Source organism: Acartia tonsa, chromosome 12 (genome assembly GCF_053477335.1).
Source record: "Acartia tonsa isolate MP-2025a chromosome 12, ASM5347733v1, whole genome shotgun sequence".
NCBI lineage: Eukaryota > Metazoa > Arthropoda > Copepoda > Calanoida > Acartiidae > Acartia > Acartia tonsa.
The window spans coordinates 42,804,363-42,876,451 of record NC_137271.1 but is presented as its reverse complement, the minus strand read 5'-3'; the positions used below and the strand labels follow the sequence as shown (position 1 = coordinate 42,876,451).

Below are 72,089 nucleotides of genomic sequence, written 5' to 3'. Positions count from 1 at the left end.
TGTAGCAATTGATGGTTCTTAATATTTATTCCTGAAATTTATGTACAATTTTGGACAAAAAAATATACACCAACTTATAATTTTATAAAAAAATCAAGGTAGAAAAAATGCAAATATACCAAATTAAATGTATGAAAGTGTATTTTTTGCATTTGTCATCAAAAGAATCACTGACCATAAGAAAAATCCTGAAAAATTTATATCAAAATACCCTAGTGAAAGCCTTTCTGAGAATAGATTTATCAATAAATTTTCTCCCTTTGGTTACAATTTTCCTTGTAGAGCAAAAAGTAAGAAAGCTACAAAAAATTTAAAGCTATGTCTGAAATTTTTTATTCAATAGGCTTTCCAATGGTAGGTTTAGCTTTCATGAGTCTTTCATACAGCCAAAGTTATAAAGGTTTGAATCCAAAGCAACAAAATCGCGACAAACAACCTTGATTTTTTAGGGAATTTGGTCTGTTAACTTTTAAATGGAATAAACCCCAAGAAGGAACAGCTATGATTTTAAGAAAATCAGTTCCTGGCCCTCCAATGTGTATATTTGATGGCCATATAGTCCGTTTTTATGGTAGGTTTTGTCAAACTTCTTTTGCCTTGAGGACCACTGTGGTTTGTAGCGAAGGATCTCGCTAATCGCTGAACTGATCGGGTTCTCCTTTACAGGGTAGCTTCTCATAGATCCCGGGAAGGTTTATAACTATTTTCTTGGGGGGTGGGACGCCCCCAACCCCCCCCCAAAAAATTGTTTTTTTCTTTTTTAAACTAAAATTAAAATTGTGGGGTCGACAACCCCCTCCTCAAAAAAAAAAAATTTCCCCCCCCCCAAATATTTTTTTAAAATTTTTCTTTTAAATCTAAAATACGAAAAATTGGTTTGATTAAACCTCTTGGGGCAAAGCCCCTAGAGGCTAGGGGTGAAGCCGCTAGTATAATTATTATAGTAGCTATGCTACATATAATAACAGAATCATATAAGTATAAAACCAAGTAACAACCGCTTCTAATATTATAACAAACTGTTTAACATGTTTTTACCAAATTGTAAAAAGGAAAATATTTAAATAACAGCTGAATTGATTAATTGTGCTCTTTAGGGAAGATTTATGTTTTAATTAAGCAGTTTTTAAGTTTTATAGGCATTTATAAAGCTTAAAAACTTTGTATACCTTCATAAAATCTTGATTGGGTTGTACAAACCAGCTGTGTCCAAAATTTTCCAACTATAATTTTTTTCAACAAAAGGGATAATTTTGTTTATTGTAAGTGAGGTATACATTGTTTCATCACTAAAGATTTCAATAAATTGCTAATTGCGGTTGCTTTTTTGGATATTGCTTTACTCAAATACTAGCGCCTTCGCCCTTAGCCTCTAGGGGCTTTGCCCCAAGAAGTTTGATAAACTAATTTTTCATATTTTAGATTTAAAACAAAAAGAAAAGAAAAAAATTGGGGGAGGGTTGTTGGTGTTCCACCCCCCCCCCCCTCCCCCCCCCCATCACAGGACCAGAAGGTATATTCCCTGAAGAGTAGAGCCCAATAGGTTCAGTGGTTACTGAGATCTTAAGCTTAAGACAGACAGACGGACAGACAAACACACAAATAGACATCCTGTTACTTTAGTATAAGGATTTAACAGTTTTAGAGGGACATAAAATTTTTGTTTTATTTTTGTTGATTGTGATAAATGTATTGTCGACAATTATAACGTAACGACAATTTTAAAATGCATGAGAGTTGGTATTTTTTAGAGCGAAGCTACTCTATACACAATATTAGCCGTTTGGCAGTCGTAACAAGCAGTTAAAACTAACATGTTAACTAAAAGTTGAAAGGGCATAATTTTTTTTGTTTTGGGGAGGGGGGGGGGGGTTCTTAATTGGCTGATAACTCCTTCCTTACTCCATTCATTCTAATTGTTAAAAAAATCATTTTGCCAGAAAAAATTCAGTTTACTTAGGAAGTTTTCGTTCTTGTTTAGTGGTAATTGGATGATAAATTTTGTTGTCATTTGTTTTACAGTTCCACAAAGGATAAATTGCTATTTGATATTTAAAAGTTCCTTTTTTCAATTTAATGTGGACGATGACTTCAAAAAGTAATTTATTTTTTATACTACAAGGGATTGAGAATATAGGAAATGTGAAGGAAATAGCCTAAAACTATCCCAAGACTTATATCTTCTTTTGTAGGAACTCTGCTGTGTTTATATTTCCGACGCTATGAGCTTATTTCAAAGACCCAATACAAAATCGGGACAGGGACCTAACCCTGTGGATAGAGTTACATTTTGCTAATGAACTCTCTATTATTTTACTTTAATTGCTACTAGCATCTACGATACCTCGCAATGTTACGTAGGAGTCTCTATACTTAAAATAAAAATTTCGATTTATTGTGATTTCTCTTAGGAGGGTGGTGGTACCCTCCCCCAAAATAGCTATAAACCTTCCCGGGACCTATTAGAACCTACCCTACCACAAGTACATAACTACTCTATTAAATAGCGCGTGCCTGTGTTTCTATTAATATATATATACAGATGGTATATAATATTCGATCTGGTAAGCGTTGTTTTGGTCCTGGACAATTTTCACCTTTTTTTCTAGGATGGGATAAATTGGGGGAGGGGGGAGGGGGGAGAGCTATAAAACACACACACACACATACAAGGATTGAATTATAAAATAAAGAAAAGGAGTGTGTAATCAATTCCAAACATGTATCACTTATATTATTACAATAGCACAAATACTACCATCTCCTTGGCCATCCTTCATTATATATGTTCCAGGGATCTTAGGGACAAGACAATGTCCGATAAATTAATGTACATCCCCAATCATGATTAGATTACAATTAGCGGTTGAAACACTCAACTTAATGAACCAACCAATCAAAGTTCAATAAAATTCTCCAAAGATATTAAGCAAACGAATAAGAAAAGGGTATTATATAACTTTGGGGATTAGTGCAATAAACAGCCCTATGTCCCCTCCCTCTCTGTTGTATTTGTTTTTAATTGCGTATTTTCGCGAATATGCAACACTGTTGATACGAGTACATGCGTACGTGAAGGAACAGAAACCAAAGAAAAGTTAGACCACCCAGAAGTTTAATTTGTAGCCTACCATTAAACCCAAGTCGGTAGATTTATGTTTCTATGATAAAGTCTTATAAGCTCTATTCTTACAGTTTGCGAAATGTTTTTAGTTCATAGACGATAAAGTTTCATCCAAGGAAGCTTTTTATTTGGGGGGTAAAAGATTGAAAATTAAAATTTTGGGGAGGAATCTTTATATCATAGAGGCAAGCTTTATTTATTGGGGGGGGGGGGAGAATTACTCCTTAGCCCCCCCCCCCCCATGTAGGTCGCTGGCTTCATCCCCATAATGCTATCAGTAATATTTCATATAAGATAAGTTTAAACCTCCTAAGGTTAGGTAAACTTAAGCTTAGAAGAACCCCGCAGGAATCGTACCCATTAGGGCCCAAGAGGGTTATTTCAAACATTGAAAATAATGGGGGTTGGTCCTTTAAATAGGTTTGAGTGAAAGAACCCGTTTCTACTCTAATGGTTCTCAAAATATTTTTGATAAAATTGTGTGTTTTTCTATATAAACACTTTCATATTAAGAAGGAGCGCTGAGAGGGGTTAAAGGAAGTCATTCTATATTATAACAGGGTTAAATATTATTTTGAATTTTAAAAATGTACGCATTTCTTTATATTTTGATGTTTAAGTTTTAAGTCACTTGGGACATTTTGCCAAGTAGCTCCCTAACACAGGTATAATTTTTATATTTCCAAAAACTAGAGTTTATATCGGTTCTATCAGTATGCATAACATTTTTCTACTATTAACACAAGCCGCGCAATTTCAATTTTTAAAAGGTCTGCATTTTTTATGTACCCTTTATAATATCATATAATTAGAGGAAATTTGTGTCTTTACTCAGCTGTTATCAAAGGTAGACTTTTAAAATTACGCACAAAAATTCATTTCATTTTGTCCACTTGTCAATTTTTTCCCACTTCGGTTGGGTTGTTGTTTTTTACTTCTTTACTTCTTTTTATCTTTGTTACTTAAGGATGTTGTCATCCTTGTTATCATACAAAACCTATTTTTATACTTGTTGACTACAGAAGAACTAATTATAGAACAGATCTATAGTATAGATGTATATACAGACAACTACCTTTCTTTCTTTTTCAAAGACCTGTTTCGTCTGCTTCTAAATAATTTTCTGCTAATTGGCTGTGTTAATATAGGCGACAACATTGGTTGATTTTCAATGACCCAATAGAAGGGTTGCACAAGGTGGTTGCGATGGGGAGATACAGTTATTTAACCCTTTCTCCCTCTAGTGTTTTACTCTAATAATTATATTTACATGATTATAAAAGTTCTATATTACACTTTGGTAACATTGATCAATAGCAAAATATTGAGATTATATTAATGGTTTATATTTATCCCTGAAAATTAAAAAATCTAGCAAGTCTTGGACCGGAAATTGCATGGGGCCTAAAAATCATCTAAATTGTCCAAACCAAAAACATTGGGTACAGGGAAAGGTCACTGGAGTAGAAATCTTTAAGATGTCCAAACCAAATTCTGTGGGTACAGGGAAAGTGCAATGGAATAGAAATTAATTGTCCAAACCAAACTCTGTGTGTACAGAGATAGGACACTGGAATAGAAATCATCTAAATTGTCTAAACCAAACTCTGTGGACACTGGAATAAAAATCATCTAAATTGTCCAAACCAAACTCTGTGGGTACAGGGAAAGGTCACTGGAGTAGAAATCTTCAAGATTTCCAAACCAAATTCGGTGGGTACAGAGATAGGACAATGGAATAGAAAATTAATTTTCCAAACCAAACTCTATGGGTACCGTTAAAGGACGCTGAAATATAAATAATCTAAATTGTCCAAACCAAACTCTGTGGGTACAGGGAAAGGACAATGGAATAGAAATTAATTGTCCAAACCAAACTCTGTGGGTACCGTTAAAGGACTCTGAAATAGAAATAATCTAAATTGTCCAAACTAAACTCTGTGGATACAGGGAAAGGACAATGGAATAGAAATTAATTGTCCAAACCAAACTCTGTGGGTACAGGGAAAGGTCACTGGAGTAAAAATCTTCAAGATGTACAAACCAAATTCTGTCGGTTCAGAGATAGGACAATTGAATAGAAATCAATTGTCCAAACCAAACTCTGTGGGTATAGGGAAATGACAATGGTATAAAAATGATCTGAATTGGCTAAACCAAACTCTGTGGATTTAGGAGTAGGACAATAAAATAAAAATTAAGCACTACGTAGGGATATAGGGGTTGAGCAATGGCATAATATTTATCTTTACAGATTCAACAGAATGTTAATGTATAAGTCTAAACAAAATTGTAAGTAAATCTGTTGCAAAACTGCATAAATATATAATACTGTTTAAAGACATTCTTACACTTTTAGGACTTGATTATAGAGATGCTTCACTTACAAAATGTACCTTGTTGCAATAGCAATCAGAATTCAAAAAATCAAATGAATAGGATAAATATATTTTATAGGAAATTTTATCATGTTTAAATAATAAAAGAGCTAATAGTTACGGACGAACGAGCAGACCCTAATTATAGAAAAGCTTCGCTTCTAATAAGCATAGCTAAACTATTTCCGTTTGTAACGTATATTTGTGTCCACCAAAAACTTGTGAGCGTGCACAGGGTTTTTACAGGGGGGGGGTAATTCTAAGGGAGGTGTGACTTTTTTTAACTTGATATCCCCCTTTGGGGGGGGGAGGGGGATAAACACGTAGCGCATCAGTTCGTCGTCGGGGAGGTGATAAAGTTCCAATCTCGGCGTAACACCGCGTCATAATTAAAGACGTTAACAATGGTTCCTACTGCTGCTATGTCATTTATAGTTAGAGTAGAAGGAATGCTTTAGCCTAAACTAGCGCAACTCATTATCATATACAGTTAGGAATTTCAGGCAAAGGTCATGCAATTAAAGAGTTGTTGGCTGGTAGGTATTTACTATATTTAATACTCCGCCTGTTTTGACGGAAAAGGAGGGATTTTGCTCCCCATAGTTATCCTGGGTTGTTGGAAATGACGTTAAAGTGTCATGGACAACATCCTCGCCCCTATGCACGCCCCTGCTTCTGAGATTCAAATTTTTCTCAGAAACTGGAAACTTTAAACCGGAAACAAATGAAGACATAAATTTAGTCCAAAGTTGTTTAAATATATGTTATACTTTACTTTCTCGCGAAAACAGTAAAAGTGTCTGACTATGACGTCAGAAAAAATTAACAATTAACCAATGAGAAGCCAGTATTCACAATGGTAAAATATATAGCGGCCTCTCATTGGTTAATTGTTAATTTTTTCTGACGTCATAGTCAGACACTTTTACTGTTTTCCTTTCTCGCACACATAGGCAAATTTTGCGCATACCAGTATTAAAATGCCGAGTTTGGTTTTGTTTTGAGATTTTACATATTTTTGAATAATTTCAAAATTTTACTTTAACATAATGATTATGCTTTACTGCTTTTTAGGATCATCGGTTAGCGATTTATGATAGAACAGGCGGACAGACAAGCATTGTATTTTAAGAAAGCTGTGATGGTATTAACTTACTCGTTCTCATTTTTATACTTTGTTTAAAACAACTTTGACCTCTGTTTGGTAGGTATCGTATTTACATATGTACATGATATATTTTGGGTTTGGACAAGGATACATGGACATTAAGATATATAAGTTTTCCGGAATTTTAAAGTTAGGGGGAGATTTGAAATCTGCATCAAATTTTGAGGATTTTTTATAAAATTTGTTTTTTCTATAATTCTTTATCTAAAAGCGGAAATGCAATTTAAGTCAATAAATTTTGGCATCTGTGATTGGTGGATTTAAAAAATCTGCGCTCTGATTGGATGGCGTACATCATTCAACCAATTAGAGCGCAGGTAGTTTAAAATCCACCTATCCTATTGGTCAAAATTAATTAACTTAAAATGCATCTCCATTTTTAGATAAAGAATTATACAAAAAACGAATTTTATAAAAAATCCTTAAAATCTGATGCAGATTTCAAATCTCCCCCTAACATTAAAATTCCGGAAAACTTATATATCTTAATGGACATGCTAATGAAGATACGTTAGAATTTTAATTTGTAATGAAAAGCATTTATTTTTAGTTAAAAGATATATATGTATTATGTATTTCAACTTACGTAATGACTAAAATTTACGGTTGGGTCGGATACTATTTTGGCCGGACACCGGATATCCGGCTGATTTCTAATGTCGGATTTTCGGTATCCAACCGGGTATCTGGCCAACAACAGATAACCGGCAAATTATCGGACAATCGGATATCCGGCAGTAGAAATCAGCCGGATATCCGGTATATTGATAGTTTCAATATACGGTATCCGGCCGGAAATTGAAAATGGCGGATTTCTGGCCCTAACCTGCTAAAAATACAGGTATCTGAAGGGCTACAACAATGAACGATAAATTATTGTACACATACAATTACAACAAACAAAATTACCCTATATGTAGATTAAAGCAGAAGGCTGCAGAAGGGTGGTGTAGGTATACAACCCATATAGCAAAATAAGAAGGTTGAATACACCCCCTAGGTGTCCACTCCACTACAGCCTCCTTGATAGGGGTCTATTCCCCCCGTTACACCCTCCTATTACATTTATGCCCCAATGTCATATCCCCGGCACCCCTGAGTATCATATTTATGGGCCGGAAGTAAATATTATAATTCTAGTTCTTTTCAACAACGACAGGTCTTACAATACAACAAAAATTAGTTTTAGCAAAATAGAAAATATTTTGTAGTGCAGCTACTTTATAGTTAGTGCATTTCTGTATGCTTATGATCTATATACAAAACCAGGGAAAAGGGAATGTGATTCTGACAAACAATTCTAAGTGAAAATTTCCCCTTCCCTTTTTTTCTACCCTTCTTACCCACTTCCCTTTCAGCTACATAAGAAAAAAGTTTTACTCCAACAAAATATTTAATTTTCGGCAATTTCAAATGGAATTAATTGGCTGAATAGCAGCCAATTACAAACACAAATTAGTATTCATGATTAACTTGTTTGTTAATTAAGAAAAAATGTTTATTTTTCTTAGGTATTATTTATTTTTTCTTTTTCTAACAATAATTAATCGTATATTTCGATTAAATTAATTTTAAAAGCTTCGCTGTTTATATATATTTTTATTATTGTTAAATATTTTTTTACCGTTTTGTGTAAATATACTTTTAGGCATTGAGGTTAGGTAGGGGTAGTTGTAGGTTAGAAATGGGTGGGGGTCATTTTTTTACCACCACCACTAAGACACACACACACACTCAAACACACACGCATTATAAGGAAGGAAAATGAGTATTAGATGACAAACTTTAGTGTTTTCATAAGTAAGCAAAAAATTATTATCAAGAACAATTATGTCAAAACGTAGAGCAGTAATAACAATTTTGTAATATAAAATAAGAAATATCTCCTCTATACTAATTAGCATAGGAACTACCTATCCCCATATAAAGGATTTTTTTGTCTGTAGCTTAAGATTTCGATAATTACTGAACAAATTGAGTTCTCTTTTTTATCAAAGCTCATTTAGGTCTCTAGATGGTTTTAGTGGTTTTAGGCTATTTAATTCTTACATCTAAGTTTGGTTTCAGGACACTTTCCTTTTTTCTACTCCTTCGAATACAAAACTTTTAAGTGCTAGAATCGCTAGTAATATGTATAAAAATCCCTCTTTGATAAGCCGTTTTAGAGCTTTTAACTGGGCATATATTGAAATAAACAATCCATACATTTTATGACTAAAATTAAATCTGTTTTGTATAAATATGATTTGACAAAATTATGGATAGCCTGATATCTAGTTGCCGAAAGTGTACGCAGTTTCCTGAGTGTTTCCTCATCCTAGCTCAATATTTACTACTAGCTAAAAAAGCTTCAAACTTCAAAAAAAAAAAATCAAAATTTAAAAAATTCAAATTTATAATGTATATTGTAAAAATCGTTTACACATTCAAATTTTGATTTTTTTAAGGGAAGTTTGAAGATTTGTAGCTAGTAGTAAATATTGAGCGAGGATGAGGAAACACCCAGGAAACTGCGTACACTTTCGGCAACTAGATATCAGGCTATCAAATTATGACATCCTTTTTATTATTATACGGGGAATATTCCAGGGCTTGAGGGAAAAAGCAATGCTAGATAATTCAATTTTAATAGTATGGCTTTGAAACCGATTTATATCCACTGATTTCGAACCGGTTCACAGCCATACTGAAAAATCATGTAGCTTTGTTTTCAGATAGTTTTCCACGAAAATTAAAATCATAATAGTAATACCAGTTTTGTTAGCCCAGGCCATTAGCCCCTTGGGGCTATCAAAACTTGTTATGATTTTTATTTTAAATAAAATGCAATAAATAACTTTACTGGAGAAAGACTAAACTACATAACTTTTGTGTCACTTTTGAGGAAGACGATTCCTGTATGACGTCATATAAGGGAAAAGAAAAAGGGAAGGGGGGAAGAAAATCTTTTCTTCCTCAAAAGTGACACTAAAGTTATGTAGTTTAGTCTTTCTCACTTTACTGCTGCTTTGTCAATCAGATGAGTGAAAATGATACTTGATTTTGTGGGAATGCCTAGACCCATTACAATGAGCATTTTTCAAACAGACAGTGCATAGTTAGGTCTTCATGAGAAAAGACGTGTAATAACATATCTATAGTATATACATACAGTATATTAGATGTATATACAGATAATTACCCCCTTCCCATTTCAATGACCTTATTCGTCTGCTACCAAATAGTTTTCTGGTACTTAGCTGTGATAATACACGCCACACCATTGGTTGATTTTCCATGACCCAATAGAGAGTGGAAACAAGGACAGTGCGATGGGGAGATACAGTTATTTAACAAAGCCCTCTCTAGTGGTTTATTCTAATCGTGTAATCAATTATTGTGGTTTATAATTTGAATTCTTCAAGAAATATAAATTTTTCTTCGTTTTAACTATCGCTGTATCCCTTCCCTTGGGAGATTTAAATTTCAAATAAAATTATAAAGTCTTATTTTACTGGAAAGGTGTTCATTTAAAAACAAGAATGACAACATTCATAAAATAGCGAAGCTTCTAAAAATTGACTATGAATTTACTAATTAAAGTGATTTTTGATTTATAATATTTTAATAGAATTTAAGACTTACATTTTTTCAAGAAAAATTATTATTGTAATCATCTATATAATCCATGTATGAAATTAACAGGATGCCTGTATTTCTATGTGTGTAGCAAAAGATCTCGCTAACCCTTGTACTAATATAATTCTCCTTTACAGTAAAACTTCTTATAGTTCCAGGGAAGGTTTATGGCTATTCCAACCTACTAAAAATAACTGCCCCTAAAAAATCTTTTAAAATCTTAAATTGAAAGTGTAGGGTCCCCCTCCCTTTAAAGGCCTCTAGGAGCTTCTTATCCGCTATTAGTGTATGTATACTAACTTAAAATATGTATAAAAGAAACTGTAATTTATTTTGTGGAAAACTTGTTATAGTTTTTCTTCACTTGAAAGATTTTTTTTTTCGGCTTTGTGTAAACATATTTAAAGGTATAATATTTTTAGGAAATAGGTTACTCATATGTCCGTCCGTTTATTATTATAGAATTGGGGCGTTTGTATGGGGTGTATAAAAGGGTTTCTACACCCCCATATTCAAAGAATTTATTCTTTGGTATAATTTTTTTTATAGAGTTTGGGCGTTTTTGGGGGGTGGATGATGGTTTGTACTACCCATTAACCAAAGAAAATGTTACTCATATTCATGTCAATTTAGTTTTTAAATTTGGGGCACACAGGTATTCCCCCCCCCCCCCCCCCAAGTAAAGAAAAGGAGAGTTTCTATACAGTACACACTTAGGTATAGGGTAGTTTTTTTTAGTAGCGAAGCTACTCTTTAATTCGAAATATCCGTCCGTCAGTCCGTCCGTCCGTCTGAAACGTGAATTTCTCGGCTCCTATAAAAGATAGACAACTTTTAGTGAAGATTCTTATAACATATGTCCGTCTATTCTATAAATTGTTTTGTCCATCTGTCTGTTATTTGGGGTGATAGATCGATTCCTAGATTTTCATGTTTTCGTGATTTTCTCAACTCCTTTTTAAGATAATGGGCCGAAAATTTTAGGGATTGCTTGAATTTTCATTCTACATATCTTTATCAAGTTTCATTACGATTTTTCTAATAATTGGGGTGCTAGATCGATTCCTAGATTTTTAGATTTTCTATGGTTTTCTCGATTCCTATTCAGTATTTGCGGCTGAAATTTTCAGGGATTGAATATGCTCATATTCTACATATTAATATCAAGTTTCATTAAGATTTGTCTATTATTTGCGGTGCTAGATCGATTCCTAGATTTTGTAATTTTCGTGATTTTTAAGGTTGCGTGATTTTTAAGGTTTCCTGATTTCCCTATTTTATTAAGATTAATGTTTATTGCATGACACTGCTTTATAGTAATTTTTCCCGATATCCATTCATAATTTTTGAGCTTCGCTACTTATGGATGTTTTCATCCTTGTTTAGTTCTGTTCCTTAATGCATTTTTACCATATTATTCTAGCAGTTAGGGAGGAGACAATGCACAGTAAATTATACTAGCACCCAAATTTTGAACAAGACTACATTTGTTGGTTTAAACCTACCAATGATTTAAATCTACAATTTATTGTCCCTCGTCTTATCCCTTAAGATCACTAAATATTACTGTAAAACTTGATGATGTACCCCCCCCCCCCCAATATTAAACTACACATCACGCCCTTAAATATGAAAAGCCTGAGAAAATTGAACCTGTTGTCATCTTTCCGTTTCAGTTAACACAGAAAAAATCTGTAAAATCCGCCGTTTTTCCAACGGTTTTCTATTTCCTTCCGATTTAGTAGAGCGTCGCGTTACTTTGGTGTTCCTATAAAGGGGTAAAGAATTTGTAGCAAATTTTGTTTAAACATAACAGACTACTTAAGAAGACATGTATGTCATTCAGTCAGTAATTCTTTATATTAACTTTTGATATTTTTTGTTCGTCCATTAATATCTCGCCATAATACTTTAGATGATTTGAGGTTTTCAGACATTTATAAATATAAAAAAGATTTTTTAAGGAAGCTTTTTTTAACTTCATAGGCTAATTTTAGGTTAAGTTTGAGTGAAAACGCCTATTTTAATGTACAAAAGTAGCTTAGATAAATCAAACAAGAACTATTTTGTTCTAATAGGAGTTACATATTAATAGAATTTCTAACTTTCTAACATTGTAGAAATACTTTCCCTTTAAACTGAAAATATTTCAGAAAGGGGAAAAATTAAAATGCTTTAAATAAGTGGGAGGAAACAGAATAACAACAAGTGTTTTAAATCTTTTATTTTAGAACGGATATAAACATCCTTTCAGAGAACCTAATTATAGAGTTGCTGTGCTTGGTTTATTGTTACAAAACTAAAAGATTAGCGTTGACTTTTTTGTGTCCATCCATAAGTAGAAATAAGCTATTCAAATTAAAAATAAATCGATATATTATTACTTGGGAGTTGCACCAGATTTTCATGTACTCTGATAAAGTAATACTCGCAGTTGGCTAAATAATGATACCACTTCCCCCCTCCTACTGGATGAAAAAACTGCCCAATAAATGAGGTCAACATTAACAAGCAAAATTGAGGACAACTTTTCCCCTGTCAAGCTTAACATTATCCATTCTATAATGATGGCCAAGAACGCAGTCGCTAAAAATCGTCGAAAATAGAAAAAAAATAATGAAAACAATTGTGTAAATTTTATTTCAACAAAAACTAATTATCAATATTTACAATTCAGTATTATGATCAATATTTTTTTTGCTTTATATAGATTTCAAAATAATAATTCATTTATCATTGTTTATTACACTTTGTCTATGGTAGGGTGCCGCAAAATTTTTCGAATCCTCAGCAGCCAGAAACCTGTCCCCTATGGAATCCGCCAGCCACAGGCAGTACATGAGACAGCTGTACATACAACAAACGGCCAGACAGAGTGTCCACTGAAGAAAATCTTTAAACGACACAAGGACCAACACAAGGCCAAGTATCAAGTACACCTGAATAATTAATATATTTTTACTTGGATGTTGCACCAGATTTGTAAATACCCTAATAAATGCTAGCAACTGGCTAGATTGGCTATATACCCCATAAATTCCCTCTAAACTATCCACTACTTAATGAAAGAATTGACCAATAAATAAAATCTATTCAAGCAACCTAAATTGTCGACAAATTTCCCCTGTGAATATATCCACGTATTCTATATCCATTACCTCGAGGTTCAACACCATCATGACGACTGACGTGAACAGCACAAAGGCCAGCAGGCCCCGATCGTCTGTGAGAAGCTTCCATGACAGTAAAACGGCGGCGGAGAGGACAACTTGATAGCTAGGCTTCATGTAGAACATTGTAGCTGCTTATAAATATATTTACAAATAACTAATATCGTAATATTAAAAATCTTTGCTTATATAATGTTAAAAAGTGGGCGGGGTAAGTTTTATTAAACATATGATGCGAGTAAAAGGGTCAAATGGTTGCTAGCGACGACGCGAAACAAGGACAATTATTTATGTAAGTAGAGCAGCAATTAGAATTAAATACTATAATGTTTCTTGAAATAAACCTATAGTAAAACAAGGATGACAACATCCATAAAAGCGAAGATCTGAAACGATGGGACAAACGAATATTAACATTTTTAGAGTTTCAGAACGGAAAAATCATAACATAAATGTATATATGTCGAATCAAAATTGTAAGTAAATTTGTTGAAAAACGGCGTAAATACAGGATAATGTTTAAGGACATACTACATAAGGAAAATTTTATCACATCAAAATTCGTTGTTAAAAAAGTTAAAAATAAACATTATTAAAATGGACGTGCGGACCTTCTGGTAACCATTATAGTGTCTCAACGCTTTCTAAACCGTACCAAACTATTACAGGAATGACCAGTTTGAAATCGATAGGATAATTCTAACATGCTTAAATTAACGGAAAAATCTTTCCGTTCCAGACGGACGGGCGTACGGACGTACGGACCTACCCTAAATATAGAAAAGCTTCGCTTTTAAAAATAGTTTTTTTTTTGCAGGTATGATAAACAAATCAATAAATAAAACACTTCTTTGAATTAATCTTTATATTTTTTTAAAATATAAAATTATGATCTATTTCTTTAAAAGAAGGACATGTCGGACGTAGTCTTGTTATAGAAAAGCTGCGCTATTAAAGAGGGATGGGGGTAGATTGGCCATGATGACCGCTAAACCATCCCCGCATGAAAAATGCGGGGGATTACGTTGGTTGGGTTTACGGGAGGATTAAAAATTGATGAAATTCTTGATACATTTATCATGTAGGATGTAAAAATCGAATCTTTTCTTCATCAAAAATCGGTCTTTACGCCCTTAACGGTTAGCTTTTACATTTATATGGACATGTTATAATCGTCGTATCCATTTAAAACTTTTCATAATGATTTGTGCTTTATAATAATTATTGGGATTATACTTCAGTTGAGACCATGTTTTATGTGTGGGGGAGATTCTACAGTTGAGCCCATGATTTACAGGGAGGAATGGAACATTGGACTATATTTGTTGGCTCAGAAACTTTTATTGAATTATGATTGGTTGGTTCCAAGCTAGTAGTGTCCTTACTTTCAACCGTTAATTTTAAACTACAGAAAGGGTAATTTTGTTTCTCATAATTAGGGAAGTACATTGTCTTATCCCTTAAGATCCCTGATAATTGCACTTGTTAAGTCTTAATCATTAAATTTACTAGAAACATCAAAAAACAAGGATGCCAACATCCATAAAAGCGAAGCTCTAAAATAGTAGGACAAACGAACATTAACACTTGTAGAGTGTCAGAACTGAATAATTACAATATAAATGTATAAACGAAACAAAATTGTAAGTAAATCTGTTGAAAAACTGTTAAATACAAGATATTGTTTCAGGACATACTTACATATTTAGGCCTTGATTATAGAGATGCTTCGCTTATAACAATGTACTTTGTTGTCCTAGGAATCAGTATTCCAAAAATCAGACCAATCGGATAATTTCTATCACATAAAAATTTGTGGTTAAAAAAGTTAAAAAGCAACATGTTTAACGTGGACATACGGACATTCTGGTAACGCTTATAGAGTTGCTTCGCTTTCTAACTCGTACCCAACCCAAGGAATCATCATGCAAAGTTTAAAAACAATAGGACAATTCTAACATGCCTAAATTTACAAAAAGAGCTATCCGTTACGGACGTAAGGACCGACCCTAATTATAGAAAAGCTTCGTTTTTAAAAAGAGGGATAAACATATTTGTGGGGCAATTGAGAAAAGGGTATTTGTAATATGGATATACTAGTGGCTTCGCCCCTAGCCTCTAGGGGCTTTATTTCTGAAGGTTCAGGGGAGAATTTAAAAAATTTTGTTTACATATTTTTAGATTTTTTTTGTATTTTATAACATTTTATTACTCTTTATATCATTTTATAACTCTTTATAACATTTTATAACTCTTTATAACTTTTTATATTGATTTATATTATTTTAAACCTTTGAAATTTTTCTTTTTTTTATTGTTTTTTAAAATTTCTTTGCCATTAGTCTTTTTGGGGCTTCGCCCTCACAGGAAAAGGAAGTTTTCACAATCTTTTTGAATTTGATAATACAAAGTTTAAAAGAAGAAAAGAAATTTAAAAAGAAGAAAAATAATTGAAAATATAAAGAAAATATAAAAAAGTATAAAAAAATATAAAACTTTATAAAAATTAATAAAAATTAATAAAAATATGTAAAAACATAAAAAACATTAAAATTAGAAAAAAATATGAAAATTTTTTTTTGGGGGGAGGAAATTTTCATTTTTGGGGGGGTTGGGGGTGTCCCACCCCCCAAAAAAATAGCTTAAAACCACCACAGGACCAATAGGTATATACCCTGAAGAGTAGAATCCAATCGGTTCAGTGGTTACCGAGATCTTAAGCTTCAGACGGACGGACGGACAGACATCAAGCTACTTTGTATTATAGATAATACGTGGATATATTGACAAGGGGAAAATTTGTCGTCAATTTAGCTCGCTGATATGGACCTCATTTATTGGCCAGTTCGTTCATCCAGTGGAAAGTGGAGGGGTTGGGGTAAAAGTGGTGGATGGGTCGGGGATGTCGTTATTTTAACCAGCTGTGAGCATCACTTTATCAGTGTACATGAAAATCTGGTGCAACATCCAAGTAGTAATATATCGATTAATTGTTATGATCTAATAAGCAAAAGGATTGGGGGGGGGGGGGGAGGTGAGGTCCGAAGGGGTTATTTGGATGTAAGGGGGTAGCAGGAAGTTATTTCTCCTAACCATGATGTATTGTATTAGTAGTTATACCCCCCCCCCATTTTTTCTTGGCGCAGATTTTCTACATACAGGGTCGGTCCGTCCGTCGCAAAATTTCAGACAGACAGATATCCTTTTACTTTATGATATAGATAAAATACATTTTGCCTCAATAATCATCTTAGTATTATTTTTCCTTCTGGTGTATTATCCCTAAATCTTTGATTACAATGGATGTAGAATATACGTGGATATTATGACAAGGGAAAAATCGCCTTCAATTTAGCTTGCTCAATTATTGATCAGTTCATTAATCTAGTAGGCGGGGAGGGGATGAGATAAAGGGAGAATCGTTATTTTAACGTGTTGCATATTTCATTTAATTAGAGTATATGAAAATCTGGTGTAAGATCTAAGTAATACAATATATATATACTAGGGGTTTTGCCCCTAGCCTCTAGGGGCTTTGCCCCATGAGGTTATTTTAAAAAAAATTTAAATTTAAGAAAAAAAACTGGTGCTGCCGCCAATAATTCATGTGAAGTAGTTTCCCAAGAATTTTTTTTTTTTTTGGGGGGGGGGGAAATAGCTCAAACCACCACAAGACCAATAGGTATAAACCCTTAAGAATAGAATCAGATCGGTTTAGTGGTTACCGAGATCTTAAGGGACAGACGGACGGACGGACAGACAGACAGACATCATTCTACTTTGTATTATAGATATATTCATTTTGATTGCCCCTTTTGAAAATAACCCCTTTTTTCATCTTGAGTTCTACTATGAAAATAATACCCATCCCCTCCCCCACCCCTACTTGATTATGAGGAACTAAGTTGATAAACAAGTGTTTTTCTAGGAGTAATTCAGAAAAGAATGGGCTTTCAGTGATTATAAAAAGAAAAATGAAGTATTATACAGCAAGTTAGTATTGTCATTTATGGAACCTGCGAACCAAAATATCCCAGTCTTGTAAGCTATTAAAATAAGTTTGAATCCTTATATAAAAGTAACAAGATGTCAACCTATGTGTCTGTCTGTCTGTAGAAAAGGATCTCTCTATCCGCTCAACTGATATTGGTATCCTTTGCACTGAAGCTTCTTATAGGTCCAATAAGGGTTTATGACTAGTTTAGAAAAAATTACCTTTAACCTCATATGATAAATTGCCCCTAGAAAAAAATACCTCCTCTTTTAATAACAAGTTTAACAAGGATGACAACATCCATAAAAGCGAAGCTCTGAAATGAATTTGCAAAACTGATTAGATACACAATACTGTTTAAGGACGTTTTTAGGACTTGATTATAGAGATGCTTCGCTTATGACATAGTACCTTGTTGTAATAGGAATCGGTGTTCTAAAAATCAGATGAATAGGATAATTTTAACATACAAAAATTTGTTGTCAAAAAGTTTAAAAATTCTGCTTGTTTAAAATGGACGTACGGACTTTCTGGTAACGATTATAGAGTTGCTACGCTTTCTAAGTCGTACCTAACTGTTATAGGAATCAGCGTGCAAAATTTAAAATCGATAGGATAATCTAACCTGTTTAAATTAAAGAAAAGAGCCAACCATTGTACGGATGTACGGACGGACGTACGGACGGACAGATGGACTGACCCTAATTATAAAAAAGCTTCGCTTTCAAAAATAAAAATTGGAATCGAAGGGTCGACTCCCTCTCCAACTTCCTCCATTCTTCAATTGTTTTATCTAAGCACTCTGAATGATAGGTAAATAGATAAATAGATAGGTAGATAATAGGAAGATAGGTAAGTATTATCATCCATGAATACGGGGATAGATTAATGCAAGACAAGCTGTTTTCATTTGTGATGCAATTTGTAAATTATATTCTTGTGCCTTATTGTTACGGGAATCAACATTTTAAAACACACTAATTAGAACAGTATTAGGTTTTTAATTTCTTTAGATATATATTTCAAAATAAGCATACAAAAAAATAATATTTTTACTTTTATTCGCATAATATACGCATGGTTAGGTACTTTCAAAACCAGGGTTGGCCGTTGCAAAAGCTGAAAACATTTATATAGATTTTTATGTTTATTACATAGCTTAAAAAGAAAGGCACTATCTTATTAGACGAATCCAACCCAGTTTGAGCTATCTGCTTTTGGTAATATACTGAAAGTTAAATTTAAGAATTTGGTATAATAAGAATTTGAGGTAGGATTATTTTATCCCTCATTGTCCTATCCCCTGTATAATAATAATAAAGGGTGCCTGGGTCATTGTAATGTAAGAGATGGATCTGTTTAGATATCATTTAGATTTTATGGACATAATATACTTTTTACTACATTGTACAACTTCTCAATTTTTTAAAATAAAATCTCGAAAACGACCTAACCGATACAATGGTTTTATAATTTTAAGTGCTTTTTGGTGGAAAGCACCAAAATGTTTTGAAGATATCTTCATTTCATATTACAAAAACAAGGATGACAACATCCATAAAAGCGAAGCTCTCAAACGGTAGGACAAATAGACATTAACACTTGTATAGTGTCAGAACTAAATAATCAGAAAATAAGTGTATAAGAGTCAAAGCAAAATTGTAAGTAAATTTGTTGAAAACCTTCTTGATACAGGATACTAATTGTGAACATACTTACATTTTTAAGACTTGATTATAGAGTTGCTTTGCTTATAATGGTCTGCATGTAATATAAATTATAAATTTTTATAAAATTGTAATCTTATCAAATGTAGATTCGAAAATATATATTCATTCATATAATACTTTGTACGTTGTTGTCTCAGGAATCAATATACCAAAAATCAGATCAATCAGATAATTAGATCTCATAAAAATTTGTTGTTAAAAAAGTAAAAATCAATATGTTTAAAATGGGCGTACGGACATTCTGGTAATGATTATAGAGTTGATTCGCTTTCTAAATCGTACATAATTACTACAGGAATCACCATGCAGAGTTTGAAATCGATAGGACAATTCTAACATGCCTAAATTAACGAACGGACTGACCCTAATTATATAAAAGCTTCGCTTTTAAAAACTCTATGTGTTAATTATGGATAATCAAAGAAAATTAGAAATTGAGTACAATTATTTTGGATTAGTAAATTCCAAGGGTGTAAATATTATTTTCCTACCCATCTTATAATTACAGGTGGAAATAGTAGAAATAACATTAATAGACTCTTCATTAATTGACTTTAAAATTAAATTTTATTTTATATGATATGTCTTGGGTTTCTGAGAATAATATTTAAAATTTTTTAAATAAAAAAATTTTTTTTTTTAATATAATGGTATAAATTGATGAACATTCCCAATGATAATAAACAAAATTACTCCTTCGGTAGATTATAATTTAAAAAGTTTGGACACAGCTAGTTTAAACTATCCAATAAGAATTAATAAAAGTACCCAAAGTTTTTAGCTAACGGAATAGAAAAAACGTTGGGTACCAATACAATTTACAGTCAAATGTCTTCTCCCTCCCTTAATACTTTTTTTAAAAATCTGTTTTGAGACACAAAAAATAAATGTGATTATTCTTTTAAATCTCTATTGGAATAAGGTAGTAAAGGGGAATTGATGTTTACGATTTAGGCAAAAGGATTGTTTTGGACTTTTCAAATTTGGGGGATAGAGGGGGTTGGGAGGGGGGTGGGGGTTAATAATTGTTAACAATAATGGTTTTAAATTTCCTAGGGTTTTAGGGGGGAAATACAGGGATACTTGGATATGTAAATGCTAGTTTGTACAACCCAATCAAGATTTACTATTTTTTATAGAAAGTCTAAAGCGAAGGACCTCGCTAACCGCTGAACCTATATGGTTCTCCGTTATAGGTTAGGGGAAGGGTATCTCTAACATCCCAAGATAAATCACAACTAGAATAATTACCCCTCCCCCCCCCCTTTTTTTCTTTTAAAACTCAAATTAAAAATTAGAGGACAGTTAACCCACCCACATTGAGTGCCCCTAGAGGAGTGTAGCTAATAGTAACTAATAATGTGATGATATGTAAGATACGGCCACTTTTTAGTCGTCACTATCGGCTACGCCCCCTAGAAGCCTCTAGGGGCACTTAAGATAGGAGGGAGAAAAGTTGACCTCATCCTATTTTAAATTTGAGTTATAAAAGAGTAAAAAAAATATATTCTTTTGGGGGGAGGGGGTGAAGACACCCTTACCAAAAATAGTCTATAACCTTTCCAGGACCTATGAGAAGCTACACTGTAAAAGAAAACCATATCGGTTCAGCGGTTAATGAGATCCTTCGAAACAGAGAGACACACAGATAGAGAGAGAGGGGGAAAAGCCGATGTTTTTCATTTTTTCTTTGAGAGGTTAGATATACCCTCTCCAAAAATATTTAGAAAATCTTCGCAGGACTTATGAGAAGCTACACTGTAAAAGAGAACCATATCGGTTCAGCGATTAGTGAGATCCTTCTAAACAGATAGACACACAGATAGAGAGAGATCCTGTTATCAATAATACAAAGTAGAACGATGTCTGTCTGTTTGTTTGTCTGTTTGTTTGTAGCGAAGGATCTCACTAACTGCTGAAACGATCGGGTTCTCCTTTACAGGGTAGCTTCTCAAAGGTCCCGGGAAGGTTTATAACTATTCTCTTGGAGGGTGGGACACCTTTACCCCGCCCCCCCCCCAATTTTTTTTCTTTTTAAAACTAAAATTAAAATAGTGAGGTCGGTTAACCATACTCCCCCCCCCCCAAAAAAAAATCCCCCCCCCTAAAATTTTTTTAAAAAATTTTTCTTTTAAATCTAAAATACAAAAATTTATTCACTTTATTTGTTATCAATGTGTAACCATAGGGAATTTTAATTCTTTTTTTTTATATGTAAAAATGCCTATAAAACATATATTAAGTAATAATTGACTTAAAATGCATATTTTGATAAATTTTAATTGCTATTTTTTTGTTTAGTTCCTGATGATGAGGGCAGTTTTGCCCTCGAAACGTTGAATAAATTTAAAAGTTTGATGCCTTGAGTTTTTCATTCTGAGGATTTTACATGTTGGGTCCGTTAACCATTCGTCTTACTTATCAAAAATTTGTTTGATCAAACATCTTGGGGCAAAGCCCTTAGAGGCTAGGCGCGTAACCGCTAGTTTTTATAAAAGGATTAACTTATCACTTTACCCCAACAATAGAATCGGACCTATAATTTAATGTTATTTCATCAAATCCTTAAACAGATAAACAAAATAAATTATCTCTAATAATTGGGGGACTTTAAAATATATAATCTTTTAATGTTACAAGTTAACAAAAGTTGGGAGGTAGGAGACATTGGGCTGTTTATTACACTAGTCCCCAAAGTTTTATGATAACGTTTTCTTATTCGTTGGCTTGACAACTTTGTAGACTATTATTGAATTTTGATTGGTTGATGCATGTGTGTCCAAACGTTTCAACTACTAGTTGCAATTTACAGAAGGGATAATTTTGTGTATTATCATTGGGGATGTATATCAATTTATTTCTCATTATTCTATCCCTTTAGAACCCTGGATAATATCCAAGAAAACAAAGCAAAGTCAAAATGTTAAAAAATATAGAGTAATATCCTTATAATAAGGTAACAGGATGTTTGTGTGTTTGTCTGTGTGTTTGTATGTTTGTACCGAAGGATCTCGCTAACCGCTGAACCGATCGGGTTCTCCTTAACAGGGTAGCTTCTCATAGGTCCCGGGAAGGTTTATAACTATAAAAAATGAAAAATTCCCCCCCCAAAATTTTTTTTTACTTTTTCTTTTAAAATCTAAAATAAGAAATTTAATTATTAAATTAGACTCTCTCCTCAATTGCCCCTAGAGGCCACTAGGGGCGTATTCGCTAGTAGTATATATCATATCAAGTAGAACAGTGATGAATCAGACAGACAGACGAACATACTAATAGTAGATGTTTAGTTGTTACATGAATTTTCACAAAAAATTTAAGCAGTTTATTTTTGAGAAAAAAAAATATTTACTATTATAATTTGTTGTAGTTCAGATTCCAGAACCGTACCAAAGGTTAATACAATTTTAGTGATAAATATACACAAAAAATCAGGCTTCTATCTTTAATAGCATAAGAAAAAACACATTTACTCTTTAAAAATTTGATATCCACTAGGGCATACCGACTGACTGACACCTCAAGAGAGATTTTAAGTGATCCGCTTTGGTCAGATGAATATTCACAAAAAAATTGCCGTCTATATAAAACAGCAGCTGAGTAAATCAAATTTTTAGTTAGAGCATTACTGACAGACCAAGTAACTTGTATACTGGATGCTTATTGGTTTAGAGAATCTTTGGTATATACTATTACTTGGATGTTGCACCAGATTTTCATGTACTCTAATAAAATATTACTCGCAGCTGGCTACCCTCATCTCCTCCTACTGAATGAACTGACCAATAAATAAAATCCACATATTGCAAGCTAAAATGACGAAGCATTTCCCCTGTCAATATATTCGCTTATATATCTATTTATACCAAATTATTAAGGCTTTTAAGGACCGAGCTTTTAAAACTAGTGTTGAAAATGATTGTTGTTCTACCGTTTATAAAACGTCAAGTTATTTGTTAATTTGAAGCTTCGCTTTTATGAATGTAGTCATTTTTGTTCTAACAAGGATGACATTATCCATAAAAGCGAAGCTTTAAAATCAAATAGAATGACAAACTAACATTAAAACTTGTCAGTTCTGAATATGCAGAATATAAATGTATAAGTATACCTAAACAAAATTGTATGTAAATTTGTTGCAAAATTGATTAAATACAGTATACTGTATAAGGACATTCTTACATTTTTAGGACTCCGCTTATAATATTTTTCTTTGTTGATATAGGAACCAGTATTCGAAAAATCAGATAAATAAGATAATTACATTACATGAAATATTTTTGTCAAAAAAGGTATAAATCAACATTTTATAACATAACGGACATTCTTATAGTGATTATAGAGTTGCTACGCTTTCTAAATCGTACCCAACTTTTATAGGAATCATCATGCAAAGTTTGAAAACGATGGGACAATTCTAACCTGTCCAATTTAACTTAAAGACCTAACCGTTACGGACGGACCGACCCTAATTATAGAAAAGCTTCGCTTTTAAAAGCTATCTGGGTAAATTGAAAAAAGGAAACACAAAAAATAATATAACATCAATTTTATTTCTTTAGTTTAGATGATTTTTAGATGATTTCACAAAAAAAATATTTAGGAAAATTACAACAATTAACATTTATAGGAATTATACAATATTATTAGGATAGCTTACAGTTGGGACAATTAAACCAAATTACTTTTCCTTAAAACTACAATAAAAGATTTTTTTTTAATGAATCCTTTAACTCATAAGGTAGTTTCTATTGATAATTAAAAAGATAAAAATGTATGGAGATGTGCATAAAATAATAGTAATCTTAATTAATATTTCAAAGACAAAAAAAATGGTTTGATGTCCCCAACTATAATGGTACGAGGATTTTTAACATTAATTTATAATTTATTTAAAAATGCTGATTTTTATTAAACAGAAAATGCAGAAAAGTTACGGTTGCACATTTAAGGAAGTTGGATCAAGTACAGTTTATAGAAATTTTGCTTAATTTTAACATTTAGAAAAATCCCTAACATATGACAACTAGCGGCCAAACGGCTGACATAAAAATCCGCCTGTTTTATCTCTATCTTACTATAAAGATTCCAGTTTTTTGAAATGTTCCATTCTATCAAGCAACATTTTACCAAGAACTGAACTTGATTCAGGAAGTATTGGAAAAAATATTGCAAAAAAATAATAATTCAATAATGTTAGTTTTTCAATAGTTGATTAATATTATATGTAATATAGGTTAAGGAAATTACAATTCACCCAGTCAAACTTGGGTGCTCTTGTTATATCAACATTTGGATAATAAAACGCTATGAAGATGGTATGTCAGCCGGGTCATAATGACCACTGAAATTGTATGTCAACACAATATAGCCAAGTTTAACAGGGTACAGGAAAAAAATTAATACAGGATTGTTATAAAAAATTACATTTTATTTTCATATAAAAACGATAGGGATAAGCATATGGAAGATATTAAAACCCCTAGGATATATAGGAAAGGAAAGTTTTTTTTAATAATTTTTGTAACAATATATGAAGAGTATCAAATTAAAAAAAAATAATCTAAAATCACAGATTTTCCTTAACAGATTTTTATCTAATTAAAAATCTTTTTTTTTGTTAATAGAATTAAAAGGACGTTATTACACTTTTTTTAATGAATCAAAGGTCTTTTTTATTTTTAATTATCATGTAATTTTAATGAAAAATGCCAGCAATGAATGAAACTAATATGGCACCCAAAAAATGAATCTAAATCTAAGAGTATGTAACTTTAAAAACTTTTCTAATGAAATAAATTATAAATTTAACTGAGGCATTAAAATAATTTTTGTAACATTAAGCTCCTTCTTTAACAACAAATATGGAAAGAACTCTTAAAATCATTTTATTTTAACAATATTTATTAACATTTGAGCATTGAAATCACATTATTTAACTTACTAAAAGCCAGTGTGCTTAGAAAAAAAAATGGCGGCTTTAAGAAACTGGCAAGATATTTCTCTTTCTTTTATTAAAAGCAAAATAATTTTTGTATGTTAGGGTACAAATTTACGAGTTTCACACAAATTTTATCAATGACAACTAGTAAATTCAAAAAATTTTCACTGTTTTTTTTTCAACCCATGATAGTCTCTGTCTATGAGGATGAAAAATAATCTAGAATGGCACTAACAGATTTAGTTTTTGGTTCAATAGTCACTTTTCAGAAAGAAGAGCAATTGTGGTCATCCTTCAGCAAGAACAGCCAATGTGGTCATCATTCAGCAAGAACAGCCAACCAATGTGGTCATCATTCAGCAAGAACAGCCAATGTGGTCATCATTCAGCAAGAACAGCCAATGTGGTCATCATTCAGCTTGAACAGCTAATGTGATCACAATTCATCAAGAACAGCTAAAACTGTTGGACATCTTTAAGCAAGACCATCCAAAATCGTGGTCATCAGACAGGAAGAACAGCCAACAGATACTTAATTCTCTTCAGGATTTCCCTCCTCCATTTCTACCACAATTTCAGTAGCTTCACCGGAGGGCTCACCAACATTTTCATTTCCGGATTTTTCAGCCTCACTTTGGCCATCATTAATTCTAGTCAGAGCTCTTTTCTTGAAATGCTTTTGCAGTTCTGACACTTCGGCTGGGGAGGGCGAAGATTTATCTTCAACAGTGATCTTAATTTCAGACTCTTCAATTTCAAGACCTGTGTTGGTTGTAACGACAATAAGATTTTCTCCCTCATTTTCGGCAGTTTTAGTTAAATCTGCTGCAGCTGCTAGCTGTCTTGCTGTGTTGTGTTGGCTGCTGTGGTGACTATGAAGTACTTGGTTTTGTAGCAGCTGATGCCAGTGAGCAAGCTGCTATTCTGTCTTGATTGACACCTGGGGGATAAGCTGGCGGTAGTCGAAATGACGGGGCCCGTCTTCGCGGTCATCCATGCGATCTCTGAAAAAATTATCAAGATTATTTTATTTTTCCATCAAATTCTTCTACTCTTCAGATGGTTAAGGAAGCAAGTGTTTATAAAAAAATGAAAGCATACTGGCCTACCATTGGTCAATTAAAATGTATACTGGCCTGCAGTTGGTAATTTAGTCTGTGTATTGGACATTTGTATTGTATAACGTCAATTTTATAGGCACCATAAAAAGCTTAATAGTTAAATACTTAATTTGCATATTTTCTTAGCTTGGTCTTTCAATCAATCTAAGTATCTTTCTATCTTACTAAATATACAACTATCTATATATCTATCTATGTATACCTTGTAGGACTAGAACGTTCAATATTATATCTCTCCATGAGCTGAGTATAATACTTCTCTCTCTCCAACCTTTCTCTCTCCCTCTCCTCCCTCTCTCTCTCCTGTCTCTCCTCCCGGTCTCTGTTGGAAGTGGTGGACAGATCTGTGGGCTCATCAGAGTGGGGCGGGGACACGGGCGCGTCCAGGTCTTCATGCTTGACCGGCGTCCGGCTGTTCAGGACTGCGGCCTGCTGGGCGGCCAGCTGTTGAGCCGCCGCCTGCGCCTCCATCTGCTGGCGCAGCAGAGAGATGTTCTTGATGCTTTTTAGCTCGGTTGGGTTGCGCAAAAATCTTAAGAAAAAATAAAGTTAATATCATTTACTTAATCAATAGATTGAGTAAATTGGTTTATCACCTTTGAGGATGAAATAATTGTCCATTGTCGTAATCCTTAAGATACCTACATCCCAAATGTTAAATATATTTGGCTGGGCTGCCTATGAACAGAATTATACTTGTTAATTATTCAATTAATAAAAAAATCAATTAGAATAAGAAATTGAAAAACTAGGTAACTATCTGATTTTTTTTACTTAATTTACAATATGCGTCATTTTTATAATTCTAAAGAAGTTAATAATAAGAAGAAAATATTAAAGATGTTTTCCAAAAGATTAATAAAACCAGTTTACACTAACTATCTTTTCATTTTTTCAAATAAAAGAAATTAGGTATAAATCTCTTATAAATCTATTTTGATGTACATTAGAGTAAAACACTAAAGAGAGAAGGGGTTAAATAACTGTATCTCCTTATCGCAACCAACTTAGGCAACCCTTCTATTGGGTCATTAAAAATAAAAAAATGGTGTTGCTTATATTAACACAGCCAATGGCAGAAAATAATGTAAAAGCAGACGAAAGAGGTCCTTGAAAAAGAAAGGGAGGTAGTTATCTGTATATACATATATACTATAGATCTGTTTGATGTACAATAAATTGATATAAACACCCCAAATGATGATAAATTAAATTGATTAAAATAGTTGGTTGAAAAGTTTAGACACTGGTAAATATTTAATAAAAGTATGATAGAATATGTAATAAAACTTTGGGTACCAACCAGTAAAATTAACATTTCAATGTCCCCCTCCTTCCTGAGATGCACTTTTAGAATTGGAAGATAGGGCAATCGCAGAAAAAAAATGATCCAAACCAATTAAAAATACTTACTGGTAGCAATGTCTTTCTCCCTGAACCTTCCTCAAAATATTGACTCTATAGTAATATCTCAGAGCTCGGGACATTTTATCATAGTTCATTGATAGATGGTTCTTCTGTATGCCCCACAGACGGGCTAACCCGGCGGGATCTACAATCTTGAACACACCTGTCTCCTGTAAAAACATAAATGTTTTAAAAAAACTTTACATAATAATTGAGTTACAATAAAATTGTTTTTATCGATATTTATAAAAGTTAATAAATTATACACATTTGGCGCAATTCTATCAACCATTATTTACCCTTAACGCTATTCAAATAATGACAATTTACTAAACCCTTATGTTGATACAATAACAACATTGCTTACCTTATTTTTCCATTGAATGTAAGAAGTGTAAATTTGTCCGGGATCGTTCAACAGCTGTTGCAAAAAGTCCCACAGCAACCGTCCATTTGTCGACGGCGGATCCCTCTCATCCGCGGATTTGGTTGACGAAGTGGGGCCGCTAGGTGACCGTGGCGGGTTCAAACCGCTACCGCCCATCGCGCTGCTAGAGCTAAGATGGTTGGGCGTGGTGGGCGTCGGGTTGGGTGACCGCTGGCCCAAGTCAATCATAGAGTCTTCACTGTCGCTGTTGCTATTGGTGGTTGATGTTGTTGTGGTTAAACTAGACGGCTGATGCAGGCTGTGGCTGGGACTTGACGTCAGCGACAGACCACCGCCGGCTTGTGACAAGTACAGCGGCGGCATGGGAGGTAGAGACTGTGAGGCGGCCGCGCTTGAAATCGCTACGGCAGCCGCCAAACTACTGCCCAGCTCTTGTTTCGGCGACGTGTTGGCGGATTCTAGGGACGGCGCTGGCGATAGCGTCACCGAGTTGGTTTGTGATATTAAATGGGATAAGTTGGGGAATGTTTCGGAGGCCGAGCTGTTCAGCAGCGGCCAGTGCCCGGCAAACGGCGATGTGGGCGTGATAAGTCCGGGCGGCCTGGGAGTCAGCGGCGAGCTGGGCGAGAAGGCGAGGATGTTGGCCTCGCGCAGGAGAAGTTGCAGGATGTTGTGAATGACGTCGCCAGCACCGGAACAACGTTCGGCCAGGTCGGTCTTGGACAGCAGGCATAGAGCCTTGCCTAAAATATATAAGTTTTGATTAAAGAGTTAATAAAAAGGCAAAAAAGATAGTCAAAAGATTTTTAGATAGATGGTTGAATAAACAGATATCAGAGATATAAAGAGATAAGACAACCGATAAATTTATGTATTTCCCTATACACAAAATTGCCTCTTCTGCAGATTTCAATAAGTGGTTGAAACGTTTAGACACCCCAACTAATGAACCAATCGATCAAAATTCAATATAAGTCCCAAAAGTTGGAAAGCCCATGTAGAAGAATCAATATTATAAAACCTTGGGGACTAGTGTAATAAACAGCCCAATGTCTCCCACCCCCCTCCCTGGACAGGTACAATACAATTCAATAGTCTGAAAAGACAGATAGATTATTTGTACATTAGCAAATGAATGAATATAAACAAATTTTAGGGCGCATAATATTTCAATCTAATTATGATTTTTAATAAAGTTAGCAAAGGATGTATATGCGTTATTTAATATAATTCTAGATAGTCATTTGAATAATATCATGATTATTTTCAAAATTTGTTGTACTGCAACTTATTAAAATTGAGTATTTCCTAACTTATATATCATACAAGTAACGGGTTGGAGGGGAAGGGGGGGGGGGGAAACAGAATATGTCGTAATCAGTAACTTTGGGGCTAGTATTTCAAAATGCTTTGAAATAGTCATAACAATAATTTCCCCCTGAATACACAGATAACGAAATATTAACCCCCCCCCCCCGCCCATTTTCTTGCTAGTTTTTAAAATCATTGATATTTTTAAATTAATTGCTTAAGTTTTTTATAATGCATCAAATGCTATCAAAAAGTCATAACAACAATTCTCCTGAATACACAGATTACGAAATAATAACCTCCCACCCCCCCTTCATAATTTTTAAAATCATTGATATTTTTAAAACTAATTTTAGTGCGTAAAATGGATCAAATTTCCAAAAATCATTAAAAGAAAATAAAATAATAGTTATATAGAACAGAAAATAATTTATTTTAATTAAAATACGCAGTAGGTACTTATTTGAACATTTAAAATGTATATGAAATAGAAAAATTATGTCTTTATGTCCAGTTGTATGAAACTTAAGATGTCACTAACCGTTGAATCGAATAGTTTGTATATATATGCTTTTTTGGCCAGTCGTGATAAGCTATTTTCGGACGTACATACAAGCATTGTTTAAAGAGTAGCTGCGCTACTAAAACAAAAGCAACTCACCATTCATTTGAAATTTTTCCATGTCAATTTTCTCCAGGTCGAATTCTTTTTCGCAGTACTGCAGAAATACGGTGACGTCATCCCTGTTCCAGCTCTTGGGGTCGGACGGCAGTCCACCTTAAAAATCATTTTACTTTATTTTTATGCTACAAAATTATCATTTATGTAGATGGAAATTATTGGTGGAAAAGTTTGGACACTGATAATTTGTACCAAACAATTGAGTACAAGTACTAATACAAGTTCCCAATGTTTTTAAACCAACGAAAGAGAGAACGTGTACTTAAATTTTGGAGTAAAAAAAATAAAACTTACATGGCAGTCCACTTTTGACTTGTGTCTCCAGGGGCGATGGTGGCGGCTGGCTGATAAACGGGTTGGGATACCGCCATAGTAGGTCGGGTGAGAACGGTAGCGGCAGAGGCAGCCGGTCCATGGTGCCGGGCAGCGTGATCGGCGGCACCTTCATGTCGTCCGGCGGGAGGGTGACGGCTGTACGGAATAGGTTGCTCAGGTGAACTGCATTCTAAAAAAATTTAACATGAATTATTTGTCTTCAACTGGTTTTTCATTAAATTTTGAAGAGAAAAAAATAGATAAAAACCTGCCTAGACCTAAAAAAAAAGATTACCTCAATTGGAGATAACACAATCACTACAGCAGTTAGCGAGATTATAACGGACAAACAAAAATATTTTACTATTTAATTTATATAAAAGGATGAAAAGAGATAAATTTTATTATTGACATATAAGCTTATTATAGGTAGAGGAAAATATAATTTTAACAGTTAGGGTTTTCACAGAATAATTGGCTATTTTATAGTTTATGATGACTTTATGGTATTAAATAAAGTGGTCAAGGATGTAAATTACAAAAGTTCACAAAGTTTTATAATCATACGATATTTTATTCGAGTTCTCAAGAACTTTGGGTACTTTCATGAAATTTGATTGTTTTTTTCCAAACTAGTACTTTCACACTTTTCAACCGATAAAATTGCCATGCTTTCTCATAACCCTAACTGTATAAATATAATGCTATCTTGAATTAAAAGTAGCAAAAATTATTTATTTGTGCAATATTTTTCTTATCAGTAGAAATGTGGTGGTATTATTTACACTTTAATAATATCTACTTTCAATTAGAAACTCGGTAACCACTGAACCGATTGAGTCTCCACTATAGAAAGGTTGTAAAAGGTATTGAGTGGTTTTATGCTATTTCATAACTAAGTCTTAAAGCTTTCCCGGTCCGGCCCTATTTCGAACACAGAGCACGTTGATGCTTGGGGCGCAGTCGCTAGTACTTATTATAAAACAGTAAAAGTATTACTAAACAATATAAATTTATTTTATATTAAATAGTGTATTTATAGATAGAATAAGAGAAAATTTGTGGACATTAAAAACTTATTTTTACATAATTAACATTTTATAATAACAAACTACCTAGAAACATTATAGCTATAAGTAGCTCAGAAACAATTATATCATTCAAAGATCGTTGTTATCATTTTGTTTGTTAATTAGGGACGTACAAACCAGCCATAATTCTAGAGTAGCTGCGCTACTTACAAAAAGGACATACACTTGTTCTAAGAAAAAGAATCCATTCCAATAAATTAAATTCATTTTGATCATAAATTTCCATATGGAATTGTACATCTAATCTTATTTCTATAAAACAATGTAACTTTTAACTTTTCTGTTAGCCATTGTTGAGACAAAATGCATTTTATTGTATAATAACATTAATTTTAAGTCCTAAGTAACACAGCAATAACAAGATTAAATCAATTAAAGGCAATATACTATTTTCTAGTTATAGGGAAATTTTGTAAATAAATCACATAATATGACAAATCAGATAGAAAAAAGCTATTTAAATCTATGTTCCTATATCTATAATTAGTCCAATTAACATTATATAGTAGCGACGAAAAGACATGCCTAATTATAGAGTAGCTATACTATTTAAAAGTGTATTGTATAATACATAAGTTTTTCACAGAAATTACGGAAGCTAGTTCTTATTAGTTTACATATATTCAACACATAATAACTGATAATAAAATTTAATAACTCTTAGACAACAAAAGGGGGAAAGAAATATTATTGGAAGGGGGTAGACCACAGGGACCTAAAGGGATAAGACAATGGCTAATAAATAGATGTACATCCCCAGTGATAACATACAAAAATACCCCTTCCATAGATTTAATATCGGTTAAAAAGATTTGACACTGCTAGTATGAAATAGCCATTAAATAATTAAGTCCTCAAAGTTTCATGCAAATGAAAGAGATAACGGATTTTAAAACTTTGGGTACCAGACTAATTAACAGTCCAATGTCCACTCCCTCCCTGGGCTAGACAAATTTGTTAATAGATGTAATATTAATGGATATATGATTCAATTTTCTACCAAACTTTGTTTATCATAACTGGAGTTATTAATTATTATCCATAAATGCGTTGGACATATTTTGGACGCATATATCAGGCAATAAAGCCTTTAGAGGGAAAGGAAAATCTATTTTGCCTACATTTAAAATGAAAGATTTTATAGGGGGAAAAGGACATTTAACTGTAATACAGAAATTGTTTACATTGTATGTGTAAGAGAAAAGCGAGTAATATTGAGCGTTGTACTTTGAAATAAAAATGCTGTCTCCATTAATTATTATATCCCTAAGAAAATCTCTTATCTCTATTTCCTTCTACTGTTGTAGCTTCCTGGAAGTAGGACAATATTTTTATTTTTATCAATTGTAAAAGCAAAAGGACAGTACAAGCCATGTTTTTTTTGTCTAAAAGGACACTACACCCTTAATTTTTAACTGATATAAACGTACTTCCTAGAAGTAGAACAACATTATTATTTTTATCAATTCTATAAAGACAGTACAAGCCATGTTTCTTCGTATAAAAGGACACTACACATATTAATTTCTTGTGTCCTAGCTTTATTACTGTAGAACAACATTTTTGTTTTTATCCATTTTAAAAGGACTGTACAAGCCACGTTTAAAGGACAATACAGGCCATGCTTTTATCTTTGAAAGGACACTACGCTTTTTATTTTCCTACTGTTTTTTTTATCATTTCAAAATGGCAGTACAAGCCATAATTATTCTACCCTTAAATAACCAGTAAATATCTTTATAAATCTTATTTTCATAGGAAAATGTGAAGCCCATGCCTTTATTTCTGTGAAAGGACAAAATTAAATCCATTTTCCTTCAAATAAAACTATTTTATTAAAGATATTATTATCCTTGTCTTTTTTTTTTATATACAAAAATATATAAATGTTTAATCTTTTAGCTTAAGAGAAGACCCTCTGAGAAACATCAAAGATTATTTTTCAACATTAGTACAGTTTTGTTATTAATAAAACTAGGAGCTGAGCCCTAGAGAGAGAAGGGCAATTAAATGGCATAAATCCTCAAATATTGAAATTTAAAAAAAAATAGCCTAAAGCCATCCCGGGACCTTTATTGGAGAGCTTAAGTTTGACATTGCTGTATAATAAATGAAAATAATTTTTTATTCCCTCTTTAGTAGCCTCTTATTTTTCTATATTAAATGATCTTTTACTCTCTCCTATTTACGTCATTCCTACGTCAATTCGGTATAAATATAAAATATATTAGTACAGTTTTGAGCGAAGCAACTGTTTAATTTGAAATGTCCTCCTTTCGTTGTAAGGGGAATGTGATTTTCTAAGTAGCTATTTCATAAGACTGCGGTTTTCAGTGAAGATTTCCCTTAAAGAGCATGCATTATACAACTTACTTGGTCCGTCAGTCTGTCGTTCATGCTACTAAGACATTTGTCAGTATGTCCATCTGTGCTTTTTTGCTTTTGCTACTTATGGACGTTATCTTGCTTTTTAATAAAGCATTAATATTTGATTTTCAGATTAATAGATTAATTTAACATTAAATATAAATAAACTTAATTTTAGGAATGATTTAATTCTTAAATTCGAGCCCTAGAGTGGTTTTAGGCTATTTACTGCCCTCCCTAATATAAATTATAAAGATTTTAATGGAAAATTACAAGAATAAAAAAAAACTTACCAATTAAAAAATTATCTTAAAATTGATAAAAAGATCTTCGTTGTAGATTTTATCTCAAAGATTTATAACTTAAATATAACACTAGGTTTTTTTTCACTTAATTTAAAAATAAAACATCACAGAAATTCTAATTAAATTCGTTATTTTATTTATATTTTCGTTGAAGTTAATTATAACAGAGAACTTTAAATATTATCTAATTTTGAGCGCATAATATTTGATAAGCGCGCCGCAAAAGTGTTGTGTGCTTGCGCGCCCAGGGTGTCAATGGAAGACTGAGAAAAAGAGCGAATTAAAGCCATAAGAGGAGAGGAAGTAAAGGGAAAGGGATGTCTCCATCCATGAAAGGTTGCAGGCAGGGGGATGGTTTAATTATTATGCCAGGGGAGGGAGACAAGGCGTGGCTAGGGTGGGGGTGAGGGGTGCTGGTAAGCGCAATAAATGGAGAGCTTCCAGAGTTAGGGGAGGGGGGCGGGTGGACAACTTTGCATTTAGAGACTGTTGCACTTTTGGCAAACAATAAAAAATTTATGGAATGTCAAGAATAACATTTTTCTTCATTTTAAGTTTGCACCATCCAAATTCAGGAGTGAAACTGAATTTGAAAAATAAAATCTCTCCTCCCTGTCATATGTCAAATTAAATCCAGTGGGGACATGCTATGATTTCGACCCTCTCCTCATTATAAATTTTGAACCCCATCAATTTTTCCCATTTCAAGTGTTTTACCCTAGCACAGTTAATTACTGTAAAATTAAGTAATTTACATACTTTACTATAACAACACCATTATGCTAACAAAATTCCATATATTTCATTTCTGGGAACTAGAAAATCCAAAACAAATTGTGTTTTTTGAGAGAATTAAGTCAATTTTATAAGAATTATGGTACTGAAATCCTATGAGACGAAAATTGGACTTTATTTTCTTAACAGATAGAATTCTTGCATTGTTAAGCTAACTGGCATCAATGTTGTTAAGATAGTAATGAAGCTAAGATATTAGGATAGTTCTGCATGGTTAGGGCATTGCATGCTTATGCCAAAAGGGTGAGGGCATAAAAGAAAAAATGTTGATAGCAATGTTTTTATTCTTACTTTGCTCTGGCAAAGTTTTAATAAGTTCCACTCCAGAATCTTGTACATTTAAAGGTGGTTTAGAAATAAACCCAACCCACCTACTTTTAATAGGCATGAACTTGAAATTGAAGATCAAAATTGAAACATGGTAGTTTTTATTGAGACAGCGTAAAGTGGCAAAAAAAATGTCATACGATAAAATAACCAATGAGAGACAGGTATCAATTTTATTATTGGTCAATTACAGTGTATACTGGCCTCTCATTGGTCAACTTTATTGTATGATGTCATTTTTTTGGTTCCACTGTCTTGATCTTATTTTACAAAATATGAGTTTGACATTTCACTGACATTCTTTTCTTCATAATTTATTTAGAAATACATTTTGGTGAACATAGCACCCTGTTCAGTTTAATGCAGTTTAGCTGGATGTTAAGTTGAACTTCTTAAAGTAGATGAGTCTAACTAGTGGTGTAAATCAATTTTCTTTCATAGTTTTGTTCCTTAATATCCAATCATCATCACCATTTAACTCTTCTTTTCAGAGAATAGGCCATGCACAATGGTTTTCCATTTTTCTTTGGATTGGGCCTCAGTAGAAGCTTCACTGAAAAGATTTTTTCTCTCTTCCAGTTCACTTAGGAATTCCCTCCTCCAGGTTATTTGGGTCTATCTGGTTTCATATTTGGTATGTATAATGTCAAAATCCCAACAAACTTCAAATATTTTGCCAATTGTTATTTTGTGTGTGCCATGCTTCCACAGGTAGTGCTGCTAGTTCCACAACAAAACTGCAGGGGGTAAACAGCCCATATTTGTGATTAGAAGGGAGGGGGAATCTAAAGGCATGGGTTTAGGAACTACTCAGCGATTTTTGGGGAATACAACCAAAACCTTTCAGGGATAGATATAAATACTTTATTAAAAATATAACAAACAAGACAAATTAGGTATATTTTCTACAAATTAAGACAATTAAAAAATATTTTTTTCTTCAAATATCTTGCCCTGTTGCCTAGAGTTTCCGAGTTGTTGCCTGTTGCTTCCCTTATCACCTAAGCTCTCTCCTCTCTCCCCTCTCCCCATCACCCACTCACACACACACACACACACACACACAGGTTTCAAAACTATTTCCGTCTTTATGGGCACAAGTGGGGCGGAAAAAAAATGGGAATGGGGGGGGGGGGGAGTTGGTGGACAAGGAAAGGGGCGTAGCTGCTAACTAAGCCTGAGTTATCAATGGATATGAAAATACGTGGATATATTGACAGGGGAAAAGTCAATTGAGATTGCTAACATGGACATCATTTACTGATCGTTAATCCAGGAGGAGGGGATGGGATGGGATATAAAAGGGGTATCGTTATTTTAGCCAGCTTCAAGTTTCCCTTCATTAGAGTACTCTATAATCTGGTGTAAGATCCAAGTAATGATAAATCCATTGTAATACTAATAGGCGTTGTAAAGATGGGGGGATGGGGGAGGGGGTGGGGGTTGGGTCTGAAATTAGAGATATCATAATTCAGTTCCGTTTATTATTAAGTCAATGGACTTTTTTCATTTTTTTATATCTTGATATTAATATATTATAAGACTTGGGGGGGTGTTAATGATTAAAAATTAGGAAATGGGATCGCGAGGTCCAGTGATGGGGGAGGGGGGAGGATAGATAGATAGATACATACATTGGGTGTTGTATAAAGCTTTTTTTTATAGCTATTGAAAGTCAAATAACTGTTCCCACATGAAGTACCAGGGATCTAAAGGGATAGGACAATGACCAATAAATTAATGTACATCCTCTATGATGATACATAAAATTACTCCTTATGTAACGTAAGATTAATAAACAAACCAATCAAAATTTACTAAAGTCCCCAAAGTTATCAAGACAACGAATAAAAAAACATTATTATAAAACTTTGGGGACTAGTGTAATAAACAGCCTAATGTCCCCTCCCTCTCTCTGAGTCTTCACCACTAGCTATATAATCAGAGATACAGGGACGAGACAATGGACAATAAATCATCCTTAACCCCATTAATCAAATGTGTGTTTATTTATGGTACCCTGAAGAAAGCTATTTTGCCTCCACAAATTCTCTCTCATAAAAAAAGGTTACAGAAAATAGATTAAAACCACCCCGGGGACCTTTAAGAAGATTTTCTAAAATCTAGAACTCATCTTATGGTATCATCCCCAATTACGAAAAACAAAATTACCCCTAAACAAGATTTAAACACTAATAGTTTGTCCAAACCAATAAATCCTATAATATAGAGTAGTAAAGTATTATTTGTCTGTAGCTAAAGATCTTTGAAATGGCTTGTCCCAATGAGTAATTCATTTCATGGTAGGTTTATATATGTGTTGTGGTGGTTTTAGGTTATTTTCCATACATAGAGGCTAGGGGCGCATCAACTAGTTTTTTAATAAAGTACATAAAATTTTAAAGCTACGAATGACAGAACTATTTATAAGAATATAATTTACAGTCCACACACAATCTGACAGACGGACATACAGACATACATCTACTATTGAATAGACAAACTGTTATACATCTATTATAATGCAGACAAACAGATATTCTTCTTTTATTTAGCGGATTGACAGGCGGACAAACATTCAAAATCTAGCTTCTATTAAGCAGATAAACAGACTTTAAGCTACTATTAAGCAGACAGACAGACAGATATTCAGATACTATTAGGCAGACAGACAGACAGATATTCAGCTACTATTAGGCAGACAGACAGACAGATATTCAGATACTATTAAGCAGACAGACAGACAGATATTCAGATACTATTAGGCAGACAGACAGACAGATATTCAGATACTATTAGGCAGACAGACAGACAGATATTCAGATACTATTAAGCAGACAGACAGACAGATATTCAGATACTATTAGGCAGACAGACAGACAGATATTCAGATACTATTAGGCAGACAGACAGACAGATATTCAGCTACTATTAGGCAGATAGACAGACAGATATTCAGATACTATTAGGCAGACAGACAGATATTCAGCTACTATTAGGCAGACAGACAGAGAGATATTTAGATACTATTAGGCAGACAGACAGACAGATACTCTTAAGTAGAAAACAGATAGACAGACAGACATTCAGGTAGTATTACGCAGACAGACAGACATTCATATACTCTTAAGCAGACAAACAATTCAACATTCAGCTACAATTAAGCAGACAAACAGACATTCACTAATATTAAGCAAACAAAGAGACAGACAGACATTCAGCTACTATTAAGCAAACAGACAGACAGACTTTAAGTTACTATTAAGCAGATAGACAGACAGATATTCAGCTACTATTTAGCAGACAAACAGACATTCGCTAATATTAAGCAGACAAAGAGACAGACGGACATTCAGATACTCTTAAGTAGACAAACAGATAGACAGACAGATATTCAGATACTCTTAAGTAGACAAACAGATAGACAGACAGACATTCAAATACTATTAAGCAGACAGATATTCAGATACTATTAAGCAGACACACAGATAGACAGACAGATTTTAATCTACTATTAAGCAGACAAACAGACAGACATTCAGATACTATAAGTCAGCAAAATGATAAATATTCAGCTGCTATCAGACAGACAGACATATAGAAAGAAATACATCTTATTTGAAGAATTTTATTTCTAACATCATTATCATGGTTATATAGCAAATTATTGTAGCTGCTATCAAAACTGGTTTAAATCTTATAATTTTTCATTTCAATATCCGCGAAAAGCTGTCTATAATTAATGCGATAAATAAATAGTCGGGTATTGTCCCTTTCATAGCAACGCCCCTTAAGGGGCTATTCGTTACATTGGGTTAGGTGATTGACCCACAGGGTTTGGAAATTTGCCCCGCAGGGTTTGAGCCCCCCGCAGGGAAAAGCTACTGTGAAAAATACGACGAATCGCCACGAAAGGGAATATACCGAAATATTCTTGTTATTTATTACTAATACATTTTTAATAAGATTTTATCACAGTTTCTGAGAAATATTATTAATCATTTGAAGATGACGTATGTACTACTTATCAACAAATCATCCTCATTTGAAAACGTTGATATTTAAGAAATTGTAGTTCTGAATCAGAAAAATTCTGATTTTAATATATAAATAAATGAGTTTTTTATTGTTAGGTAGAAGCTTAATTAAGATGACTCCAGAACTGATTAGGAAAGCTTCACATAGTTTCCGGTATGTTTTAGGCTATTTTATTCTGAGATGTAGGCAATTTTACATTATGTAAAGATTGGTGTAATAATTTTAGAAAGTCATCATGTTTAAAATGTGCTTTCTAAATTATGTCTAAGTGTTACAGGAATCATCATACAAAGTTCGATAGGATAATGCTTTAATTGTCACTTTATATTGAAAAACAAATATCTTTAATATATACTTTCTAATAATGCTTATAGCAAATGATGCCTAACTGATACAGGAATTATCATAACAAGTTTGAAATCGATAGGATAGTGCTCTTTAATTAATTATGTATTTTTTTAAAAAAAGACATATCTTTAGAATATACTTTCTAGTAATGGTTATGCCTAACTGTTACAGGAATCATCGTACAAAGTTCGATAATATATTGCTCTTTAATTGTCTCTTTGTTATGAAAAACATGTACTTTCTAGAAATGCTTATAGTAAATTATGCCTAACTGTTACAGGAATAATCATCATAAATCGATAATATAAAGCTCTTTAATTGTCTTTTTGTTTTGAAAAACACATCTCTTTTAGGTTTTCATAATAATTACAGCATTGAGGAAATAATATAAGCAGAGAGTAAAGCAAATATCATACAAAAACAAAATATAATTTAAATATTTGGTGAAATTAAATTTTAATTCTTTATCCCCCCCCCCCCACCCCACCTTCCATTTACACATATATTACTACTTCTAAAGACAAGTCATGGGATAAAGCAACAGGAAAAACAAGGATGGCATCATACATAAAAGCGAAGCTGAACAAATTACGCAGTCAGGCAGGCATACATAAACAATTATAGAGTGACAATTTGAACAAATATCTAAAATTAATAGGTCGAAAAATTGCTTGAATACAGGGCATACTTTTAAGACTTTATTATCTCATAACATTGTTCATAATTGTTCTATGAATCATCATTCCAAAACTGAAGATTTTGGAAAAATTTTGGTGTTAAAATAACTAAGATATTAAAATAAATACATTTTGTTTTAAAAATGAATTTTTGATTGGTAAAACTTTTTTGGTAAGAAGCAATAATCTTCCCCAAAGTTTTAAATCCATAGGATAACTCTATCTTGCGTAAAAAATGAAATATATTTCTAAGTAATCCAGACTTTCAAACTGATAGAACAAGTCTATCATGCCTAAATTTTTAGTCCAATTTCTTTTGACTTGATCCCTAATTCCAACTCATCTAACCATCCTAAGCTATCCAAATTTTAAAGTGTAATTAAACCCTCCACCTAAAATCTTTAACAACCACTTCCCCCCCCCCCCTCCTCATCTTTCTTTCTTTATTTCACCTGTATAAACCATTTAGAACCCCCCCCCTCCCCCCATTTCCTCCTGGATTTTACCCCAATCTTACCCAATAGTGTATTCACAAAACAACAAAGTTCTCCGTAAAATAAAATTTATTTTTTGTTTGTATATTCTGTACTGAAACTTTTTTAAACATGGATATTTTTTTAACATCAAGTTGTTTAAGATTAAATGTATGTTGTTGTATTTCTTGTGCTAAATTATTGGTAAAATAGCCTTAAACCAGCTCTTTTTTAGAACTTTTTTAAACTATGTATATTTTAACATCAAGTAGTTTGAGATTAAATGGGGTATTCCTGTCCAGTTTTTTGTTTAGGAATGAATATTTCTTACCCGAGGGAATAAATGATGACCTATCGGTCCAAGATAAATATTGTTTATATGGGAATGTATTTTGTTGTATTTCTTGTACTAAATGACAGCTAAAATAGCCTTAAACCTGGCCTAGAACATTTTTAGTCAAGGTTATTTTTTCTAACATTAAGTAGTTTAAGATTAAATGTATTTTTATTTTTATTTTAAGTAGAATTTCTTGAAAAATTGTCTTAAACCTGCCCTAGAACATTTTTAGTCAAGGCTATTTTTTCTAACATCAAGTAGTTTAGGGGATCTTAATGGGAAATAATGATAACTTTATTAATTATGAATTTTCTAGCTGTATGGATCGTACACCCCATTGCCCATCACCCTGCAAGAACTTCCTGTCCTCAGGCTTAGAAATCTGTTTTGACCTAAACCAATGGGTTCCATCCATGGAGAAAGGGAGGGGACATTGGATTCTTAATCAAAAAAGTACCCAAAGTTTTAAAAACACGATATTTCATTGGTTGGTTTGAAGACCTAGATAAAAAAAAATTTCAATCTAACATAGTGTTGATTATCTTTATCGATAATGGAGGTGTACTTCAATTTATCATCAAATGTCTTATCCCTTTAGATCCCTGATTCCACCCCAAAACCCTCCCCCCATCTCCTAGAAAATGACTTCACCCCCTTCCTAAAATCTCTCCAGCCTTTATTATTTTTCCTGTGTCCGCGGACAAGGATATTGCACCTGAGATAATAACTTTTCCAGTATGGCTTCGAAATCGATTAATATCCGCTGGGTTAGAACCGGTTCATGAAATTATAAAAATTAATTTTATAAAATTATACATAGAAATGTCAAATTTTTGTATTTTATCAAAACAATAGGTAAAAATACCATTAAAATTAAAATGTAATTTTAAACAGGGATGAAAACATCCATAAAAGCGAAGCACTGAAACGGTAGGACAAACGACAAAGAAAAATTGTTGAAAAATTGCTTATTACAGAATAATGTTTATGGACATACTTACATATTTAGGACTTGATTAAAGAGTTGCTTCGCTTATAATATTGTACTTTGTTGTCAAAGGAATCAGTTTATCAAAAATCAGATCAATCAGATTATTAGATCACATAAAAATTTGTTGTTAAAAGTAAAAATATCCACATGTTTAAAATTGACGTACGGACATTCTGGTAATGATTATAGAGTTGCTACGCTTTCTAAATCGTACATAATTACTACAGGAATCACCATGCAAAGTTTGAAATCAATAGGACAATTCTAACATGCCTAAATTAACGAAAAAAGCTACCCGTTACGGACGGACGGTCCGACCCTAATTATAAAAAGCCTCGCTTTTAATATACTGTAAGGGAGTGTGGAGACATTGGACTAGAGATCATAAGGGTACCCAAAGTTTTATAACTACGTTTTTTTATCGTTAAAACATAACTTTGGGTACTCTTATTAATTTGTGATTGGTTGGTTTCAGACTAGTAGTGTCCAAATATTTTAATAAAAGGTTTTAAGAAGGGATTATTTTGTTCATCATTATTGGGGGTTTGTGTCAATTTATCGTACATTATTAATAAAGGTACTCATAATTATCTTACATTGTCTTATCTCCATGTAAACTGTATAAATGAAATTAATTTCATATTAAATCTAGGATATTGTATTCGTATTACATTAAACTTCTTTTTTAAGGGTAAAATGATTTCCCCATAGTTTTATAATAATGTTTGTTATTCGTTAGCATAAAAACTTTGGGGACTTTTATTCAATTTTGATTTGTAGGTTCATTAAATTGAGTTTCCAAACGTTTATTGTAATGTACAGAATGGGCAAATTATTGGCTATTGTCTTATCCCTTTATGTCCTTGCGGAGCTGCTAAAAATATTCTTATTTGCTGTAACATGTAGAAAATCAGAAAAATGTTATTTCAGGGAATACAGGGACACTATAATAGAAGAAAAATTAACCTTGCTATAATATTTCCAAGCAGTGGGTGGTGTAAAACCTTTAATGATGAAAAAATAAATAGCAATTCTTCCTATTATCCTGTGTTAGGGAGGTGTTAGCAACCCCCTACACCTCTTAACCGAACGCTAGAAGTTAGGTGCTCTTAAATGGTTACTAATGCTGTCAGACACGTTAATAGAAGTAAAGTGTATTGGCCGATAAACAGGTGGTATCATTACCATGAATAGTTGCTTTGCTTTCTAACTCGTACCCAGCTCCTATAGGAATCATCATGCAAAGTTTGAAATCGATAGGGCAATTCTAACATGCCTAAATTAACAAAAAATGTTATCCGTCTGTGACGGACGGACGTACGGACCGACCATAATTATAAAGTAGCTTCGCTTTTAAAAATAAGTTGTGTTTTTATCTATAGAAATAAACTTTAGTTTGTTTTACATAAGGATATTGATTAAATTCATAGGTAACGTTTTAATTAATCTACGCCACATTCTTCCCACCTATTACAATTATAAAATCCAAAGTCATACTTTGAGAATTATGTTAAAGATAAATCTATTTGCCATTGTCCTATCCCACAATCCCTGATTATTTTTGTATACCAAACAAAATCAAAGTCTCTTTTTGTGTTAAAAATGCCAGATTTTTGTTGTAATTTTCAGGAAGAAGGGGAGAAAATAAGGAATTAGATTAGTAGGGTGAAAAGTGTTTCTATATTTTTACCATTTTTTATCCATAAAAGAAGATAGATTTATTATTTAGTCATGTTAGAATTGTCCTATAAATTTTAAACTTTACATGATGTGATGATAGTCTTTACCAGAAATTCTGTATATCCATTGTAAACATGTGGATTTTTTACATAATAAAATTTTTATATTATCTTGATTGTTTTATTGAAGATCCCTAGGAAGATCGGACATAACATATTAAGCAAAGCATCTCAATAATCACATTTAAAATGTCAGTATGCCCTAAGGCATGAAATTTTTAAACCGTTTGGCGTTTTAAATAAATCTTTTAGAGGGGGACTTTGCTATAAAAATTTCATATTCAAAAACATTTCAAGATCTTTTTTAGATGGTTATATGTCATATTGTATTTACTCCCCCTTAAGGGTGAAAAAAAGGAGCGGAAGGGGGGGTTATAAGAAGAGGGATGGTGTCATTAGACCCCCCCCCCCCCCCTGTCCAGTATAAAGGGCGGGGTAGGGGTCAACCAAACATCCTCCCTCGTAATTTTAGGTAATTGCAAGCAGCATTTTAACATTCCAAGCTTTGATTACATTCTTCCACTTGCTTGCAGCGGGGATTCTCTACAATTTACTCTTATTAAAAATTTCCGTTACTGTGGCATAACCGTACCGTCGGGGAGGTGCTGGGTTTGAATCCAGGAAAGTTTTATAAACATCATGTCAAATTCGTTGGCTCAAAAACTTAGGAGACTTTTATCAAATCTTGATTCGTTAGAATAAACTAATAATTTTGACCAACAAATGGAGCAATTTTGTTTGTCATCTTAGGGGTGTACATAAATTTTTCGTCCATTGTCCTATCCCTTTAGATCCCTGCTTTAAATCTCCGCCCAAGCTAATGACATTCAAAGCAATACTTACTGCTGCTATGTTAGATGCAGGACAATAATATTAAGAATAATTGATATTGCAATGTAAAGTTAGGATATCCAGACAAAGTTCGAGCAATCAATGTGGTGGTTTGTCACTCCAAAAAAAATTTAGGGGGATTTTTGTTGTTGTTTTGGGGGGGGCCTGCGGGTGTCCCACCCCTTAAGAAAATAGCCTAAAACCACCACAGGACCATTAGGTATATTCCTTGAAGAGTAGAATCCGATCGGTTCAGTGGTTATCGAATCTTAAGGGACAGATGGACAGACTGACGGACGGACAGACATCATTCTAATTTGTATTATAGATATTTAATATTAGTCTGTCCTGCAGTCCGATTATAGAGCTTCGCTTTTATTTATGTTGTCATTCTTGTTGTATCAACAAAGAAGGGGGACAAAACGCGAAAGTAGCGTAATTACAAAATAGAAAGGGACCAAAAAGGTTAAAGTACTTTAATTTTATAAACACTGAAGTAGTTGGGTGTTTGTCTGTCTGTTTTATTGTGAAACTTTCATTCTTTTAACGATATGGTATGATTTATAGGTGAAGATAGAATCCACGAGGCATCTTTGTATCCTGTATTTACTCCTAATTTTGCAACAAATTAATGTACAATTTTGTCTAGACTTACAAATGTTCTGGTCTTAACGAGATATTGTTCCTATGTCCTTCCTTCTGATTTTAGACCTTTGCTTTTAAGGAATATGGATGTTGTCATCCTTGTTTTACAAGGTAAACTTTATAAATAAACAGGATATAAAATTGGGGAGAAAAGGAATTTTCTTTGTTTGGGCAAAATAAATAATATATAACATATAATATATATATCAAAGTAAATTATCATTATAGACAGGAATCTGTAGATAATAATTAGTGGTTCAAATATTAATATATTCAATTCACAATCAATCGACATAAATATTAAAATTATATGTCAACAAAAAGTCTCCAATTTTATCTGGGCAGGCTGGCAGGGAGGGAGGGGACATTGGGCTGTCTATTACACTAGTCCCCAAGGTTTAATAAAAAAATTCTTATTCGTTGCCTTGAATTTTAGTCGGTTGGTTCATTAAGTTGGGCCAAACGTTTTAACCACTAATTGTAATCTACAGAAGGAGTAATTTTGTTTATCATTATTTGGAATGTTATCAACCGCTTTTATGGATGTTTCTAATCTTCTATTTGATTTAATTATTTGGAATGTACATCAATGTATCAGCCATTGCCTTGTCCCTTTAGGTCCCTGGCTATCCATAGTGGTTATGGGTAGATTGGAGAAGGTTGGGGGGAGAGGGGGGGGGGGTTAACTGTGATTTTACCTAAACTATTTCCGGGCTACCATCATGGATAGAGGGATAGGTTAATCCCCTTCCCCCCTTCTTAATTTAAAAGTAATCTATTGTGGCTTGTAAATATATTGGGAAATGATTTCAAGCTGATTAATTAATCTTCCTTTAACCTATCCGGGAATCCCTGACAAGGCAGTAATTTTAGGCTTTTACCTTTTGCATTCTTCTCCCCCCCTCTCTCTCTCTCTCTCTCTCTCTTTCTTTTTTTGTTTAATCTATCATCAACCCTCTTTCCCTCTTTTTCTTGCTAATTTTCTTCATGAAATAAGAAAAAGTCAAAAGTAAACAAAATTGATTTCAATTATTTGATAGGTAAACCTAAGATAAACCTACCTGTATTATTAGATAAAAAGGTATAGGTGTCTATTTTGCAGGTTTAGAACTTAAAAGATATGTTAATCTTATGCTTAAAATTCTTTCTTTTGAATTAGTTATACCTAGGACATCTAAAACATTGTCTCTAATTCGTATGTATGTCTGTTAGGCGTATGTATGTTTCTTGGACATTTTTTTATCGGATTTTCAACTTTTTGTATAAAAATGTCAGATTAGTTATCTATTGCATCTATCAAAGACAGCTTTCCGAGTAGATTAAAATGAAAAATAATATGATTCGGCTACGAGGGTCCGAATGCCCGGCCTAACAAAACTGGTATTAGTTTTCTGATTTTATTTTAAAAGTCGTGGAATATTGTTTATAATACGATACTATACACGACTTTCCAGTATGGCGAAGAAAAAATAATTAGCAGTCCTTATTTCTCTGGCTTTTTAATACTTGAGTTGCATTAGTCACCAAGCTAGCGCACATTTATATACACCTAAAAATATTGTCTTTTTAAGTCATACCATTCATGGAGTAATTTAAAAAGAGTGTACTCAATTGAATACTTCAAAATTCAGTTTATCCAAACGGATAGACATCAATAAATGAAAAAAAAAAGATTAAAATTGACTAAACTTTTTTATCTTTATTGAAAGAATAAAATTTTAAACATTTCAAAAAACTAAATTTCAACAGCCTCAAGTATCTCTCGGTTTATGAAGCGTAGCTACTAGATATTATACGTTTTGTATGTATGTCTGTCCGTCAGGAATACGTCCACTTACAATGAAAGCCATCGATTTAGTTATTTAATCATAATATTAAATCATGAACATTTGTTTATGGCAATTAATCGCATGTGTAAAAAGAAACTTTAGTGTGTATTTTACATCCAAATAAGTAGTGAGGTCCTCGGGTCCTTTCATAATTCTTAATTTCAACGATTTATAAATGAACACAGTAATAGTGTCTGACTGATTATGACGTAACAAAAAAAATTAGCCAATGAGAGGCCGTTATTGACCAATGGTAAAATTTATAGTGGCCTCTCATTGGCTAATTTTTTTTTGTTACGTCATAATCAGTCAGACACTATTACTGTGTTTTTTATAAATTTTACCTTATTGTTATAAGAATCAACTTACAAAATTTAAAATTTATAGTATAACTTTATTTTGCCTAAATCAATATCAACGTAACTGTCCCTAAATATGTAGCAGCTTCATTTTTAGAATGTACATTCTTAATAAATGTATTCTTTGTTAAGGCTTTGTTTAATTCTTACTAAAGATTTTTTATGAGGTTTTTAAGGACACTCAAAAGATCTTATTTAACAGTAAAAAATCAGGCTAGATAGTGCTGAGACTTTAAAGTCATACAGAGTATTTAAAACCATTTTTAGAACCTGTCTTTTTAAGCGGAAATGCTAAAATTCCTTCTTAATATGATGGTTGAAAATATGTGTTTTATAATAGGTATACCATATATTTTACATATTTTCTCTTTTAAATCTGGGGGGGATATTCTTCTGAAGAAAAACTTTGATGTAATAATATTTTAATTATTCACTTTTAAGAAAAAATGTGATATATTAAGCATGTTCTTGTACATTTTAGTAATGTAGCATTAAAAATTAAAAACATTTGGCGCTTTGACGTAAGTTTGCCTTTCAATTTTAAAATTACAAAATTTTCATTGTTTTCATTACAAAACCTTTTAAACAAATGCTTCTACTTCATTAAATCTAAAAAAAGATAACTTATGAAAACATTAAATAATGCCTTATAAAATTCTGGAGGCTGCGCCATTAGAATCTACGAAGAATAGCAAAAAACTAAGCAAATACTGAAATTTTAAAATCAAATGAAAAAAATACTTATGAAAACATGAAATATGGAAAGAAGTAGTAATCAACACCGAAGGATCTCACTAATTGCTGAACCGATATGGTTCTCCTTTACAGTGAAGCTTCTGATAGGTCCATGGAAGGTTTTTAACTATTATGGGGGTTTGCCACAATCTGTTAAATAGAATTGAAAGCTTCAGTCTAAATTAGTTAAGCTTCGCTTCTATTGATGTTATCATCTTTGTTTTTAATTCTATTTATACATTTAAACAAAGAAATTAACCTTTAGCATTATTCATAAAAAAAGATGGAAAATTCATTTATTATGAAAAAGTTTAATTTAATTAAAAGTCAAAAAATTCCACTATGATATTTTTAGAATGTAAAAATCATACTTTTAGTTAAATTAAATTTGAAAATATAAAACAAATAATCCCTTTACAAAAAGTAGAATGTTTTTTTTGTCTGTCCTTTAAGATCTCGCTTCACATAGGTCTAGGTATAATTTTAGGCTAAATTATTTTTAGATTAAAATCTTTGGATTGTTTTATGTTATTTTTACTGACACTAGGGGCGCTTGCGCTTGTAATATTATTCTGTACTAGGAAGTTATTTTTGGGGGCATGAGTTTATTTAAAAATATGATTTACTTGCTTGCTGTAATATTAGAGAATAAAGGGATGGGTCTATGAGAATTAAATTAATTCTTCCCCAATTTATCACAGTAATATTGTCTATAGGAGTAGCTCTAAACCTGCAGGGTAAAAGCCATACAGAGATAATCTAAACCTTACTTAACCTAATCTAAAACTATTCAGACATCCCCAAACTTTTTTTTTGGGATGAAACAACATGTTTAAAAAAAACAGAATATTGGAAGATGATTAAGGTCCCTCAATAGATTATGACATCATACGATAGAATAGCCAATGAGAGGCCAGTATACACTGTAATTGACCAATGGTAAAATTTATGCTGGTCTCTCATTGGTTATTTTATCGTATGACGTCATAATCTGTTGAGGGACTTTAATCATCTTCAGAATATTGCAATTGAACTATAATACCCCTATTTTAACTTTCATATTCATAAAACTTCGGGTACCTGTAAAAAATATTACACTTCAATGTACCCTTCCCTCCCAGATGTTTATCAGAATGATCTAAGTTGCAAAAAAAAAACCTGGCCAGATATTCTCCAAAGGAAAAACAAATCTAAGTGTTTTTAAACAAATTACTTATTAATCGTAATTTTTTACTATTCTACATTATTAAAAACGAAGCTTTTCTATAATTATGATCGGTCCATTCGTCCGTATGTATCGGTTAGCTCTTTTTGATCATTTAAGCATGTTAGAATTGTCCTATCAATTTCAAACTTTGCATGGTGATTCCTGAAGTAGTTAAGTGCGATTTAAAAGGCGTAGCAACACAAAAATCGCTATCATAATGTCCATACGTCCATTTTAAACATGTGATTTTTAACTTTTTTAATAGCTAATTTTTATGTGATAAATTTTTTGATTGATCTGATTTTTGGAATACTGATTTCTAGGACAACAAAGTACAATGTTTAAGCGAAGCATAAGCTGTTCTTCTACAGCATCCTGTATTTTAGTAGTTTTTCAACAATTCTACTTTTTGATTCGACTCTTACATTTATACATTTATACTCTGATTATTCAGTTCTGACATTATACAAGTGTTAATGTCCGTTTGTCCTACCGTTTCAGAGCTTCGCTTTTATGGATGTTGTCATCCTTGTTAATTGTTATATTTAACTAAAACAGTCTTTTACATTTTTCTTAATATATTTATTAATTTAACTATATATTCCAAAGAGAGGACAATTGGATGTTTATGACACTAGTCCCCAAAGTTTCACAATAACATTTACTTATTTGTTGGCTTAACAACTTTGGGGACTTTTTGATTGGTTGATTCATTAAGTTAAGCGTTAAAACGTTTCAACCATTAATTAAAATCTACAAAAGAAAAATTTTGTGTTTCATCATTGGGGATATACATTAATTTATCGGCCATTGTCTTATCCCTTTAGATCCCTGTATATATTCTGAATATCTATTTATTTAAAAAAGAAATATAATATTTTTTTGATTCTAAATTCCTGTCCCAAAATGATCTAAGGTGAAGTACAAGCTTGCAATGTTTACTCAAAGTCAGAAATATACATCATTCTATATTCTATAGTAACAGGATGTCGGTGTTTCTTTCTGTCTGTATATATGTTCAGTAAGACCGCGGGCTCTAATTTTTTTTATGGAAGTATTTTAACGCCAAAGAAAGTTTATGCTATAAATAAAACAATCAAAGTCATCGAGTCATCGAGGCTTTAAGCGAAACCAACTAATAATGAAATAAAAAAAGTAGTTGACCAATCTCAGAAGCTTAAAGTTAAAAGAGGACCCATGTGAAGCTTTCCTGTAGTCGTTAATTCTGTTTCTTAGATCTTAAAAGACAGATACCAAATTTTTTACATTAAAATATTTTCAAATAATTTTCCCTGTTCACCAGAAAAAATAACTGATGATTTTTCATATTTTTTTTGAGGTGGCAGTAAATAGTTCCTGAAAACGTGGGAACCCAAACCATCGGGACAATTAACCATTATAATAGGAGACATTAACCCTTCCCTTCCAACCCCCCCTCCCACCCACCACAACAAGGAGGACTACTTACACTAAAGTGAAGCCAAACAAATAAGATAAAGATAATCGGCTGTTAACACACTGAAAGATTGGCAGAGCTAAAAACTTTTAAAGAAAAAATATTAATACTGTCTTAAAATTGCATAATATGCTGTTTATGGACGTACTTACATTGCAAGTCGTCATTAGACAGATGCAACGCTTATAATATTGTACCTATTCGTAATAGTAATCACAAATGTTTAACAAATGCTGTGTTTCTATCTTGTTTTTGTTTAAAGATTATTTCATATCATTGCAGGAATCCTTTTGCAAGGTTTGAAATTGATAGAACGACTTTACCAGGCATAATTTGCACCTTAGCTTATCCATTACAGACAGACACAAAATTATTGTATAAAAGTTTTGCTTTAAAAATGAGTATGGTAAGGAAGGGTGGGGTAGGGGGAGGGGAGGGGATGTATCTCCCCACTTCCTGAAGTCTCGGCACCTGCACTGGGCAGCCTGTGACGACACGGCACAGGCAGTGGCTCCACCCTTAATACAGTAACCCTAAATGGTGTTCACAAAAATCCACCAAATTTCTTAGATAATTATTTGGTAAATAATATTTTTTAGCTCCATATTAAAATTTTAAATATCAATATCCCCCTACAAAACAAAGAAATAGTTTCTCTATTTTTTTTGTAAACCAAAATTTTTTATGTTGATTTCAAGCTTGGTTGTGTCAACTAAGGCTTATGATAAAAAACAAAATTACATTTTCTTTAGTGGCATTGCTATTTTGTTTTATCTAGTTAAGATTTGACAAAAGTGAGAGTTACCAAAGTTTTAAAGTCAACGTACAAGAGAAATTTGGGTACTACAACTAAAAACGCGAATTTTTATCCAGCTGTAATGTTGGAACACCCCCCAGTAACCCTAAATGTTTGGTTTGAGCTAGCGGAACGGAATTTGAGTATACACCATATACACTACCAACATATATATATATATATATATATATATATATATGACAGGGATAAAGAGATGGGGCTATGGAGATTTATTTTTCTTCTTGTAACATATGCTTGCCTTAAATACTCATTCCATATTTATGTAATGATTATCTTTATGCCTTTCTGTCAGTGAAAAAAAAAATGTTTTTAGACGACAACGAACTTTTAAAAACTTTTTTTTGAAGCTTTTCCAAAAAAGATTTTCTTTGAGCTTTTTGCAGGTTAGGTTCGGTCAAGCAAAGGTTAAAAGAGCCCCGCTAGGTAAGTACTCCATAAGGGTAAGGGCTCAACAGGTTTGCAGCTTTCCCTAGCTCCAAATATGTTATTTTTATTTTTTATGTTTTGTTGACATTTTTAAGGTAAAAAAATATTTTTTGATTTTTAAAAAATATCTATATTATATATATGAAACAACAGATTTTGCCTTATTCATTAAGTTTGCTGCTGTTCAAGGAAAAACTTAAAAATTACACTAATTTTAAAATTTTATGTCGAGTACAGGATAAATGAAAGATGTTTTATATTAACATGCCTTTTTAAAAAACCCAATAAGCAAAATATCAATTAAACACTACTGTAAATAAAATTGTATACTGTTTAAATAATTTAATGTTATTCTCATAATGAGAAAAGCCAAATGAATATTATGTTAAATTGATATATCAAATAATATTGTATCTTTTTAGCAAGTAGTAAGAATTATTTCCCATCCATTGACCCATTACTGTGTGTTATTAAATACTTACATACATGCTGTTACAATGGTTTGTGTATGTGTGTGTGTGTGTGTATGTGTGTGCGTGTGAGTGTGTGTGTGTGTGTGTGTCTGAAACAGGGAAGAAGAAAAAAAGGGGGGAAATAATGGTTTGAAAAAAAAGATAAGGGGTTTAATACACACATTCACACACACACACACACTGATCTTTGAGTTAGCCCAATCTCAACTTATGTTCATTTCATGTTTTACATTATGGGAGGGTAGGGACATTGTACTGTAAATTACAGTGGTACACGTTCTTTTATTCGTTGACTTTAAACTTTATAAATCTTGAGTAAGTAGAAGGGCAGAAAAATAGCCTGAAACTATGCCAAGACCTTAATCTAAAATTAAATAGAATAGCCTAAACCGACCCGGGACTTATGAAGTAGTCAAAATCTTAAGCTACAGAAAAAAAACCTTACTACTTTATAAAGGAAGTACCTATATATTTTTTTCATCTCCGTGGGTGTTTCACAGAAACCTTTAAAAGCGGGTTTCTTCGTATTTTCACAGCAGCTTTTAAAAGGTTATTTTAGGTTAAGTTAGGTTAGTTGATTGCTTCGCAAGGTTAGGCAATTGGCCCCGTAGGGTTAGAGCCCCACGCAGGGGCTAGAAATAGGAGAAAAGCTACTGTGAAAATATTACGAAACCCGCAACTTCGTTTCCTTCACATGACCCAAATTATCTTTTGGGTAGCTCTTACCTTGCAGGGCTCTATCCCTACAGAGCACTTAACCCTCCAACTCCTTACTTAGCCTAACCTAACCTTCAACCTCAATCTAAAAAATTCAAAAAATTAAAGTACGTCATATTCCTTAGAAGAATTAGATTAGAATAGATTCTTTGTACAGTTATCTTAGCCAACAAGTTGAGACTGGGCTTGCGCGAAATAGCGGAACTATTCACAAACACACACTCACCCATATGCAACACATTGGTTAATATACACCAAACACATGTGTTTATGAGTACACACATAAATTTTGTGTGTGTGAGAGAGGGTTATGTGTGTGTGTGTGTTTATATGAGTGAGGTGGATGTGTGTGTGTGTGTGAGTGTTATGGGCTATATACCATTCTACAAAAATTAAGGAAGGGAGGATATTTTAGCACATATAATAATTTAAATTGGTTTAAGTAAAAGGTTGGATGTATTAGAGTAGGGATGAAAATTTCATTCAAGTTCAAATCTAACTTATGATTTTTTTGGGTATATTAACTTTAAACGACCCTTGGCGATGGGACTAGATGTATATTAGACAGTTTAATTAGAATTTAAATTTTATTTGTTCTTTGAGTTGTTTTTAAAAGCGAAGCTTTTCTATAATTAGGGTCGGTCCGTCCGTCCGTACGTCCGTCCGAGATAGTTAGCTTTTATTCGTTAATTTAGGCATGTTAGAATTGTCCTATCGATTTCAAACTTTGCATGGTGATTCCTGTAGTAGTTAGGTACGATTTAGAAAGCGTAGCAACTCTATAATCATTACGAGATTGTCCGTACGTCCATTTTAAACATGTTGATTTTTTTACTTTTTTAATAACAATTTTTTATGTGATAAAATCATCCGATTGATCTGATTTTTTGATTACTGATTCCTATTACTATAAGGTACAATATTATGAGCGAAGCATCTCTATAATCAAGTATTGAAAATGTCAGTATGTCCTCAAACAGAATTCTGTATTTAAGAAGTTTTGCAACAAATTTACGTATAATTTTGTCAAACCTTATATTTTCATATTTTGTATATTCAGTTCTGACACTCAACAAAAGTTAATATTCGTCTGTCATATCGTTTCAGAGCTTCGCTTTTATGGATGTTGTCATCCTTGTTAGATATAGTGTAAGGTAGCTCTATGGAATAAAATTTGCATCTGAAAATCTGTAGGACGATTATCTGGATAAAGAAGCATCTACTATATTAGTAACTTTTTTTTATAAAAAAGTAACAGGATGTCTGTCTCTAGTTTATAAACCAGCTAACCACAGATATGGTTCTCCTTATATAACAGTAAAGCTTCTGATAAGTCCAGGTTAATAACTATTTAAGGGGGGGGGGGGAGGTTGAAAAATGAAATCGCACATGGAAAAAGATACATTTCAACGCAGAATATATTTTTTTTACAATTTTTAAACCAAAATAGAAAAGATACAGAAATAAAATAGATCAAATAGATAGGTTTCTAAAATTATTTAACATTTGCATTTTGTAAAATATAAAATATTTGTATTCTAGACAAGGATGACAACATTCATAAAAAAAACTTAATAATCAAAAAGTTATAGAGTACCAGCGCTTTTAAATAATAATAATAATTAAAAATGCCTAATTTTAAAAATAGCTAATATTAAAAACGCCTACTATAAAAACACCTAATTTAAAAACACCTAATTTATAAATACCTAACTTAAAAATGCCTAACTAAAAATGCCTAATTTAAAATACCTAATTTTAAAAATGTATAATTTAAAAATACCTATTTCTAAAATATCTAAATGCCATATTTTTAAAGCTAGGCATTTTTAGTCAGGCATTTATAAAGTTAGGTGTTTTTAAAATTAGGTGTTTTGTGACATCAGGCATTTTTAAAATTAGGCATTTTTAAATTAGGCTTTTTAAATTAGGTATTTTTAAATTAGGTGTTTTGTCCCCACTCCTTATTTATTAACTATTATAGCTTTCAGTGGATGTTAAAATGAAAAGGGGCCTAAGGCACAAAACTTGTTTTATTTTTATGATTTTAATTTTCATAGCCGTGGAAAACTGTCTGTAATACGATGCAATACATGACTTTTCAGTATGGATGAGAACTGGTTGTAATCCCCCGGACATTAATCGGTTTCAAAGCAATACTGGAAATCATGTAAACCTTTACAGGAATTCTATTGTACGGTTTGATAATGATAGGACAATTCAAACATACCTTGATCAAATATCAGAGCTATCCGTTATGGACGAACGTACGGACCGACAGTTAATATAGAATAGGTTTGCTTTTATTATTTTAATTTCATCCAACCCACACATTTTTATGATATGTAATAAAAGTGTTACAGAACCATATTTAATAATGAATTCTATGATAAACATCTAGTAAAAATTTGTTAGAACAAGGATTATAACCACAGTGGTCCTCAAGGCAAAAGAAGTTTGACAAAACCTACCATAAAAACGGACTATATGGCCATCAAATATACATATTGGAGGGCCAGGAACTGATTTTCTTAAAATCATAGCTGTTCCTTCTTGGGGTTTATTCCATTTTAAAGTTAACAGACCAAATTCCCTAAAAAATCAAGGTTGTTTGTCACGATTTTGTTGCTTTGGATTCAAACCTTTATAACTTTGGCTGTATGAAAGACTCATGATAGTTAAACCTACCATTGGAAAGCCTATTGAATGACAATTTCAGACATAGCTTTAAATTTTTTGTAGCTTTCTTACTTTTTGCTCTACAAGGAAAATTGTAACCAAAGGGAGAAAATTTATTGATAAATCTATTCTCAGAAAGGCTTTCACTAGGGTATTTTGATATAAATTTTTCAGGACTTTTCTTATGTTCAGTGATTCTTTTGATGACAAATGCAAAAAATACACTTTCATACATTTAATTTGTTATATTTGCATTTTTTCTACCTTGTGCCAAAAATTTTTTATAAAAATTATAAGTTGGTGTATATATTTTTGTCCAAAATTGTACATAAATATCAGGAATAAATATTAAGAACCATCAATTGCTACATTTTACATGTGTAGGAGCCTCAAAAATGCTAAACCTACCGTTGTAAAGCTTGTTGAACACTCTATCCAAATAAATCTAGGACTTTTAAAAAAAAATTTACTTAAAAGGCTTGCACAGGATTTATGTTAGGTGTAATAAATTTCACCAAAAATGTTTTCTTTCCTACAAAATTTGGAGTAGAAGGGAGGTTACAAAGCAGTAATAGTTATCACATGTCCTGTTTCAACACCAATCTATGGAGGGGGTGTGCCCCCCCCCCCCCAAAAAAAAAAAATGGTGCAGGGCTTAGGTGCCCCCCTTTCCCCCCCTAAAAAGGGAGGGGGGTAACATTTTGATAGTTGAAAATAATGCAAAATTTAAAAATTTAAAAAAATATTTTTTTCAAAACTCAACAAGATATAACATACCCCCCCCCCTGGCCCCCCTCCCCTATCCCATATCTATGGGGAATAATTCACAGTTGGGGGAGAGGGGGGGGTGTAAAAAGTGCATGAAAAGTGCTGAAATTTATTTTATTTTCCTAAAATATATTTACCCCAGGGGTAACACTTTTATGGGGTGGGGGGGTATTATCTGATATATATCTTTTTTTAAAAAATAGGGGGGGGGGGTGATTTCAACCCCTTCCCCCACCTCCTTAGACATCTCTGGGAATTTTTTTCATCTTTTTTAACTCTTCCCCTTCTAAATTCTGGTAACTTCCCCCAGTTCAGGGGGTTTGGGTGGGGCTAACAATCCTTCCATAGAAAAAAACCTGCTCACGTTCAATCTGCACAAAGTAAAGACCAATTTAACTTTGGGCTCGGGAACAAAGTAGAGGTTGGAAACAACAATATGATGTTTGACTGGGAAACTGCTAAAGGACTAGTCAGGCAGATGATTCTGAATTCCCGCAGACCAGCAAAAATTTGCACCTGGAATGTTTGGACAATGCTTCAGTCAGGCCAGAAAGAAAACATTTGCTGAGAAATGCTTAAAGCCAGGGTTGATATCCTGGCTATCACCGAATCAAGGTGGACAAATAATGGAGAGTTTAAACATCATTCTGGCTTGAAAATACTTTACTCAGGCCATATGAATGAGAATCTAGGACATAAAGGGCGAATATAGGTTTGATATGATATGAGCTTATATCAAAGGTGCCATTACATACTTTTAGAATATCTATGCCAAATTTAAAAATTCAAAAAAATCCTTATGTAGATTTTGCAATTTTCTGTTTCAATTGAACATATAATAAATGAGATTGCCGACAAAATCGTTTATTTTAGCCCTTTACAAGACTTTTTTTTGACTATTTTGCTTAAGTTTGATTGACTATTACATTGGCACGCACCTTAAAAGATAATTTAAATGTTTATTATTTTAGATTGTATACTAGTTTATTTAATTTTTTAAAAAGCATAAAAATAATTTGCATAGAAGGGCATCAGGAGTATTGACAGGGTAAATAATACGTCTTAAAGTTTATTTTCTGTACAGAGATCTTTGATTAATTCATGATGATATAAACAACCCTTGTGTATGCATTTTCAACACACACACACACGGCCACAAAAAAACAGGGATTTGAAATCATTATTCCTCCAAGAAAATTTTATCGATTATTTTTTTTTACTTTTTACATTATTTGATGTTTTTTTTAACTTTTAAATAATTTACTTTATAAAGGTAGAAGGAGGGTATATTTACCCCTGATTGATTGGTTTCCACGTTATTACGACTATCATTTAACGAAAGCTTTTTAATTCAACCTTGCCACGAAGCCTTGTGTGATGCTAGGGTGTTTGAGTTCTTAGGGAACCACACTAATTACAAAATATTTTCTTCGAGATTGATGGGTTTTAAGCTATAAACAGACTTATACAATTAAATATGTCAATATTTTTAAGTTATTTATAATCTATGGAATTGCACCTTTGATATAAGCTCATATCATATCGAACCTATATTCGCCCTATAAGCAAGGGGTGGCTCTTATGCTGACCAAGCAAGCAGAGCAGGCCATGATCAGTTGCCAACCCCATGGTCCAAGAATCATGGAGGCTTACTTCAAATCCTCAGATATAAACATCAATCTGAGAATTATAGTAGCATATGCTCTTACAGAACAAGCAGATACAGAGGTCAAAAACGAATTTTATGACCAGCTTGACTCTGTATTTAAGAATGGTCATAAAGAAAAGGACCTGACCATGCTCCTAGGAGATTTCAATGCTCAAGAGGGGAGTAATAATGAGAATTTAGAAGAAGTCATGGGCAAATATGGCCTAGGCTTAAGTAATGGCAAGGAAAATGACAATGGTGATAGACTTGTAAGTTTTTGTACTGAAAACAAACTTGTCATTGGTGGAACCATCTTTAAACACAAGAAGATTCATACTGCCACCTGGAGATCACCAGATCAAAGAACCTTCAAACAGATAAACCACATCTGTATATCTAGATGTATAAAAGGTTCTCTCCTTGATGTCAGGGTTGAAAGAGGACCATTCAGACTATTATCTTCTACCTTCTAAAGTTTGGCTTAGATTTAAAAAGCAGGACTCAAACCCTAACCCCAGGAAGAAATATAATTTAAAAACCCTTCAAAACTCTGAAAAGCTACAAGAGTTTAAGCTCACTCAAAAGAACAGATTTGAGTTGTTGACTCTTCAAGAGGAAGATGGAGTTGAAGATATTGGGCAAAGTATCAAAAAAGTTTATAATGATACTAGCCAAGAATAATTAGGTTTCAAAAAGGCTAACCAAAAGCCGTGGATCACTAAAAGTTCCATTGATCTCATGGATCAAAGAAGAGATGTAAGAAAAAAGACACTTTCTAGAAACTTTTCAGAAGATAAAGACCTGTATAAGATGCTTAGCAGGGAAATCCAAAGAAGTGTCAGAATTGACAAAAAAGAACACTTGGAAAACCTTGCTATGCAAGCAGAAAAAGCTGCTAATCAAAATAGAATGAAAGATGTCTATGAGATTACTAAGAGCATTGCAGGTAAAGTACATAAATCAGGATCACACATCAGGGACAAGGATGGTTCACTCCTTAAAACTGATGAAGATATTCCAAATAGATGGGCAGAGCACTTCACTGAACTGCTAAATCTTCCAGTTCCAGAGGAAGAAACTGAGATTCCACCCTCAGATGCACTTGACATTGACTGTCAAGCGCCAAATCTATTGGAAATCAAAGAGTCCATTAAAAACTTGAAAAATAACAAGGCCACTGGACCTGATAACATACCAGCTACGTTCTGCCGAGAACTAAAAGGCAATGATGATGACTCTTCATGCCCTTTTTACACCCCCCCCTCTCCCCCAACTGTGAATTATTCCCCATAGATATGGGGTAGGGGAGGGGGGCCAGGGGGGGGGGGGGTATGTTATATCTTGTTGAGTTTTGAAAAAAATATTTTTTTAAATTTTTAAATTTTGCATTATTTTCAACTATCAAAATGTTACCCCCCTCCCTTTTTAGGGGGGAAAAGGGGGGCACCTAAGCCCCCTGCACCATTTTTTTTTTTGGGGGGGGGGCACACCCCCTCCATAGATTGGTGTTGAAACAGGACATGTGATAACTATTACTGCTTTGTAACCTCCCTTCTACTCCAAATTTTGTAGGAAAGAAAACATTTTTGGTGAAATTTATTACACCTAACATAAATCCTGTGCAAGCCTTTTAAGTAAATTTTTTTTTAAAAGTCCTAGATTTATTTGGATAGAGTGTTCAACAAGCTTTACAACGGTAGGTTTAGCATTTTTGAGGCTCCTACACATGTAAAATGTAGCAATTGATGGTTCTTAATATTTATTCCTGATATTTATGTACAATTTTGGACAAAAAAATATACACCAACTTATAATTTTATAAAAAATTTTTGGCACAAGGTAGAAAAAATGCAAATATAACAAATTAAATGTATGAAAGTGTATTTTTTGCATTTGTCATCAAAAGAATCACTGAACATAAGAAAAATCCTGAAAAATTTATATCAAAATACCCTAGTGAAAGCCTTTCTGAGAATAGATTTATCAATAAATTTTCTCCCTTTGGTTACAATTTTCCTTGTATAGCAAAAAGTAAGAAAGCTACAAAAAATTTAAAGCTATGTCTGAAATTGTCATTCAATAGGCTTTCCAATGGTAGGTTTAGCTTTCATGAGTCTTTCATACAGCCAAAGTTATAAAGGTTTGAATCCAAAGCAACAAAATCGTGACAAACAACCTTGATTTTTTAGGGAATTTGGTCTGTTAACTTTAAAATGGAATAAACCCCAAGAAGGAACAGCTATGATTTTAAGAAAATCAGTTCCTGGCCCTCCAATGTGTATATTTGATGGCCATATAGTCCGTTTTTATGGTAGGTTTTGTCAAACTTCTTTTGCCTTGAGGACCACTGTGTAACATCCATAAGTAGCAGAGCAATAACAGAGTCTCTACTGACTAATATTTGAGTAGCATTCAGCTGTTTTTTAGGTTGTTTCATAGTCCTTAAAACGATCTTTTAATCTGACTCCAAATTGTTATACCTATACGTAGATAACCTTCAAGTAAGTAATTTTTCTCGATCTTATGGGATTTTTCAGAGTTCCCTTTGGTGACATAACATCGACAGACAAGCTATTTTGTCTATTACCACGATAGCCATTAATTTTAAACACTATTTGTATTACATCTTTATAACTCTAATCTTGTGTTATTATATGATAACAACAGAAAATTTGGTACATTCTCAAAGTGCCTAACAAGCAATAATACCCTCCCCCCCCCCCCCATAAACATCAATTGAAAAAAGTAGGAGGGATCAGGGCCTTTATCTGTGTTGCCATAATAACCTCACCTCACCTGACCTAAAGAAATAAACTAACAAAAAAAACTTTACCTTTCCCCTTTTTTTTTATTTATTTTAAAATTAGGGAGAGGGTTTCTGTGCTAGATCAGGCACTATAAGGAAAACTGCAGAAAATTTAAACATGTTTGACTATTCTTACCTGATCAGCTGATGATGTCCTGCTGAGTGCCCGCCTCTCAAGGCCAAGATGACCGCCAGAAGTGTGACTGGCGCCTATTCAAGATAGGAGCGTGCACAGGAATTTATACAATTTTTAAAAATCTAATATTTTCAGAAGCGTGTGAATTCGCCCCCGTGTTGTAATTAAGGGGTTACATACAACGAGTCCCCCCCCCGTACCAAAAAAAAAATGCTTCCGAAAACTATACAACCCCCTCCAGTGGAGTTTTCTTTATTAAAGAAATGTCCTTAAACTAACATAGAGTGGCCAAATTTATCATTAATGAAAAGAACTCGATAATGTTTTATTTTTGCTGTAATTATGTGTTTTTGAAGATCACGTAAAGGTCTATGATTGCCAGGAATGTTTTTTGCAATAATTGTGTAAGTATAGATGTATGTATAACCCAAAGGGGTGAAATCTTTTTTCGCACGCTTGCAAATTGCTTTCTGCTCTTTTGTATCGACTCGGCTGTGCTAATATTTTCGATGCTATTGGCAAATATTCAAAGATCCAATTGAAAGTCTGCACAGGGTCCCCACTCCGTGGGTAGAGTTAAATATAGCTCGTGCCCCCTCTATTCTTTTACTTTAATATTTGTGCACACGCTGACCTGCGGCCGGTGATGAACCCCGGCTTCCGCACGAAGAGGACGGATAACTTCCATGGGCCTACAATTAAAATAATTGAATAAAAAATACAATACAAATGACCAATGATAGGCCAGTATACATTTTACAATTAGTCAATCAAAATGTACACTGGCCTATCATTGGTCATTTGTATTGTATGACGTAATTTTTTAAAAGCGACACAGGGATATGAAATCTGAAGAAAATCTAGTTTGCCATCAAGTATCCTCCAAAAAAATAGGTAATAGTTCTGTCAATAGTCATGGCGTTTTACCTTAAAGTACCTAGCAGGGGAGGGGGTTACGTCGTATGTTTGTGTTATACTTCAGATCAGTCCTCCCCCCAAACCGCGCCTATTTACAATTCATTTGAAAGATAAAAAAGGGAATTTCTGCGCTTGCTGGACACTTTCAGGGAAAGCACCGATATTTGAAAAACTCTATAGCAGAGTATTTAATACGAAATACATTACAAAGTTTAGTTAATATTGAATTAAAAATACACAATTTTTAAAAGATTTTATTGTACGTACATATTTTTTATTATATGTAAATAGATTTTTTAGTCGAATTAGATTTAAACATTAAAAAAATAGGATGTGTATTTTGATTTGATAGAAGCTAAAGATCTCATAAATGTATGGCCCGATTGTGTCATGCAATTCAAGGAAGTCTTTATACTCCTCCCGTGGTGGTTTTAGGCTATTCCCTTACCCCCTTAACACAGCATATGATGAAAAGTTTACTTGATTTCGACAATTTTGCGACATTGTGAAGAAAATAGTTATACCATAACTTGGATCTTACACCAGATTTTCATGTTATCTAATAAAGTGAGACTCACAGCGGGCTAAAATAACGATTTACCCTTTACCCCATCCCCTAAACTGAACAATAAACAGGTAAAATGTTAGCAACCTAAATTAAAGACAATTTTTCCAATCATAATATCCACGAATATTCTACAACCGTTGTTGTTACGACATTGTTACGACAAAGTTACGACATTCAATGCTTACAGGGCCTCCAGAGTAGGTTCGGCATAAACCCATATTCAGTCGTCTAAAATGTTTGCATTAATTTTAATTAGAAATTAGCTTAATTAAAAATGGTTGTACAATATTTATAAACAAGGATGGCAACCTCCATAAAAGCAAAGCTCTGAAACTGTGGGAAAAACGAAGATTAACACTTGTATAAAGAGTGTTTAAACAGTATGAACAAAAAACACATGATTAAGTCTAAATAAAATTGTAAATATATGTGTTGCAAAACGGTTAAAATACAGGATACTGTTTAAGGATACACTTACATTTTAAGACTTGATTATGGAGATGCCCTCGCTTGTGGCTATAGAAATAAGTATTCCAAAAATCAGATGAATCCTAACTATTACAGGAATCACAATGTTAAGTTTAAAATCGATAGGATAGAGATAACCGTAACGGACGGGCCGACCTTAATTATAGAAAACTTCCACTTTAACAAGGATAAAAAAAACAGTATATTGTTACACAGATGAAAATATAGATAATGACATTATGTATTTGTCAATTAGTTTGTAAAAGTCTGTAATATTTGGCAGTATGAGCAAGGTACTTTGTTAAACAGGAAGATATATTATAATAGAAAACCCTTAATTATAGAGTAGTGGCCCTTCTTTTATATAATTTCATTAATAAAATATTTTTTTTTAATTTGCATAATTTTTAATTATCAAAACCAAATAAATATTACAAAACAAAAAAAATTACAAAACTAATTTTGAAGCACATTATTAAAAGTATAAAAAGTTTTATAAATTTAAAACCATTAATAAACATGAGATATGTATATAATGCATATTTTTTTACATATCGGTATTTATATTTTAGCGTAATATAATATTACTAGCGGCTGCGTCCCTAGTATCTAGGGACATGAAAAATAGCTTAAAACCATACAACTACTTTTTTTATAATAAGAAAACAGCCTAAAACATCAAGGGGCTTATAAAAAGCTTTATTGTAAAGGAGATCTATATCGGTTCAGCGGTTAGCGAGATCTTTCGCTACAGACAAAAAAAGCTTACTACTTTATAAAATAGGATAGTCAGCTACTTAAATTTGTTCATAACAAAAAATTTTGTACATTGAATTTAAAGTTTCTAAACTATGCAAAATTTAAAAAAAATTGTCTGTTTGTAAATTGTTTACCTGTGAGAAGGTACTTTTGGTCTGTATGGAGTACAGTTGGCGGATCCAGGTCCTGGGAAATAAAATAGTTTTAAAAATCAATCAAGTAACAGGATGTCTGTCTTCACCAAAGGATTTCGATATGGTTTTCCTTTACAGTGTAGCTTTGTTTAGGTCCTTGGAAGGTTTATATCTATTTTAGGGGACAGTACTCATAATTTTAAAAGAAAACATTTTAAAATGGCGGTAGAGGCAAAGCTGCTAGTAATAAATTTTCTCGTATTTATTCGAATCCGGTGGATAGGAACCGGTTCTCATACATACGAAAAACTATGTCTATCATCGTATTATATCCAGCTTTCTACGAATATAAAAATGTACAATCATAAGATTAAGATAAGATCTCATAATTGTACATTCTATGTCCGCGGAAAGCCGTTTATAATACGATGCGAAAAATAACTATTATGATACTAAACAAGGATGACAACATCCATAAGTAGCAAAGCACAAAAAATCGTCGATTGGAATACGTAGATTTAAAAGGTTTTTACTAAAATCAAGAATAGATTTATTGGATAAAATAAACATGAAACCTTGTTTTATTTTGTATGACGATGATGGTCAAAGTAAATTATATTAAAGATGCTCATAACAATGGGAAAAATTATTTTGATACAGATATCCCATAAAAGTTTGAAAATTGCATCAAAATATACAAAGATATGGGGAAATACGTAAAACATATAAAAATAGCCAAAAACCTGATAAAAGGCAGTCTGGCCGTCATGGTTGTTTTATTAAAACGACAAAAAATTTAATTTTTAAATCCTTAAATTTTTAAATTTGGAAAATCGGACCATATACACTGAAGATATGGAAAAAAGTGTTAAATATATAAAAATAGCCTAAAACCTGCTAAAAAGGCAGTCTGGCCGTCATGGTTATTTTGTTTAAAAGACGGAAAATTCAATTTTGATATATATAACTGAAAAATTTTGAAAATCGGACTATAAACACTGAAGATATGGAGAAAAATGTTAAATATATAAAAAATAGCCTAAAACCTGCTGAAAAGGCAGTCTGGCCTTCATGGTTGTTCCTTTAAACGACGGGAAATTTAATTTTGATATCTGTAACTGAAAAAATTTTGAAAATCGGACCATAAACACTGAAGATATGGAGAAAAATGTGAAAAATATAAAAATAGCCTAAAACCTGCTAAAAATCGGTCCGAACGCCAATGATGTTTTATAGTCAATTGTGCTCCTTAATGATGGGAATGTTGTCAAAAAATTTCAGCATTCTATCTTTTATAGGAGCTGAGTAAATCCCATTTCCCCCATAGCGTTACGGACTGACGGACGGACGGACGGACTGACGGACTGACGGACGGACTGACGGACGGACAAAGTGAATTATAGAGTAGCTTCGCTACTAAAAAACCAGGATTTCTGCCTATACAAAAATATAATTGTCGTTAGACCGATTTTTTCTATCTTTTTTGAAACTTCTTGTTATATTTTTTTCTATTTGTATCTCGTTGGTAATAAGGTTGTAAAATATTTAGTTAATATAATGCTGACATTGTTATTGTCTGGAAAAACTGTTTTTTTAAGTTCCCATATTCATCGTTCTACTAATCTATCAATCTATCTTATTTGCACTTTGTTTACAATAATTCAGTGGCAACTCCCTCAAAAGCCTTAGTCAAGTCATAAAATCTTCACCTGAAGTATTTGGCGAATAGTTTTGACTGTTGAATGGAGAATAAGGTTCCAGGTCTGTATCCAGGGATGGACAGGACACAGCAAACCTAAAATTGTCAGATGGAAAGAAACATTTTTAGGAAATACACCTGTTCAAATGGTTGTGTTATATTGAAAAAAAAACAATGACTTTCTTTTTTTTCCCTATTTTTTGGTCAACTTGATTAACTCTGTCTGTTTGTCAATCCATGTTTTTTTGTGCTTTGCTACTTATGGATGTTTTCCTCCCTGTTAAGAATACAAAACAAAAAACTTTTCTATATTTGACAGGATTACCTGTTATAGTCTTGACTGGTAGAAGTATCAAAGTGATGTGGCTGTGTATAAGAAGACTCACATGGCTGCTGTCTGCGGAATCAAAACTCTTATTTTATTATGACCTAGTTGCTTTGCCCTTAGCATATAGGAGAGGAAAGGGGAGGTCAAGAAAATAGCTTTAAACTTCCTCAAAACATTATTTAAAGCTTCCCTGAAAAGTACAACCAATTTGGAGATTCTACGAGATCTTAATCTTTAGACAAAAAATCCTTGCTTCTTTATTAGCATTACTAAAATCTAGAATCTAGTCTTCAAAGGGGTAAGATAGGGACAGCAAAAGTGCTTATTACCATCCCAAGGCTTAAATCTAAAAATAAAACATCCTAAAACCATCCCATGACCTATGTCCTTAAAAGGAGAACTCCATTTTATTACTTTTTATGACTGATTTTTATGTTCTTAGGAACAAATAGTAAACAAGGGTGGGAATATCCATATGAATTAAAACACATAAAAATCATGGATGGTCAAAAAGTAAATTATATGCCATATGTTCTAAAAAAAGAAAAGGTAGGAGAGAGGATTGAAAATTACTGAGCTTTACACAAAAGTCTTTCGTAGCATTACAATCAGACAGACGAACCATGTAAGTTATATACTGGATGCTTTTTGGTTAGGGTTGCAGATTTTAGGATTAAACTAATAGGAAAACATACAGACTTGTAAATATTGTTCCATTTTGTATTATTTACTAAGTATATTTGCGATTACTTTTATTTAATGAAATCTTCTAATTTTTAACATGTACAAAACGGCCTGCTTAATTGCTTCAAGATCCATGTCAGATCTATATAGGAAATAAATGTCTATAAACGAGCTCAAGTTTTCCAAGGAATATATGATTAAAACTCATAGTGCTCCAATAATCCATAATAAACTCTCATTGCCCAGAACGATAAGACCCATTATTTTACTTTATTAAAAATAAATTCATTTTTTTCATTTCATGTTGCTATTTACCTTATATTGATGTATTTAATTTCTAATCATAAAAAAGAAAATTTAAATTTATAATATGATAAATTTAAGAAAACTATGTTTTAAAAGAATTCGATTGTGGCGACATTTTGTGTGTTCAAATATTAAACTAAAATTGTAATCATCATCATTAACCCTTTGGTGATGGTAATGTAAAGAAAAAAATATAATTTAAAAAAATCTTTTAAAAATCATTTAAGTTATTAAATATTTACTTTCTTTTAGATAGTAATGCCGGGTGAGGAAAATAGATTTATTGAGAAATAGATATGCATATAGAAAACTAGCCAATAGGGAGATAATTATATCAAGCCAATTCTAGTATATATAATAAGAGTTAACATTCCTTGTACTTCTGTAAATTTGAGCTGCGGTCGGACTGCAAAAATTGATCCTTAACATTCTAAAAAATAGTGCAGATGCCAGAGACGTCCAAGAGTGGGGTCAAAGGAGTGTTAACACCCTCAAACTTTTATACCCCTAAATTTACCCCCTAAATTTAAAAAAGAATACAATAGATTACATAGCTCACTCAAACCTTTAAAACCCCTCAATTTCCCCCTTCCCCCACTCTCAAAATATAAAGCTTGGATGTCCCTGGAGAGGAGCGTCCACTCACCCCTATCTGATTTTTTCTGTTTGATTTCTGATATAGAAAATATAAGTTGCTATAACTAACTGACTTTTTAAATGTGGTAATTACATGACAATTTAGAATTTTGTGTCACCATTTAGTGTGATATTATTGGTCTGATTAGTGTTTAATTATTTGTCAAATAGACTATATTTCTGCATGAACCAAAAGCTTGACAGAATCATTCAGCAATTCTTTAAAATATAATTATACTTGTTTCCTAATTATTAAATTATATAATGATGTTAATTAATTTCCTGTTGCTCTTGGTTCTAGTTAAAGAAAATCTCCTGTTGGGATCCATTTTTTACTTGATTGTCTGAAACTTTAAACTTATAATTTTTCATTTTAATATCCGCGGAAAGCTGTCTATAATATGATGCGATATTTACTATTATTGTACGTTTTTAAACAGTGGCGTGCAAAGGACTTTAAATGGGGGTGTTAAACCATTAGGTGGTGGAAAAAGCGGAGGGCAATTACAAATTTCAGAGGTGGGTTTTGATACCCCTTACCGCACTCCACTGATTATCCTCCAAACCAAACATGAAAATATATAGCATTAATTCATTTTTTACAATACAAGTATTTTCAGCACGGTTCTTTATTGGTTTTATCCAGCCGAAATAAATCGGGTTAATGCATTGGCAAGACTTCTTTTAATAGTACAAATATATAGGAGTATTACTACCAAGTTTGACAACATCCAGTAAAGCGAAGCTCTGAAATGATATTAGTGATATTAGCACTTGTAGAGTGTCGGAACTGAATAAGTAGAATATTAATGCATAAGTCCAAACAAATTGCAAGCAAATTTGTTGCAAAACTGCTTAAATACATGATACTGTTTAAGAACATACTCACATTTTTAAGACATGATTATATTAAAAAATCAAATGAAAATTCAAACATTCAAAAAAAGTAAAAAGCATGTTTAAATGGACGTACGTACTTTCTGGTAACGATTATAGAGTTGCTCCGCTTTCTAAATCGTACCATAGGAATCATCATGCAAAGTTAGAAATCGATTGGACAAAATTAATTAACAAAAAGAACTAATCGTTATGGACGGACGTACGGATTGCCCTAATTATAGAAAAATCTTCGCTTTTAACAATTGTGTTTACTTGTTTCAAATAAATATTGAAATGACACTTGAGTCAAACGCCTTCTCCATATCCAAAAACAAATTTAGATACAAAACACATTTATGTAACAATTCATAATCAGAGGACTCTTAAAAAATTTTTGGATCGCTACTCGCTGGTGAGGCAAAATTATTTTTGTGAAAAATCCTCCAAAATCACATTTTTTTAAAGAATCCATCTCTGTTCTTTAAAAAAAGTAACAGAGTTTATAAAAGTGTAAATCATGAATGCATACATAATTACGAAAAAAATTATTGCTTTTTCCATTTCAGAAACCAAAAAAGCTACATTGTTAGTAGTAAGAAAATAATATTACATTGTTAATTTAATGTAAATTTTTTATCCGCATTAAATTAAATGTGTACTGTCGCGGTTCCGTGGCGTACAAACGTACGTACACCGTATTAATTGGAGGATGATTATAAACTAGAAGAGACTAAATCTGTGATGATAGCCCCCATGACGAGAGAAATTACTGAAAAGAGGTAAAATATCATAAATATACACAATATAAGAGAAATATATTGAAGGCAGAGAGAGAGAGAGTGAGAGGGAGCGAGAGATGGAGGGAGAGAGAGGGAGAGAGAGAGAGAGAGATAGACACAAAGAGGGAATAGAGAGAATCAGAGAGAAATTAAGCAGAGAGAGAGAGTGAGGAGGCAAATTCTACTGGAACTTTTTAAATCACGTTCTCTCATTCGATGTCTTAAAAACTTTTGGCACTTTTGTCAAATCTTGATTGCTTGATTCAAAATATCAGCATCTAACTTTTTTTCGAAAAAAAATTTAAGTATTGAGGGGGTAATTTTGTTTATCATCACTTGAGAAGTACAACATATATCTTCATTGTCTTATCCCTAATGAACCCTGGAAAGGAAGAGTTATATAAGGACAGATAGAGAAAAAACAGAGAGAGAAAGAGAGTGAACGAGAGTGAATGAGAGAGAGAGAGAGAGAGAGAGAGAGAGAGAGAGAGAGAGAGAGAGAGAGAGAGAGAGAGAGAGAGAGAAAGAGAGAGAAAGAGAGAAAGAGAGAGAGAGAGAGAGAGAGAGAGAAAGAGAGAGAGAGAAAAAAGACAAAATATCATAAAGATGGACAAGAATAGATAGATAACAAAGAAGATAAAACAAGGATGACAACTAAAAAAGAGGCGCAACAAGCCTCACGAATTTTAAAAAATATAGGTTAAAAAATATAGAGACTCTGCACTCAAAGCAGTAACAACAACGAGGGCAGAAGGGGTGCTGCCACTTTTACAACTAGCAAAAGTACAGCCACTGTGTTTTTGACAAATATTGGGTGTGTTTTTGTCAATTTCGTTTTTAGCTGTATTTTTGGCAATATTTTTTTATCCACTGTTAAAATTACACTTTTCCGCTGCACATAGGGGCAACAAGGGGCAACAATTCACCACCCCCAAATCAAGTTTTAAACATTCTATGAGTATTATCATACCCAATGTACATCAGATTTCAAAGGAATCGTAAAAATACGCTTTTTAAGTAAGCATTCTAATGCATGGAAGTCAAGAAATGCAAAAATTTTCTTACAGAAAAAGGCATACTTTTTGTGTTTCACCAACAATTTTAAAAGTATTATAAAATCTCTTAGAATTAACGTAATTAGACAAAATAACTTCTGATGAGTCATGCATTTCATATATTTTGACAGTATAAAAGAAAAAAACACAAATTGAAGAAATTAGTCCTAAATAATTCTAGTTGAAGTCAAGATTTTAGTTTATTTTTGTTTGTTTTAAAATCAACATTTAAGTAGACAGTATCAGGAAACATGTTTTCACCGGGTGCCACCGGCTAAAAAAGCGATATTTGATTACCCAAAGACATATTTTAATCGCCAGTACTGGTTTCATTTACCCCCCCGCGCCCCCGTAGGGGTTTTTAGCCCGTTTTCTGAACGTGGGTGGACGAAAAGCTTGTAAGAAAAGTCGTTTAAATGCGCTTTTAAAGTCAAAACTTAAGATATAATTCAAATAAATAAAAGTCACAAAAACATAGACATATTGGGAAATATTTATTCTGACTTAGAATTAAAGTTAATAATAAATATTTTCAAGTTCTATTGCACTAAATGATGGGGAGGATAGGGGGGGAGGGGGGGGGGCTAAACCTAAATCTAAACCTCTTTATGTTTGATGTTTTAATGTAACTAAATAATCGTTTCTATAGATTATTACAAATATCAGGGATCTAAAGGGATAAGACAAAGGTCAATAAATTGTTGTACATCCCCAATGATAATACACAAAATTACCCCTTGTGTAGATTAAAGTTAGTAGTTAAAACGTTTGAACACACAACTGTAAAACTTTGGAGACTAGTGTTATAAACAGCCCAATGTCCCCTACCCCACTGCGGAAAGGTAAAGTTAATATGCAAATAACGTAAGGTTCTTATAATCATTCTAAATTGGAATTAGCAAGTAGTCTATCTGTCTGTCTATTGGTAATGCTTTGTTTTTAAATTATGAAGTTACAGGGTATTCATGTTTAAAGTCAGCAGTTTTATTTAGAAAGGGAGGGGACTGTTAATTACACTAGACCCCAAACTTCAAAGTTTTATAATAACGTTTTTATATTCGTTAGCATAAGAACTTCAGGAAATTTAATTGATTTTTTATTGGTTGGTTCATTAAGATAAGTGTCAAAACTTTTTAACCACTAATTGTCATCTACAGACAAATAATTTTGTAATATAATTTATTAAATATGTATTTATTAAATATGTATCAATATTGGGAATGTACATATTAATCGGTTATTGTTTTGTTCCTTAGATCCCTAGGTGTTAATATATAATACAAAGGAGCTCGATGTTTGTCTGTCCGCCCATCCCTTAAGATCTTGCTAACCACTAAACTGATTGAATTCTTTAGATAAATTACTCTTCAGGGAATATATCTACTGGTCCTGTGGTTGTTTAAAGATCTTTTTCAAAAATAAAAATCCCTCTCAATTTTTTCATATTTCTATAATTAGGGTCGGTCCGTCTGTACATCTGGTACAGTTAGCTCTTTTACTTAACTTAAA

General features: G+C 32.7%; 2 protein-coding genes across 4 annotated transcripts; both read right to left on the bottom strand.

The window, feature by feature from the left end:
• Positions 1-12,909: 12,909 nt before the first annotated feature.
• On the bottom strand, positions 12,910-13,619 carry LOC145333945 (uncharacterized). Its single transcript, XM_080179202.1, has 2 exons — positions 13,447-13,619; positions 12,910-13,227 (listed from the first exon to the last, which is right to left on the bottom strand). The coding sequence occupies exons 1-2, from the start codon at positions 13,582-13,584 to the stop codon at positions 13,015-13,017; spliced, it is 351 nt and encodes a 116-aa protein (XP_080035328.1). The 5' UTR covers positions 13,585-13,619; the 3' UTR covers positions 12,910-13,014.
• A 10,097-nt stretch (positions 13,620-23,716) lies between these two features.
• LOC145334652 (ets DNA-binding protein pokkuri-like) lies at positions 23,717-63,081 on the bottom strand. 3 transcript variants are annotated; one of them, XM_080180195.1, is made up of 9 exons: positions 63,039-63,081; positions 62,002-62,059; positions 61,368-61,441; positions 30,327-30,537; positions 30,012-30,128; positions 28,019-28,782; positions 27,658-27,821; positions 26,447-26,776; positions 23,717-26,127 (listed from the first exon to the last, which is right to left on the bottom strand). In XM_080180195.1, exons 1-9 carry the CDS (start codon positions 63,069-63,071, stop codon positions 26,043-26,045), a joined length of 1,836 nt encoding a protein of 611 aa, XP_080036321.1. In that variant the 5' UTR covers positions 63,072-63,081; the 3' UTR covers positions 23,717-26,042. The 3 variants fall into 3 exon arrangements, with proteins under 3 accessions (XP_080036321.1, XP_080036323.1, XP_080036322.1); XM_080180197.1 differs by lacking the exons at positions 61,368-61,441; positions 62,002-62,059; positions 63,039-63,081 and adding an exon at positions 34,099-34,375; XM_080180196.1 differs by lacking the exons at positions 61,368-61,441; positions 62,002-62,059; positions 63,039-63,081 and adding an exon at positions 31,602-31,719.
• Positions 63,082-72,089: the final 9,008 nt, after the last annotated feature.

Excerpts from the sequence above, each read along its gene's own strand:
- LOC145333945 (XM_080179202.1), bottom strand. The coding sequence starts at position 13,584 with ATGTTCTACATGAAGCCTAGCTATCAAGTTGTCCTCTCCGCCGCCGTT. Across the intron at positions 13,228-13,446 it reads TGATGGTGTTGAACCTCGAG|GTGTACTTGATACTTGGCCT; the intron begins GTAATGGATATA and ends TTAATTATTCAG.
- LOC145334652 (XM_080180195.1), bottom strand. The coding sequence starts at position 63,071 with ATGGGTTTATGCCGAACCTACTCTGGAGGCCCT. Across the intron at positions 62,060-63,038 it reads GAACCTACTCTGGAGGCCCT|GCCCATGGAAGTTATCCGTC; the intron begins GTAAGCATTGAA and ends TTTTAATTGTAG. Across the intron at positions 28,783-30,011 it reads GGAAAAATTTCAAATGAATG|GCAAGGCTCTATGCCTGCTG; the intron begins GTGAGTTGCTTT and ends TATATATTTTAG.